The sequence below is a fragment of the Carya illinoinensis genome, chromosome 10 (assembly GCF_018687715.1).
Source record: "Carya illinoinensis cultivar Pawnee chromosome 10, C.illinoinensisPawnee_v1, whole genome shotgun sequence".
Classification (NCBI taxonomy): Eukaryota; Viridiplantae; Streptophyta; class Magnoliopsida; order Fagales; family Juglandaceae; genus Carya; species Carya illinoinensis.
Window position 1 is genome coordinate 19494333 of NC_056761.1, and position 72089 is coordinate 19566421.

General features: G+C 35.4%; 2 protein-coding genes and 1 pseudogene across 6 annotated transcripts; 2 read left to right on the forward strand and 1 right to left on the reverse strand.

Moving 5' to 3' along the window:
- Positions 1 to 4680: 4680 nt before the first annotated feature.
- Positions 4681 to 11395, forward strand: LOC122278210 (annotated as a pseudogene).
- Positions 11396 to 13136: 1741 nt separating this feature from the next.
- Positions 13137 to 23116, reverse strand: LOC122278999 (BTB/POZ domain and ankyrin repeat-containing protein NPR1-like). Of its 3 annotated transcripts, none has more exons than XR_006229415.1 (5): positions 21366 to 23116; positions 17991 to 18744; positions 15654 to 15851; positions 13622 to 13970; positions 13137 to 13430 (listed from the first exon to the last, which is right to left on the reverse strand). XR_006229415.1 is itself a non-coding variant. In XM_043089239.1 (5 exons), exons 2-5 carry the CDS (start codon positions 21909 to 21911, stop codon positions 13687 to 13689), a joined length of 1782 nt encoding a protein of 593 aa, XP_042945173.1. In that variant the 5' UTR covers positions 21912 to 22031; positions 22692 to 23116; the 3' UTR covers positions 13137 to 13686. The 3 variants fall into 3 exon arrangements, 1 of the variants encoding a protein (XP_042945173.1); XR_006229416.1 differs by having other exon boundaries at positions 13137 to 13501; XM_043089239.1 differs by having other exon boundaries at positions 13137 to 13970; positions 21366 to 22031; positions 22692 to 23116.
- Positions 23117 to 60907: 37791 nt separating this feature from the next.
- Positions 60908 to 66964, forward strand: LOC122279728. 3 transcript variants are annotated; one of them, XM_043090523.1, is made up of 6 exons: positions 60908 to 61361; positions 61603 to 62627; positions 62723 to 62907; positions 65575 to 65611; positions 65941 to 66008; positions 66105 to 66964. In XM_043090523.1, the coding sequence occupies exons 1-6, from the start codon at positions 61313 to 61315 to the stop codon at positions 66595 to 66597; spliced, it is 1857 nt and encodes a 618-aa protein (XP_042946457.1). In that variant the 5' UTR covers positions 60908 to 61312; the 3' UTR covers positions 66598 to 66964. The 3 variants fall into 3 exon arrangements, with proteins under 3 accessions (XP_042946457.1, XP_042946455.1, XP_042946456.1); XM_043090521.1 differs by having other exon boundaries at positions 60912 to 61361; positions 61631 to 62627; XM_043090522.1 differs by having other exon boundaries at positions 60913 to 61361; positions 61631 to 62627; positions 66126 to 66964.
- Positions 66965 to 72089: the final 5125 nt, after the last annotated feature.

The following is a 72089-nucleotide window of genomic DNA, read 5'->3' on the forward strand; positions in this document are numbered from 1 at the left end:
CTTCTTACTTAAAAGTTCAATATGGGACTCAAAATGTTTACCCGATGCTCGTGCATGTTTCTTCCATAAGTGTGTCTTTTGTTTTACTTGTTAGGACCTTGAAAGTTGTTGGACTAGTGTCTCCTCTGAATGGGCCTAATCCCAAAGGTCAAAGCCAGTAAGTTTTGGCCCATCCACCCCTTGACCCTCTATTCCCACTTTACTTTCCATGTAAAGCTCGTTCTCCTTCCTCGCATCACCATATTTATCTTGTTGCCCCTTAGCACTCAAATCTATCTCATTTGGCATAGTATCCGTTACAATGAAAACATTTCCTTTTCTAGGCCTTTCTTCCTCACATTTCTCCATCATTACATTTCCTTTATAAGACTCTTCCCTCCTGTGATCACTCCCTTGATATCCACCTAAACTCTTGCACCTTCCTTCACCAACAGTTAACTTCGAATTTGTGTCCTTGTCGGAGATTTTACATTTTCCTCGGCTCCACCACTCATCACCATACTCTATCTTACCTCCTTTCTATTACTCTTTTCCGTTGTACTATACTTCCCCACCTAATTTTCACGCCTTCTTCTACCACCCAAGTCTGCAGGTAGCCAAGGCCTAAATTATTTTGATTCACTATTGAGTTGAGGAGATTGTTTACAAACCTCCCCTTCATGTATTATTCTACCAAATTTGAAGCAAAATCTCAGTAATTTTTCATATTGCAGGTGGATCTAATACTTAGCACCATTAACGGTAATCATTCTCCCTCTTGCTAGAGGTTTGTTGAGATCCATGAGAATCTTCACCCTCAAAAAGTTTCCTCACCACATATCATCATCATCAACTTCCACAACCCCCATAGACCTCTCCAATGTTTCCCCACACTCTCGGTTTATTGCCACCAAAGGCATATTATGGAATTGAACCCATAAAATCGCTTTATCAAATTTCATCATGCTAGGCTAATAAACCCTTGAAATGGTTAATCATGAAAAACTATTGTCGAAAAACTAAGGTCTTCCATCCTCCACTTGCTTTTTATCTGCATGAGTGGCAAATGTAATAATAAAAACATTTGTCCCTACTTTCTTGAAAGTTGCTGGTTTGCTCAATCTCAAGATCTTTGCTATCGTTGACTCAACAATATATCTAACAAAGTTTTCAAATTTGTTTTTACCCAAAACACACTTAATATGGTGGTTTGTGTATAAGGAAAGGAAATCGTTTGACTAGTAAGTACATAATCCCACGTGAAGCTTTCTTTCTCAATATGCAAATAAAGAAAACTTGGAATAAAGAAAAATATGTTATTTCACATTCAGCAAAAAAGTGTATAAGAAATCTTACATCGATATGACTTAAATCAGGGTTAAAATGGCACTTAGAAACCTTTAAAAAAGAAAGCTACCACGTTCATTTTCAGCTTAACTTTATTTTTTTTGTCCTATTTTCATTTTCAACAAAGTTTCATTTTTTGGCCTACCTTCATTTTCTTAAGTTCATTATTAAAGCCTAACTTCAAATATATTATGCACAATGGCTTTGAATTTGTGTTGCATATTTTACAAATCTGGGCATAACAAAAGTGTCCTGACTCAAAACTCAATGGTGGTAGTGATCCCTTAGATTACATCCATGATTAAAAATTACATACATCCATGAGTATACATTCGCATCATGTCTATCACAACCAGTTTGTGCATCATTATGCCACTTGAAAAAATCGTATCGACCTCACATTTGTGGTAACAGCTGAAAATTTATTGACCTCAACTAATTAAATGGCATTTCCTAAATATAACAAACAAAGAAAAACTACCGCATATTATATTTTTTGCATAAAAAGCACACCCCCAAGACCATTGTCTAGGATTGTCATCTGTCAATGATGTCTTCACCAATAACCGTTGACCACAATCACCTCATGCTAACACACAACCACTTGCTCTACCAACTTCACCAAATGTGTATAAGACCTTTCAGTATAATAATGCGAAAAAATAATAATTGTAAATAAACTCTTACCCAAATTCTTACACTTTGATAAATGTTTCAAGTACAAGAATGTGAGGGTTGGAACCTACTTTCTTGTCTCCAATGATCTTGCTACAAAAATAAGATATAGAGAGGAGAAGAAGATGATGTTTTTCAATGGCGCGAGACAAGTTGAAATGCAATCAAGCATACATAATGTTCAATGACAACACACAACCACGTTTTTGTGGGAAAGATGATAGTGGTGGATGGTGAGTGGTGGCAAAATCCAAGAGAAAATGCAATAGTAGAGACCTTTGTGACCTTTTAATGCCATAAGGCTCATAGCAAGCATTGATGGAGATTGACGAGCAATGGCCGATGGAGGGTATGAGAGAGAGGACCACGAAATAAAATGAAGGGTAGGCTTACTTCCTGCCCCTAGTAGGCAAGTAGCCGACCATCTCGCCCCCTGCACTAGCATGTGCGAGGGGCTGCATATGGACCCTGGCACTTAGTTGCTAGACAAAAGGAAAGCCTTGCAACTTGTTCAGAATCCACAAAACAACCCAAATCCACAAATCCATTCAACAAACCTACATATCCATCTACCAAATCCACAAAGAAAACCTAAAATACAGAAATACAAAAAAAAAAAAAAAAAGTAACATCTTATAGTAAAAAAAAAAAAAAAAAAGGTAAATACAGACCACATCGTCATCGTGGTTGTGGGTTTGAGCATGACTATGACTGGCCATGGGTCTACGTAGATACCCACGATCCGTCGTGACTGTAGTTCTCAAAGCAAACCCACAACCACGTCATGGCCTATGGCTTAGGGCAGAGAACCACTGCTAGTCATGATTTTGGTTCTTTGCTTAGACTCATGGCCATGCTATGGCCCATGGGTATCTCATGGAGAACCACCTTGAAGAAGAAGAAGTGGAGGAGAATGAGAAGAGAATAGAATTGGAAGAAGAAGAAGAAGAAGCAAAAAAGAAGAAGATGAGGAGGAGGAAAAGACATGTTGCGAGGTTGAGGCAAATGACGAAGGAGGAGATGAGGTGATGAAGAAGGAGGAGATGAAGAAGATGGGGATGCAAGAGATAATGAGAGAGAATAGACAATGGAAGAAATGAAAAAGTTAAGGATTTTCTTCTTATATACCCTATGTGGGCAGACAGGTGGGGCTACTGGGCTACTGACCCGCAACTAGCACCTGCTTCTAATCTTTTAATCAAATCCTATTTGTTTGTCAACTTGAGCCAGGTGGGCATGTAGGGGCAGGAGGATGGGTCAAGGTAGATCGAAGATGGGGAGCCCATCCAACATGCCTAATGGAGGGACATCTCAATTTTATGTTTGGGTAGTGAGAAGTGTTAATAAGAATAGTGAAAAGTAATAATAAAATATTAAATAGTAGTAAAAAGTAATGAATAATACTAATAAATAGATAAAAAGTAATAATAAAGTAATAAATAGTGATAGAGTATTCTAAAAATACCTGAGATATTCTTAATACCCAAACCTAAATATAAAAGAATTTAAAATTTGAATACTTTTTTTTATTATTTACAAAAGTCAAATAAGCTATTAATGTTTTTGGCTGATGTGGCATATACGTTAGCATGTGGAAGAGTCCCCGTTAACATTTGCGTGGGAGAATCATTATTGAAGGAAAATTATTCAACATCTATGTAAAAGAATATAAAGTAAAGAATAATGGTATATCTAAAATTTACCACTTAGATGATTTTAATGACGTGGCATCATATGTTTTATTAAAAAAATAAAAGAAAAAACATAAATACAAAAGTGATAGAAAACATTTAAGTGTACGTTTGAAATTGTGGTAAAAAATATAACTTATAACTTATAATTTAAGTAACAAGTTCTATTATTAAAAGTTTATTTATTGTTTGGTAACTATATGTTTAAAGTACTTTTAAATATATTATATTTATTTAGAAACAAATTAAAAAAATACTTTGTGAGATAGAAATGACAATAATTTGAGTTTTTAAAGATTATGAACATATTTTTAAAAGTTTGAAAGTTGTAATTATTTAAAAATTATATGATTGTTTTCATCCATTGACAATCTTTTTAAAATTTAAATTACATTTCGGATTATCAGAAAAAGTGCGTTTAAAGAAAAGTACAAAATGATATTTTTCTTCAAACATATTTTTTAACTTATTTGAAATTAAAAATTACTTTAATATGCAACACCTAAATAATTTTTTTTAAAGAGTTTTTAAGACTATTAAACATATTTTAAGACTCCAAACGTAATCCCAAATGGACTCTAAAATGCAAACACGAAAGTGGTAAAAAGATTTGATGGCTAGCACTTTTCTAGAGAAAATAAAAAAATATGGCAAGAATTGCCACGTGCATCACGTTGGAATATATATATATATATATAGTGAATTGATATGCATGTTTGAATAATTAAAATATTTTATCTCATTTTATTATTATAATATTTTAAAATTTTTATAAAAAATATAAAAAATTAATTAATTTTTTAAAAAAATTTGTAAATATTAATAATATTTTTAATTAATATTTTAATAATATTTTATTTAATTTTAACGTTATTATTCTCATCTCCTATCAACCCAAACCACACTTCAAACGTGTGAGAGAGGCTGTCGCTTTCGTGTACGGTTTGGGGACTCTTTCGTGGAAAGAGCGAGGGGGGTTAGCTGGGAATCCTTCCTTGTGCGTTTGCTAATTGCTTAAACCCCTCTTCCTTGTCAACACTTATTTGATTTTCGTTTGTAGTTCTTATCATTTATTTTTATACTTCAATCGATTACAGAATGGCTACCACTGGGAACAAGAACATTAATGCCAAATTGGTGAGCATTTTCACTTGATGCAAATCATGATATGGGTTTGACTTGATTCTGCATAAATTTAATTCACTTGTTGATAAATGTGATGTAAATTGTGACGTGGATTTTGCTTAATTCTTGAGAATATTGTTTGCGTTTGGATTATTTTGATGCAAATTTTAATACTTGTCTGGCTTGATCCTCAAGAACTTTATTTTCCAGTTCACAATTTCGATGCAAATTCTAATTTTGGTGTGGTTTGAGTCTCAAGAATTTTGTTCAGGTGTCATGATGGATTTGATTACAAAATCTGATAGGTCAGCCTTAGATCTCAGGGATTTTGATTTCGTGGTGCATAATTTTGATGAAAATTCTGTTGGGGGTCGGTCTTAATTAATTATCATGGGTTATATTTCTGTTGAACATTATTTTCATGCAATGTCTGACGGGTAAGGCTTATTTTCTCAAGTTTCTTTCTTAGATTGTGCGTTTATGTTTATATATTTCTTATCTACGGTCTGATATGGGTTTGCTTTTAAATCTTTTTTTTTTTTTTAAAGCAGATTTTAGTATAGCTCTGGGTAACTTTTTGTATTTCTTAATGAATAGGAAGTCATATTTTGAAGTTAGGGTTTAGGTCATTCTTTCTTTTTTCAACTGCTTTGAGATGATCCTGAGTTACACAAAAGTAATGTTTGATGTTTTGCTTCAGGTGCTTCTGGGTGATGTTGGAGCTGGGAAGTCTAGTTTAGTCTTGCGCTTTGTTAAAGGGCAATTTATTGAATTTCAGGTTTGGTGCTGCTAATAAGATGTATCTATCGCGTTCTCAATTTAAGCATCTGGCTCTTTGATCCTGGAGGATGACATTATGTCATATTAACTCTGTAGGAATCAACCATAGGTGCTGCCTTTTTCTCACAAACTTGGCTGTCAATGATGAGACTGTAAAATTTGAGGTTTGGGATATAGCAGGTCAAGAGAGATACCATAGCTTGGCTCCTATGTACTACAGAGGAGCTGCTGCTGCAATTATCGTGTATGATATTACAAACCAAGTAAGTCCATCATGAGAAATGAAATTTGATTTTAAAGAATATATACTACCTCTGATTCTCTCTCTTTGCAACATTATACAATTTATCAAATTAATAATAAGAGGATAGATTCAACTACACATGGGGGGCTAGGATTTTATACAATTACGACCAATTTATAGCTTTGGATTTTATTTTTATATATGTGAATTCTTATAAAATCTTGGGAATAAAATCTCTTATTACTTATCAAAACAAATTCTTATAAAGCATTCTTTATATCTGTGAAAAAGTCAATTTGCCCTATTTTGATATTTCTCGATATAGATGTAGTGATGTACATTCCTAAAGTATGCATGCAATTATGTAAAAAAATTTCTATGATTTGCATTAGAAATGATAGAACAAAAAACTAAATTAAGGAGCAGTAAGTCTAAAAAAGAATGCTTTTCATTTCATATGAAAGTAGAATTGATATTCCCTTAGAAAGGAGTACTGAGAGAAAGGGAAGTCATTAGAACGTTTGCTTTGAAATTGCCCGGTATCCCTTAAAAGCCCACCATGTTCTTGATGTTATAGATCTTGAAACTGAAATATGTTTTATTTTGATATGAGATCATGGGCTAAAGCAAATGCTTAAAGCTAAAGCAATTATGTAATATCCACATAGGTCTCAGAGCGGTATTTATTAAAATTTTATATTCATGGGCAAAAGCAAATGATTTAGGCTAGTTACTGACGGCTTCATTACTGTACTTCAACTTAAGCAAAGTTTTTAATTTTGTTTTCTTCTCTTTTAGGCCTCATTTGAGCGAGCAAAAAAATTGGTCCAAGAACTTAAAGCACAAGGTAGTGTTTACATTTTGTGTTGTACTATAGAAAAGTAAGGGAAAAAAAAAAACCGGTAAACCGCACCGGTGGGTCCGGTCGGGTTCAAAACCGGTTCAGTCCTGCTGATTCCATTTTTCTCAAAACGGTCAAAACCAGTCTAGTTCTGATTTTTCATTTTCTAACACTGAACTGAACCGGGCTGGACCAATTCATATATATATATATATTTTAACTTTATATATTATATAAAATATTTTTATATTATATATAATTTATATATATAATATATAATTATGTATAAAATATGCTAAATTGCTAATTAATATAACATTAAATTTTAAAATCCTATCATTCATGTAGAATAATGATCTAATAATATAAAATTAATACAAAATTGGATATAACATAAAATTAATCTTATAAATATAGATATAACATTTGATATAACATTATCATTAAAAATTTAAATTTTATAACGTTAATATAACGTAAAATTTTAATCTTAAACATGAATATTTGATCATATGTTATTAATATAAACTTTACATATATATTAAGGATAAATACCTTTTATAGCATAATAAATTATAATATATATTCTTTTTAATAAATAAATTTCTCTACACCTGATCATACACACTCATATAAAAAGTGTATGTAACCATAATATTATCACTAACATCTATAAGCAAATATATATAAATAAGTTAGACACTAAGGTATTATCACTAACATATTATCATTGACATACATAATCAAATACAATATCACTATATGATACTATTATATATATTTATACTAAGACTAATAATAATACTATTAATAGTACACTATATATAAATAACTATATAAATCACTATAGTATTAGTATAACATATGATTCTATAGTATTATTAATTATACTATATTATCACTAACATATAGTATTAATTGATAACATAGAGCATGCTTTTCTCAAAATTGGTATATACCAGTTTGGTTCTAAAATATGTCCAAAACTAGACCGAACCAAACCAGTTACACCCCTATGCATGCTTTTACACATATATACCTCTCTCTATCTCTTCAAGTGGTGGCATATAATGGCCCTACATTTGATTCTGTGACATCATTGACTGAACATACTTGTATTAATTTCAATGAAAGAATATTAACTTGTATTATTAACTGTTTTTGGTAGCATTATTTCTTCTTTTATTTCTTAAATAATGTTTCCTTTTCATTTTTGTTGCCACAAGGCAATCCAAATATAGTCATGGCACTGGCTGGTAACAAAGCAGATTTGCTAGATATGAGAAAGGTGGCAGTAGAGGCAAGTACATCATTCTTGCCATACTTAATGCACCTCATCATTGTTAGTAAAGCCTGCAATACGTTCACACTATTGCAGCGTAATGGCTCATGCCTAGAGGTGAGGGTGTTTGGTAAAATTAATTGTCTTAGAGAAACCATTAGGGGCCTTGGTCTTGGAGGTATGCTCCCTGGCCTCCAGATCTAATGTTTGAACCCTTATGTGCAAACAATTTCTAGGAGTCACGTTCCAACGGTGAATAGCCAATGGTTTACCTAATCTATGTGTAGGGGACACGTTACGCGGGTCCATGGTTTAACTAGGTAAAAGACATGTTGTGTTTGTACGGTTTCCGGGATTTCTTGCTATAAAAAAGTTGTCTTAGAGAATATGTATAATTATTTGCTTCATGATTTTGCAAGATTAAGAAAGAATGGATATAATTATAGAAGTTGACATACTTGTAACAAATAATAATAATGGAAGTTGACATGCTTTTTGGACAAATTCTTGTGTAATTTATGCTATTTTTTGTATGCTTGACTCTAATCCTCTCAGAAAAATAGAAACTTTTGCTGAAACAAGAGAAATTATATGGGTCAGATTAAAAGTAAAAAAATTATGTAAAAAGTGATGGCAGATGTGACTTTTGGTGTAAGAAAATGAGGGAAAACATGGAGGAGAAAACCAAAGAACGGGAATTGTGGGCTAAAGTCATGACCTTCCACTCCCTTTTAATTTTATTCCACAGATGATAGATATAGGTTTTTGTTATCAATTTGTATCAGTTTGATTGAAAGTATAATTATGGATTTTTAAAGTATGTAGGGACTTGATTGACTTAAAATTTGAAAATTTTAGGGACCAAATTGGAGTTGTGTATGGCCAAGGACTAAAATAGGTGTTTGCCCAACATTATTCCCGTCTTGTTAAATTTAGGTTGGTAATATATGAAATGATCCATGAACTCAACACAAAAAAAGCAGATTTTGGTCAAAACGGGTTGACCCGATAATACATGATTGATAAACAGGTCAACTCGTAAAACCTATAATCAACTGGTATAACACTAATAATTTTTTTTTTTCAAATTTAATAAAAATAAATGATTATCCCACAGAGGAAAGCCACAGAGAAAGGCTACCAATGTTGGTTTTTATTTTTTTAGTTAATGGTTAAGGAAGTGTTTTTTAATGAATTTGTGGTTTTTTTTTAAATGTTTGAAAGGGATTTAAAAAAATGCTTAAAAAATCAAAATTAAAAAAAAAAATACATTTTACACTTCTCGGTAGAAAATCTCGGGACCATCTCTCAGTGACCCTAGCAGTCCCTTTTAATAAATATTTAGTTTTATATGCCTTTATTGTTGTTGGGATGTAATATGAATATTTGTATTTGACTACTTAATATCTCAAACTATTAATTTTTTTTGTTAGTATATAATTTTATTTTATGACAATATTAATTTTCTTATATATTATTTGTTTGAATATTGATGATAAAATAATTTATCATGAATTCAGTTGTAATTATAAATGATTTATATAGTTATCCTTGTATTATATATGAAAGTATATTAATTGTGTTAACAAACAACTATTTGGGTTATCTCAACTCATTTATATGAAACGGGTTAAACGGGTAGTGTCTAGTTTAGTCCTATAAAAGTTAATCATTAAACAGGTTATGGGGGTTGTGTCATGTCACCCGTTATTTATATAGGTCTTTAATTAAATGGATTGTGTTCGGTTTGACCTCTAATACCATTACATGACACTCACGAAACGAATTGTCAGCCCTAGTTAAATCTGGTTAAGCAGCTGATTTCTTCCCATGTTGGTGAAAAAAAGAATGACATGTATAGGAAACGAAATCGGTATGCTATGTCCATTACACATCTTTTTTGGGTACGTGGAGAAAGCGAGCTCCCCATGTCTATTCCATACATAAGGGTTTGGTAATGTACTTTTTTTCCTTGGAGACTTTATATATTTCGTCATTGAAGGGATTATGTTTATTAGTTTTTGACTAGATCTCAGGCTAGAACTCGCTTCTTGTTAACAGATTATTATTTTAGTTTCATGTCAGTCTACATGTTTTACGTTTATTAGTTTGTGTGTTTCTTATGTGATTGCTACTTTGTTACAGGAAGCACAAGCATATGCTCAGGAGAATGGCCTTTTTTTTATGGAAACCTATGCAAAAACTGCAACTAATGTCAATGATGTCTTCTATGAGATAGGTATGTTCCTATGGTAGTTGTTTATGTCAATCAGCCCATCTTCTACAAGTGAAAACAATTTAAATTGTATGCAGGCATCAATAAATCTTGCATTTAGCGTCTAAATTTTTTAGATCTGTTTGTCTTTGTACTTAAGTAGATAATGTTGGCTGGTAAGTTATTCAGGAAATCCGTAGGGGTTGTCTCAAGTGGTAAAGATTTTGGGCTTAGGGGTATGCTCCCCCAGGTCTAAGGTTCAAATATCCTTAGGTGCAAACAATCTCTAGGATCTATAGGACTGGGAGATTTTCTCCTTAAATTACTCGAAGTGCACTGGCAGGAAATTTCTTGCTGAGGGCCTGTACACTCCCTGGATTAGTCAAGACGCTGTACCTAAACATCCATTGCCAATAAAAAAAAAGTTGCTCAGGAAAAAGTCTGTTGAAATGTCTGACGTTATTATGAAAATAATGCTGGAGAATTGCAAGGACCAACCTAATCTACCCAACATCTTTTTCAAAGCCAACATCTGCTATAATTGCAGGAACACAAAACTCCTATCTATAGGGCAGACAAATTGATCTGCTTGAGTGTTTGCACATGTCTGATCACTCTCTTTGAGAATATAACAATGAGCATTTTTTCGGTGTTTTTCTGTACAACAAAAAGACTACCTCGAGTGCAGCCAGTGCAGAACCCATCAGGAATGGTTCTTATGGATAACAGACCAGCAGAAAGGGTAACAAGTGCATCTTGTTGCTCTTAAAAAAATCAACATTGCTTCTGCTAAATGCCTGAACTGTACATACATGTTTGCTAGGATGCTTTATTTTCTCATAGTAATTGATTATAGATATCGGCTACAATGTAGTGAAATGCTGTTGTGCTTAGCTTCCAGTTGCGTATTAACAAGGTTCAGCCAATAAATACTGTGTTAAATTGAGAGGCAAACATGATTGTAATCTGGTTACACGTATTGACATGTTCATCAGTAAACAGAAATTGCAGAATAACCTTGCAATGAAACGAGATTAATCAGCCAATAAAAGAGTAGTTGTTATTGTGAGAAACAAACTTGATCGTACGCAAATTAAACATTTGTGATAGCTCTACAACGGAAAAATAAATGTTGTTCCTATATAGAACAACCTTGTCCTGATCACGTCCTTACAAACAGTTAAGACTCAAATTTTTTTTATGTGGTGTGATTTGTCTTCTTGGGGTCCTGCAACCTTTTATTTGCAGAGAAAATCTCGATCACACAGACGACACCAAATTATTAATGCATTTTTTCGATATAGTTGCCAAAAGTTGATCACATGACTCCTGCCTTGCTTTGATAGTGATTGTAATTGTTGAACATTCATGGCTTGCAAAGATACGTAAATGGCAGAAACTAGAGATAAAAGGGACAAAAATTTTAGGTTGGTTGGTACAATGTCCTGCATCCACAGGGTTTCCCGAACGAAATGGGCTAGTTTTAGATCAATGTTACACAATATTTCCTATCATGGAAGAGGAGGTCGAAGAAGTTACACAGATAAAGAAGACCCCTCATTGGCATTGGATTGGCTTTCCCATTAGTCAAATTTTACCCAATATTGTACTTTTTCTTTTGTCTATGTCACTTAAAACCTAATTCTACATTGGATTATCCATCTAAATTATATATAATAATAAAATATAAAATTAATAAATTTTATTAATTTCTTATTTTTTATTATTTTCTTTTCTAATTTATTTGTGTCCTATTTTACAGTTCTACCGATCATAGGTTAATTTGTAATAAAATGAAATATGTTTTTTGTTAAATTTCATAATTTATATAATGCACTTTTCCAATAGTTTTATATTTAAAAACGTAACGGTTGTGTAGTTCATTCTAATTAAATTATTGTTTTTACTTCTATTTTCAATGGTCATTTAACTCTAATATCTAAAATTTTTATATTACATTAATCTAAAATTCTATATAAATGTCTTCACTTATCAACCGAATATTTACATTTTCCTACCAACTATCTATTTTTGGCCAACGTTATTAAACAATCATATTTACAATCATATTAAATATAATTCTTGAAAGAACTATCTTCTTTTGCTAACTGTTCTTCTATTCAACAATCATATTTAGAATTCTTGAAACTAACTATATTCTTTTGCCAACGTTTCTTCTATCCAACAATTATATTTACAATTCTCGAAATCAACAATCTTCTTTTGCCAACTTTTCTTTTCTTACCAACTTTTTTTTATTTTAGCTAACAGTCTCCTTGAAATGCTATAAATACATTAACCTTTAACTACTTTACACTCATATGAAACCAAGCCTCTTGAGATTTCCAATCTTTCTTCTTGCAATTCTTGAAATTACACCATTCTTGATTCTTTATGGATCCATCTTGGAGTATTGATCATATTGTATATAAAAATTATTCTAATAGTGAATTTGATATAATTGCAGCAATAATGGTAGAACAAGAACAAAGGGCTACTGAGGGAGCATCAAGTTCACACCGTCGTCCTCCTCAATGTCGTACATTCATTTGATGTAATCTATTGGAAAGCCATCAATACTTTTGAAATGATTATTTTGCTCAATCACCAATATATCCTCCCACTATTTTTAAGAAGAGATTCTGAATGGGTCAATGATATATTTTTATGCATCTATATGCACTACATACTTATGATAATTATTTTCTCCAACAAAGACATAATTATTCACTATCAATTTGAGCCGCGTGTGAGATGTACACACCACTATTTTTTAAGATCTTCTTTTCTTGTCCAAAGGATCGGTGGTTGGAGAATCTTGCGGTGCAGCGCATGGCACTAGTGGGAGGTTGGAAAGCAATAAATTGGCGCATCTCTGCTACGGTCGGAAAACAAATAAAAAACCAGATATAAACCGATGGACAGCTCTGGGAAGAGCTGGAAGGGAGGAGGGTGAGTGGAGTCAAAAAATAACGCTTCTGCACTAATTGAGAATCAACTCACAAGCGTACAAACCATTTGATGCTCAAAGTATTTTTAGAACACTTTTCTGAGCCCAAAATAGAAGGAATCTGATATTATTCTCCTCTATTCGAGTGTAAAATATGTTTAGGGAATATCTGCGGCTTATAATGGTCGTACAAACAATTTCCACCACTTCTTCCAACCAATGGACCTCTCGGGTTACCATGATTGACATGAATGCTTCTGAAAAATCTGCTCACAGATCTACGTTCTCACGGTAGCAAATGCTGCACAAAATGGAACAAAAGAACAACTTTTACATTTTCTCTCATTCTCCCACAGCTGTTAAGACCATCCTCTACAAAAAAAATTTGGAAGTGGAACGATTTGACTAGCTTATTGGTACAACATAGAGCATAATCCTTAGCTAAGAACTTGAAGAATATGACAGACGAGCCAAAGTTTATGAGGATCTCACCAGTATATTTTTCTGAAAATGGTTTGCACTTTAGGACCAAGCTTATTTAGACAAATTACGAGCCTTCATGATTTTTTGTAATTTACACCGTCTTCTCCCACCTTATAATTTACACAATCTTTTTGAGAAGACGAGGATGACGAGGAGGACAATCCAGAGCGACTGGACTTGGCCTTGTCCTTATGGAATGCCTTTTGAACATCCTCTTTTAGCTCCATGAAGCGCTTCCTCTTGATTCTCTGCTCAATTGGGGTGCCCATCTCAAGATAAAACAAATCGGGAAGGTCATCCTCCATGAACTTATCCAGCACTTCTGAGCAATGAGGAAAATAGCGTCGACCCATCTCCACTGTCACCATGGCAACCACAAAGCTTAAATGAGAGCAACTCCATAAAACAATTCTTTTTTTGCTTAGCAGACTGTAAATTAGTTCAATTTAATTCAACTGTCAACTTTACTAATTAGCAGACAGTAAATTAGCTGAATTTATATTCATCTTGTGACAACTCAGAACGTGCCAAATGCTCTTTTAAAAATCTTCAACTTATTCATTTAGTCAGGTTCTGCTTTGAAAAATAAGCCATGTCCGAGTCGCATTCAATTAAGAAAATAATGAGGAATAGTTAGCATCATGTGATGAGAAGTGGTTAAATGCCACCAAGCTACAGCTATCATGAATCAATTAATGAATGAATGAAAAGGAATCCGATACCACCAGGGTTAAATTTACAAAAGAAAAAAAAATCATGTAGCCCAACCCTACTGGACAACTACACTCGGGATATCCCTTCCTAATGTGCTTGCATAATTGCAGCTAATTCAGCCAGCACAGTACAATACCAAGGTACAAATAATGATACTAAAACCATGCTGCAGCCAAAAGTACAACTACAATAACCGTGAGATGAGGAATAAACTGAGCATTACAAAGTTTTTCAACATGAATACAGAACAAACCCAACTGACCAAAGAATCACTTAGATTAAAAACCATACCACTGGAGTGACTACATGTCCATCAGACACATCATGTACTAGAAAACACACATACACAAACACACATATTCTGGAATTCTGAATTCTTCTTCCCCTTAGGAAAACAAAATGAACATGCTGCATAGCGCGAGCACTCACACACACAATCAACAATCTTTTACTCAAGCAAGCATTAGTTATATATGGGTTTGCATGCGCGCATGCGTGTAGCACACCACCCTTAGTCTAAATCTTATCATTTTTTTTGTTTGAAAAAATAGATGGTAGAACACAATCTGGATTATTTAACCTTGACAAAGGGTACTATTTGACATTTGATGGTAGTTGGAGAGTATCTTTTACTCAAGCAAGCAGTAATTATATACATGTGTGTTTCTGTGTGCAAGCGTGTGTGTGTATTGCACTTCTCATTTCTTCTTACCCTTTAGGAAATATAATGGGCATGTTATACAGGAGAACATACACTTTTGACCGCCAACTAACTTTTTTTACACAGTGCCCTAGACTATCAAAACTGACATATTACACTCCAACTACCATTTTTTGTCAAATAGCACCCTTCGTCTAACTGTAACTATTAAGATGGTGAAAAATAGGTGGAAAAACACAATCACGACTATCAAATCTCAATGACGGGTGCTATTTAATAATCGACGGTAGTTGAAGAATATGATGTGTCAATTTTGGTAGTTCAAGATAAAAAATTAAAAAAAAAAGGTATCAAATGTGTTAGTTGGAGGGTAAAGGTGTACTTTTACCTTATATTTTTTTTTATCATTTTCTAATAAATATAAACTACTAGCAGTTCTCGTTTATACCAATTTACAAATGCTAGGAGACCACATGACATGAGATGAACTGAGGCACCTTGTACTAAAAAATCAACCTTATATCAGCAAGCTATCAGATCCTTTTCTCCCCTTTTCCCATTTTGGTTGGGAGGAGAGAGAGAGAAAATGGGATTACCCAATAGGTCACAATAAAATAGAACAAAGGGACAAAAGGCATTGCAATATGATACTACAAGCTTGCATACCTGTTTTCATCAGTGCTTCAATTCGAGTAAAGAGTCTCTTGTTCTGCATAATTGGAGTCTCATTCAAATTGACTGCCCTCAAATTCCCAGTTGAACCTTTTGAGGCAGAAATGCCAGCAAACTCAGATATTGTCTCAGCATGTGCAACATCATAGGCTAGCTTAGCTTCGGTAGGGAAGAACATTCGTGCAAATGCAACTGCAATATACATCACTCTTTTCATTCATCTATGCATGTGCAAGTAGTAGTATTTTTTTGATAAGCAATCTAAGATTTTATTAAAAACCTCAAGACATAGCCCGAGTAGACTAGAAGTATATAACAGGAGTTTGTGAGTATTAGTATTAACGAGTCTATTCCAAATTTTCACCAGGTCTGTCCTCGTAAAATTTCCAAGCAATAAGGAAAAAATTCAATAGCCTTGACAGCTTGTGTGGAACATCATAAATTGAAATTGAAGGTTCAGTTACCCTCATGCACAACTAGCTTCACTTCTAGATAAATTATTTATCAAGTAGTAATTTACTACATCTGGTTCAGCCATGTGTACTTTACATCTCGTCCCAACGCTGGGAAAAGGTAAAAAATGTAGCAAAACCTCAGCCCTACATTTAGGAAATGAATTGTCAATAGTTTCCAAACAATTTACTCACGATTCTCAATATTACTACCAGAAAGATAAGGAAACCAAAGCTTTGTTTTACACAAGAAACTTGTTTGATATATCAACAAATCTCATCGGTAATCTAATGATTCAAATAGAGATATTTCAATCATGATTAGACAACTTGCTGATACAAGCAGTAGGTCACGGCCCAAGCATTGGAACAAGTCTCACAATTTTATGATAAAATATCCCGAGACATCTTAGATGTCGACACTTGAAAGCATCACAAGTTTTTGGAAATTAAATATCTTCCAATATCGAAAACAAAATCTTCCAATATCAAAATAGACTCCTACAAACTCAAATATGCAAATAAAGTAGCAAAATAATAATAATAATAATAAGTTCATCATTAAATATAAAAGGCTGCAATACACTTTTGGTCCCTGAAATTTGACCCAAGTTCAAATTGGTCCCTAATTTAAAAAGTTCTAAATTCAATGACAGCAGTTTAATCCTTTCATCTATCAGATAGGAACTTCCATTGCTGGAATGTTTCATGCGACAAATGGAATCAGCACTTTGACATGCCATGTCACTTCTTTTTTTGGCATGGAATGCTATTTGATCTCTATGTTTTTGGCAAACAGAAAGATCACTTTGCCTGCCAAGACACTTCTGTGTGTGTGTGTGTGTGAATCAGAAAGAAGATCCAAACTCTCATGAATGCAATAACTAAAAAGCTAAGCCTTTCAAGCACAAAATATAAACATTGTCAATGATGTTGGTTTAAAAATAGTATGGTGACAAGGCCTGGATGGATATGTTACCCCATGGTTGCAACTGTTTCTGTAGTGCGCATTTGGAGATTGGTTTTATAGGAAAATCTGGTTTTAAGCAGCTCAAAGATGAGGTGTTGGAGATCCATGGATTGAATTGGGAGGTCCAAGTTGATTAGGTGGCTGTTATCTAAGCACAACGGCAAAGTGAGGTGGAGTGGGTTCTGACATGACTTTAATGGTGATGAAGAGAGGGTAGGGGCAATGGTCTAGCCATTTTTTGAAAGAAAGTAGGTGGGAGGAGGTAGACAGAGAGAGCATTGGTCACTGGAGGTGTTGTGCTTGCCATTAAGGGCAACCTTCATGAGGCCACAGCCATTGTTATGGAAGGAAGCATTTTGTGTCTAAGGTGGGGTAGGTTTTGGTTTAGATGACAGTGAGAACTATTTTTTCCTTTTAATGAACAAGGAAAAAAGATTAATTTCAAGTCTGTCATGTGTCCATTCTCATGTCGTGTAAAATAGTCTCTTTGTTTGCCACATCAGCCACTAATGCCAGAATCCCAATCTAGAGGTCTGAATCCCTTAAATGTTTCCATATTTATTTATTTATTTTTGATAAGTAATAAACTTTATCAAATAGGAAGAAACTAGGCAATGCCCAAGTACACAGGATGTTTCCATTAAATTTATTTAGGGACAAGACTGACATTCTCAAATGTCCAGGGTGAAATTCAAAAATCGGTCAAAGTTTTTTTGACAAGTGAAATTCAAACCTTGGTCAAACCTAAGAGCAACAACAATATGTCTCAGCCAATATTTTCAAACACCTTCCAAATTTCATGGGAATTCCAACATAGAAGTTAAGATTTCGTAAACAGAACCAAATATAATTCAGAGAAGTTTCCAGCCAGGGAAGAAGAATCCAAGATTACCATCTGCAGAATAATACCTCGGTTTTCCAGATACAGCAGCTTCATGTGCAGATCATCTGCTACTGTTTCAGAAGAAATAGATGCATCCCCAGCCATTGGATTCCTTCTCATTTCTCTCTCTAGAACATCGATGCATATCCGATCTTTATTTGCTTCCTGCCCCTGCTCTGTTTTAGCATGATAGTCCTTTGGCCTCGTCAACCTCCGGCATATACTAACAGCACTCTGACCATCCAATGTCAATTCTAATGCACTGGCACTTTTTGTCAGAAGCGAAACTATTATTGATGGCTCCTTACGCCTTGCAGCCATGTGAAGTACCGTATAACCTCGACAATTTCGGCGGTTGACATTGGCCAAACCTAGACCTAGCACCTCAGTCACAACCTTAGGATCACAGTAGGCTACAGCATAATGGAGAGCATTGGCTTCATCTAAGGTTATTTCAGACTCAGAGAGAAGAAGTTTCACCAGTTCAACATCATCAGAATCTAATGCTTTGTGTATTCTCCTGATTCTCTTTTCATGCAAGGGATCGACAGCTTCTATTTTATGATCATCATCACACTGAGACTGGAGACGAAGCAATTTAATGTTCTTTGCAATTTCATCAGGGAGCTCTTTCTCAACAGAGATGCTGTCAAGATCTGATCTTGCTACTCGATCAACACATTGAGTGACAAGTTGAGTCAATTGACAATGGAAAGCAACCATAAGAATTGGGATGACATCTTCTACAACAGCCTTCCCAACAAAGTTAAGAAGACGTCTCTGCACATATGTAGAGTAGACATTTAGAATGATCTTCCTGTAGTCTCATGAAAGCCTTCATTGCAAAAATGAAAGATGAGGAAAAAAACAGCTTAAAACTAGGATAAGAAAAAACAAAATCACTCAATACTTTGTACATGATGGCATCTTACTAAAAATACTAAATAACATGACAACAATCGTAATGTAGCATTTAATTCCAAGAAGTTTTTTTTAAAAGAAAAAAACCTATAACACAGCATAAAGCCTATTCCAACTTAAAAAGTAACATTTAATGTTATATTGACAATATTTATGACCTCCCTCTCTCTCTGTGTCCCTCCCCTAAGTCCAATGCAATGGCTGAATCCGGATCTGAAAAAAGAATATGCACTAAAATTATTAAGAGTTTCGCATTTCAACACAAGTAATCTGATGGCAGGTACTGGTTAAAATTCCCCACCACATATTTCATAGGGCACAACAGATCTGGCAATCGTTATAAAATGACTCAAATTAATTGCAACAAACTACTTGTGTCTGTGTGTGTGTGAGTGTGTGTGAGTGTGTGTGTGTGTGTGTGTGTGTGTGAGAGAGAGAGAGAGAGAGAGTGTTGTAAGTCAATTTTATTATGATTGAAAATGGGGTGTTACTCAAGTACGGAAGAAGTATACAAGAGAAACACCCAAGCAGAAAAAGAAAAAAGATATAGAAAATTCCTGAAAACAAGTGGGTAGAAAAATAACTCAATACAAGTCAAATGGTCAATTAAAAAAGAAATCCTTGAGACCCTTCACCTCTTCTCACAACCTATGAAAGTATGGTTGTTTCTTTCCCTCCATATGTACCACAGTCAGGAAAACTTATGTTCCGCATGGATTTGCTCTACTGGCCAACAAATTGTCATCTCCAACATGCAGAAAGATCCACAGACACTGGGCATAACTCAGTCTAGCCCAAAGAGACAAAAGATCATTTTCTGTAAGTAACTAGCTAGCAAATAATGAAGTAAGAGACGATCAACTGTTTCCCCACTCTCCTTAGACACGCAACACCAATCTATTTCTATTATGTGTTGTAATCTCAAATTATCCACGGTAAGAATCACCCCAAAATCTGCAGTCCACACAATGAAAGTCGCTCTTGGAGGAGCCTTACTAACTTCCCCTGAGAAAGTGGCTATTATCATGGGAAATAAAGCATTATAGAACGACTTTACTTCAAACAATCCTTTCTTGGAAGGAATCCAGAAAAGTGTCTTCCCCCACACAGGCTCGGCCATCTTGAGTACACTTGGTCATTGAACAATGTAAAGGTGATACACCTCCCAATCATACGATGCTCTAATAAAACTAACACACAGCTGGTGACAGTAATTGACGAACATCGATGATTTGCTGTGTTCGCTTCCTCAGAACATGCCATACTAAATAATTATGGAAATGCTAACTTAAGAGACTAATTCCCGCACCACACACCAAACAAAAACCTGACCTTAGGTTAAAATTCTCCTAATTATTGTCTACTTTTAAGCATATATTTTATATCTGATAGGGTTTTAATTCCTTATGTTTGCTTAAAAAGAAGGATAGATAAAGAAAAGAAAAGAAGGAAACTCAATTAGTTTATTGAAATAAACATTCATTTCCATTACTTAAAAAGAAATCGGTTTGGATCAAGTGGCCTTGTATTGTTTGGCTTACTAAGAGATTAGGGATTTGCATCACTCCATATCTGAATAGATTCATCTGAACTAAAAAATGGAAGAATGAAACATTGAAATAGATTGAGAAAAGTTGACTGTGGAAGAGGGGTTCAGAGGTAGGGGTACCAGCTATTGTATCGCTAACTGTTGCCACTTGACAGACCATAAGGGCATAGAGAGAGACAGAGATTTGACTTACAATTTACAAACAATCTATGATCCTACTGTCAAAATCTAGATATCGGCTATTCATTCTTATGTACAAGTTTGCATATCCATGTTCAAAAGGATGATTTTCTTTATGAAATTGGTTCACAATCCATCCGACCTACAAAATTTACATAAAAAGAAGAAAGGAAAAAAAAAAATCAAACTACTACTGTAAGCAAAATGCCTCTGAATCTAGGCATACGGAAAAAAGGGCCCTCTGAATCTAGACAGTAAGCATACAAGCCTAAAACAAAAAGTTTGGGATTCTAGCTGGGGTAGTTTCTATCAGCTTAAATACCAGGTAACTTTTCCAGTATCAGTTTATAAAACTAGTTGCTGAATCCACATTTGGGTCCGATTCCAATTTCTAGGCAAAAATCCCAGTGAATTCTTATTTAGGGCTTGCTTGAATGGTACCTCCTTCTCCGATAAGAATGCATTGGCGGGTAAAGTCATGGGTTCAACAGCCTCTGGGTGGATGCATTAGATGCCAAAAAAAAAAAACCAATAACGCAAGGAAAGGGAAGTTCAACACCTCCACCGCGAGTATCAAACCACAAGCAACATAATAGTCAAGAAAGAACAAAGTATATGTTTGATCTTACTCAACATAATAGTCAACATGATCGGTTGCTTGACTTGCCTAATTCGTTACTCTGGATTTGCATGTCCAGATTTTTCTTTTCTATATCTTTTATAAGCAGATCAGCATGTAGAGAATACTAACCTGGAAAAGTGAAACCAGCTCTGGCGTCTGAAAAATGTAAGAGGCGTACATCAATTCCACAGCAAAATTAATAGCGGGTCTACATGCATCATGGACGCAAAAATCGTCAACACAAGTTGACACTTCCACTGGAGAAGGCTTCAGTTTCGCCGTGTACAGATAGCTCAAGAAAACCCGAAATGCCTCGTATCCAACCTTGCCATAAGGCAACAAATCCCGGATAAAGTACTTAGGTTTTCCTTCCTTCTCGGTAGATCCCTTCACTCGCTGAAAATACTCAAGGAAAAACCTACTTCTAACAGCCAAAATACATCGGTTAACACCAACTGGAATTCCCTCAACAACGATATCCGCATCGCTATAATCACAACTTGGATCAATCAAGAGCTGCTCCAAATTAGAGCTAAGCTTGCTTAAGCTGATGATTTCAAGGTTAGGACCCGGTTCAAGGCTAGAGGATGATTTAGTGGGGCCAAATGTGCCATTTGATAAATGGGAAGATGAAGTAAAGCTCAAAGATGACGATGGTTCAGTTGAATTAGCCATTGATACACAGTGCAAAATATTCTTTCAGTTGCTCTATTTGGAACTTCCTATGGATAAATCAATGTCTATGACTATTACGTTACAAATGAAACTTTTCCTACCAGTTGTTCAACCAAAGACCTATGTCAAAAAAAGTACAAAAGTACAATTTAGAAAGAAGAAGTAGCATAAACAATACAATTTATTGGAAAATAGAAAATATACCTATATTCACAGTCCAGAAAAAGAAAACTAGCAGAAAAGCGGAATTGCGCTGAAAATATCAACTGGGTTTCAAAGAAGCAACTTCAAAAGGATATATAAATACCAAACTGTGTCTCATAACATAACTCCCTCTGTTTGAAAGTTAGCAAGATGACAAGTTAAATCAAATGATCTAAACTCCAAGTCACGAAGGGCATGCACTTCTGGTCAAAATCTTCTGATTTCTGTATTTTACAAGAATCAGGAAAACGAGTGCAAAGGCCAAGAACCCTGCTCTCTTGCTTGAATTTCCAATACCACCTAATGAGCATAATATCCAAAACAAACCCAAAATGCTAACTAGAAATAGATTAAAAAGGATTAGTTTTTTTCTTCAAAAAATGTCTTGTAAGAAAGCAGACAATAGCACTGATTCAAGCTCTATTCTTAACAAATCCCGTCATTAAAATTCACCTTAAAAAATTACATCTCCACAAGCTTTCAACATTTGAACTAGATCCACTCAACTACTTCAAAATTCTCAAGATCCAAAGATTTTAATTCCAAAAAATATGTCAAATTAGGTAGAAATTATACCGCAGGAAAACACCCAAACAGTTCAACATACAGAAATCGGAAGGAGAAACTTCCTAAAGCTGACTGAAGATACAGCGAAATAAAGATGAGAGCAAAAAGCAGGAGAAGGACAAGAAACCGAAGCTTCAATTATCGCTTTCAGACACAGTTTGAGAGAGAGAGAGAGAGGAAAGGGTTGGTCGGTTTGGTTGTTGGGAACTTGTATTGGGACGTTAAGCGTGCGAGTTTCGACAAGGAGATTGAAGTCGTTTCGGTGACGACAGTGATGGCGTCAGTTTACCCAGCTGCGCTCTGCTGACCTCTGCCGTGGCGTCAGCGTCATGCCATGAAAGTCTTGGCAATGCATCTTCGAAAGTGGTCGAGTGAGAGAGAAAAGCGTAAACGGCTGAAAATTCCGCTGCTTTCTTGCGGAATAAAGTTAAGAGGTGGCATAGAAGCGAACCGCAGACTGTAGAGCGATTCCAGATAGTGGCACTACAGCCACACATTGGACTCACTGTCGTTTCATCCTTTTTTTTTTTTTTTTTTTTTTTTTTTTTTTTTAAATATCTTTTTCTTCATTTTTAATTTTGTACTTTCTTCTTCTTGTTTTGTAAATAGGTTTTCTCATATTTAGCTTTGGTTTGGACATTAAAATTTTTTATCTCAAATTTAAAATTTTTATTTTATTATTATAATTTTTTAAAATTTTCATATAAAATATAATAAATAATTTAATTTTTTTTTAATTCTTTCAAATTTCAAAACAGTAATAATATTAATATTTCTTCTTAAAATTCAAAATTTTTATTTTAAAATTCTCATTGGCCAAGCCAAACCTTAATGTTTTATTTTTTAAATGACACATAAGACTTGTTAATTAGTACTAACTTAAATTATTAACAAAGTTCCAATGAAAGGTCTTACTTTATTAAAAATTAATTAAGTATTTTATAAAAATGCGGGCTCATATATCACAATATAGCAATAGAGTTTGGGTCAAGTTCAATTCCTAACAATAATTCGTTAGATGGAAAATATGTGTTTTATAACAAAATACAAGAATCACACATTTCACCTATAGTTAAAAAGATTATTCATATAAATATTAAAAACTTTATTTATAAGACAATCTGTATAATATATCAGATTAAATGTTTACGTGATATAATTTGATTTAGAAGATTATTTTTAAAATTTAAATCGTAAAAATTAAATCATACCATTTAAGTTATTAGAATGGTATATTCTACACATCGGTATAAAAATAGAATAATCAAATATCTAAAAAAAATGATATTTGCACTCACAGAATGTTCAAGCGTCGTATACTTTTTACAAAAAATGAGTAAATATAAGATCAATATAAAAAAATTAATTTTTTTTATTGTAGAAGCCACTCTTGAATAATTGTGCAAGAATTATATTTACGGTTAAATAATAAATACTAAAATAGTTGGAGTAGTTTTTTTTTTTAACATATAAATATTTAGAGAAATGATTTGCAATCGTAGAGTATATAAGTTTTGCGCACTCCCTTTAAAAAAAAGTAGATAAATCTAATATCCATGAAAAAAAGTTATTTCTTTAATGAGGGATCCTACTTTTTTTCAAAATGTGTGCTAGAGATTTGTATACTCTAGAACTATATTTAATATTACAATTTATATGATTATAATTTAGGAATTAAAAAGAAGAACTATAATACTTCCAAATAGTCCACTAGGTAAGTTCAAACAAGACAAAAAGAGAAAAATGAAGTGCAGAGGAAATTTAAGAAGAGGCTATAAAAAGAACAAAGTGCTCTATCTAGTACCTTCCACCTTTGAGATAGGGGTGCTACCCGCCCATGTGGGGGTAGGGTTGACCCTTCCCCACATCCTGCCCTCTCACACTCCAATAGTGCCCATAGCTCACTAGGCCCAAAAACTATTCCTAATCCAAAAGTGTCCAAAAACATATTTTTAAACTCAAGTTATAAATTTAAATTTGTAAATATGACTATAATTTTAACACTGTTATTAGTTTTTAAATTTGTTAGTGTATATTATGTATAAGTTAATGTATCCTAATGTGGCTTTTATATAGAAGGCCAAGGCAATACAAGAATCTCACTTGCTTCCAAGGTAATACAAGAGTCTCACTTAAGCAAATGAGACTCTTGTATTGCCTTGGCCTCCTATATAAATGCTACATTGTAACTTACACAAAGAATTAAATAAAAACTATACTTAATACATATTACTATATTTACATATAGTAAAATTAATAACATATATTAATAAATATGTATAAATTTATATTTATATAAAATATATATAAGTAGCAGGGAAGATGGGGCAAGATAGCAAGGTGCAGGCCCCCATTGCCCACCCCTATTTTGAGAGGCTCTTGTCATATTTGGTTAACTAGTTTCATTTTTTAAAATAAATCAAATTTAATCCAAACATCTTTCAATCTTAAAAGTATCAATTTTAATTTCTCGTCCAATCATTTCATTTTAGTAAAAAATATAGAATCAAAACAAAACAAAAAAACTTTATAAAATCTTAAACAAAAACTATCTTAAAAATTGATATTCAACCAACTTTTAAGTTTTCTTGTACAACATTTCCCTCCACCTACTCCCACTTTGAAGGTGGAGAAGCCTGGTGGCTAGTTCTACTTACTATCTATCAATTCAGGATGATGTCTTTGGATTAAAATGGAATAGTCTTCTCTCAACCGTCTTCTTGAAAATGATAGAGAAGAAGTTGTGTAAAGTTCATTTCTTGCTTCACTGTGAGTAGAAGGGTGGAATAGTTGCTCACTATGGTGGGTAGATTAGGAGTAATGGTGGACATAGAGGAGATCTGGGAGAGTCTAGAGTTGGGCGAGGAGGAGAATAAACCCATTGAAGTTAATTCTAGTGAGTTGAAGAGATAAGAAAGAAAGGGGAAATGAGTCTTGTGGGGAAAGTTTACTCAGATCGGAATATTGGTAGGGATGTTATTTGATGAAAGATGGAGAAGATATGGAAGGTGAGCAAGTGATTGATGTTTCGAGAAGTTGGATCTAATTGTTTTGTCATTACCTTTGCAAATTTGGTTGATAAGATCAAAGTATTAGTGTGTTTGGGGGCGGGGTGTCCATGGTTGTTTGATAATCACTTGTTTGTCTTCAAACAGTGTGATGGTAATACTCAGACGTATTTTTTGGATTTCGCTCTCCAGAAGCTTCTAGGTCCAAATGCATAACTTTCCCCTATGTTGTATGAACCGTCATACGAGTGAACAGATTGGCAATACAATAGGCAAGATCTTGGAAGTGGATGTTCAAGAAGATGACATGGCTTGGGGTCGCTGTTTGAGAGTGAAGATTGAGTGTGATTTAAGGAATACGATAGCCAGAGGGAGAACTGTTAATTTGCAAGGGCGAAGGATATGGGTGCCCTTATAGTACAAGAAACTGCCTAAGATGTGCTTTTGGTGTGGATGTATAGTGCATGATAAATATTGGTTTTCTAAGAGCAATGGTGATGGTTCTTAGTTTGGACCATGGTTGAGAGAAATGCCTATCAATTGGAAGAGAAATGAAAGGAAGGGGGAGATGAACCAACAGAAGGAAGATATTGGTCACGATAGCCCTTCAGTGGTGAGGTCATGATTAGAGGAAGATTGTGATGAAATTCGGAGAGGAGGAGTGGGTAGGCATGCGGGGAAAGGGGTGGAAGTGGTGGAGGGCAAGGTGGGGGAGGTGAAAGCTCGGGAGGAGAAAGGGCGAATGGAGAATGTGCTGCTCAGTGGGAATAAGGAAGTTCGTTTGGACCCAATGGGCTAAAGCCTAGCTACCAATATCAATGCGACTTAGGATTTTGGGGCTGTGGAATATCAACTTCTATCAAACCTAGCCTAGGTTATTCTAATCACAAAAGATGGCTTGAACGTAGGTTCCAACAACCAAGGAATGATCAAAGGGGGAAGCACATGCAACTAGAAGAGAAGAGCTCAAGGAATAACCCATACGGGTGAACTGGCTCCCACTCATTCAATGATTAAACATGCTTTAGATAGTGGGGAGGGGGAAAACTTTTCTAGAGGGAAGGAGAAAAAAGCAAGTAAGGGGACTGGGAAGGAATCAAATTTGGAGATGATTGAGGTAGTGGCTGCTAGGCAACCCCGCCAGGGATTATGAACTTACTAAGATGGAACTGACGAGGGCTTGAGAACTCTCAGAGAATTCAAAATCTTTGCCTTATGTTAAAGGAAAAGTAGCACAAATTGATTTTTTCATTGAAATTTTAATTAATGTAGGGAGGTTGGATGGGTTAAATAGCAAATTGGGAATGAAATGTTGTTTTGTGATGGACCCCATAGGCAGGCGAGGGGAATTGGCATTACTGTGTGTAATGCTTGTTCTTGTGGGGGAACCTTTAGAAAATGATTTTAAAAAAATAGACGAGAATTACTGTTCATTTTAAAATTTCTTTTCTTTTCAACCCAGGATATAAAAAGACTCCTCATTTAAAAAAAAAAAAAAAAAAACTTATTTCTTAATTTAAGGGATTACAACAAAAAACATTAGATTTCATAAATTAAGTATCTCATACAAATATTATCCCTAGGCTTCCGTGCTCTTCCCCTTGGACCGTGCCTGTCCTGATGCGTCATGTTCATCTTATCCCTGAGAGGGCACACATAAAAACTAAAATGAGTCGATGACTCGTAAGCATTACTTCATATAGTTAAAATATAATAATATAGGTTTTTAATCATGCATTCATCATTCCATACATACCATAAATAAACATTCATTTTATTTTAAAATGTTGCGAGGTGGGGTTTTTTTTTAAAAAATGTTTTCTTCTCGTAAACAATTCCCCACGCCTTACTGCCTTCATTTTTTAAAGAGTCTTAACATACATATATTCTTTCTTAACATGCATACATTATTTCTTATCACTTTCATTGGCTGTTGCACACTATTATGCCCCTTATATGGGGGTTAGCAGTTTTTTGGACCTTGATTTCGCTCGTGGCCACGGTTTAGGAATCCATTCCATCAAGGTGCACAGCCAGTACTATTTACCCGACATTGCAATCTACCCAGTCTAGTCCTTTGGTACCTTTATCCGTTCATTCATGTGGTCGTTAGGTATTTTCATACATTAAAGCATTCAGTCCTTTCATTCATTTCAATTCTTTCAGTCCTTTCAGCTCTTTTCATTTCTTTCAGTCTTTCAATCCGTTCATTTGCAAAAGTCATTTAAAAAGCATAAGGTTAAACGTAATCTTTCATTACATCATTTAAAACATCAGTTCATGCATTCTTTAAAGCATCAATTAATAAGGATATTTAAAACTCTTTCTTCATGTCATTTAAAGCATAAGGCCTAAGCCTTGCATTTCATTTCATGAAAATACATATAGTATTTACTACATATAACATCCATTCACATGCATACACTTACATACTTGAGGTACATAAAAAGGGACTGCCAAAGAGGGTCATTACATACTTATGTTTGAAAACTTATACTTAGCATTTTTTAGTAAAGTTTGTGTCATTTTGTAAAGCATCATAAGTAAAAGCATTTCGTTTTCATTTTCATTTATTTAGAAAACTCTAGAAGAGTATGAACATAATACTTACTTAGACTCCATGCCATACTGATTTCATGCAGTCCATTCATGTGTGTGTCAGATAGCAACCTACATGCATACATAACCTCAACGTCATTCTCTATCTAGTACATAAGCAACTATACTAGAAATAGAACTACACTTCACTTGGAACACTCTCCATCCATCCCTATGTTCTTATTTTTCATTTACTATACTAAAATCTTCGGGATCTATTTACCGTTACTACCTCCGTCTTCTATATCTTCCTTATCACATTTCCTCTTTTTGGGACCCACTTGGGTCACATTTTCTAAATCCAATGTTCTACTTCAAGGTCTTATCCTTTAAAATGAATCTCATGATTCACCTTAGGGTTAAGACACTAAGACCTTCGTCTTACTCTCATATTACCCACATTCCGATGCATGACTCAAATCAACTAAGTTATGCATCCCAATTCTAGACAAGATACCCATTACTACCTTCATACATCCTAGCCCATACTCAATCCTCATTCACATCCATACATGCCACATGACTTTAAGCCAATTCTGAGGCTTAAACATCGTATAACTATGCTTATGACAAATTACCTATTATATATGGTACATCCGTCCGGTACATACGTCTCACTATATGCACATGTACCTTACCCCTTTATTACCTAATATCAACTTATAGTCTGTTGAACGCCCGCTTGTATAAACAGGCTCTATACACCGATACCAACTTCTATTCAAACCCGGTCAATAGGACATTCCTACTTCCCGGCCCCTTTACAAATTCATCCCAACACTTACATGACAAGACCCATTCATTCTACGCCTTGGTCTCGTCGCGTAGCTCAAGACTAATCTCAAGCTACATTGTGACACTCGTCACTATTATAGGGTCACATCACAACTACTTTGGGATACTGTTTTACAGTTACCGATGCCACACAATAAGCTCTACGCTCCTCAACTACGCCATCCTAACCTTCATGATACACCACCCGATGCATCACAACACTACACAGAGTACACTCCACCTGAACTCTCTTTCATCCACACTATGTCATACACCATTACGATACATGCCACATGGTGCATCACTAGACTATATAGAGTACGCATCACGTGTACTCCATTCACACTACATCACACCATAACACTATGACAACACACACTTCACACCCACACTACACAACACAATCTACAACACTTCACAACACACTACATAGTCAAGCCCAACACTTCACTACACAATGAACTCCACAATATTAACAGCACAATCCACAATCTATCAACCAATATTTAATATAAATAATGAGGGATGGAGGGTTATACCATTGACGGGATAACCTGTGTGTTGCTCGCTGCCCATCACGGTCAAACCGCGTACGGTGGCTGTTTGGGCTATTGAAGGTGGCTACAGGTGTGGATCTAAACTTATGAGGGTTTGGTTGTGGTCCTAGAGTGGTGGCCTCACGGTGGTGCCAACGTGGCACACGGTGGAGGCATGGTGGCTCATGGAGGAGTTTAGGCCGTGTATGGCTAAACTGGAAAATTCATGGGTTTCAAGGCTGAGGGTTATGGCTGGCCATGGAGGACTTGAAGGAGGTGCAGTGGAATTGTGGTGCTGAGGTGGTGGCTGGAGGCGGCAGATTTGGCCGTGAGGTAGAGGAGAGGCCATGAGTGTGTGAGAGGGTGTGAGAGAGGTTGAGGGTTGGCTAGCAAGGAGGAGCTCAAGGAGGAGTCATGGTGGTCAGGGGAGGCAATAGGTGGTGGCTGGCGGCTTGCGGCTTGGGTTGCCACGTACAGCTGCGTAGGTATGGGGAACATGTGCATGCCATGCATGTGAATGGGGTGAGCCCAACTGAGAGGGAGAGATTTAGGAGAAAGGAAGACCATGGAGGTAGAGCTGGTGAGGTGGTGAAGCTGTTGGTGGAGGTCGGAGGTCGTGGTGGCCGCGCAAATGGAGGAATAATGGGTTTTCTTACCCATTTTGGAGAGAGAGAGAGAGAGAGAGAGAGAGAGAGAGAGAGAGAGAGAGAAGCTGCCGTGGGATTCGGTGGGGTTGGACTTGCCGGCAAAGGGGACACGCAGGTGGCGACAGTGAAGCTGGACGGCACACAGCGGCGCCGGTTGGGGTGAAGGAGAAGCACGGTGGAGAGGAGAGAGAGGCTTCTGTAGGGCTGGGAGAAAGGGAGAGGAGAGAGAGAGAGAGAAAGAGGAAAAGTGAGGGGAAAAAGCTAGGGGCTTAGGTATTTAATCGAGACCCTTCGTCTTGGGATCTTCAAAACTATTTAATGGTGAGTTTAAATACTGATTTGAAAATGTGTAAGCATTTATTTAATTTAAAACACTAAGAGAAATTAAGATAGAATATTATTTTATAAACTAAAGTTCATAAAATAATATTCCTTCATCATTAACTAAAATGATGAATTCTTGTTAATCATTTGAAAAAAATAAAATCATTTAAATTAATTTAGAATTTTCAACATAATTTAAATCTCGTAATATTTTTAAATGATTGAAATCATTTAAATTAAATAATTTTTCACAATTATAATATTTTTGGAGCACTTCAAAAATATTATAATTGTGTTATGTAAAATCATCTTAGTCCAATAACAATGAAAATATCCCATATAAATATTTTTAAGACATTTAAAATATTTGTAGGCTTTAAAATATTGGGCTTGCTTTAAAAATTACTTGATATCTTTTAAAACATGACATCGAGACTCGGCACGCAAAACAAGGCTTATAACTATAGAAGAAAGAATGAGCGAGTTGTTACACCGTGAAAGTATGAAAATGAAGTAGAGATCCTTAGTTACTCTCAATGGCATGTTAATGCCTTGATTTCGAAAGAATGGGTTAGAAGTAGGTGGTATCTTACAGGGTTCTATGGGCACCCTGACATGAGAAAAAAAAAATCCATGGAAGTTATTAGCAAGCTTGAAGCATAAGGATGTATTAGCTTGGTGCGTGGCTAGAGACTTTAATGAAATTTTACTCCAATCAGAGAAAGTAGGGAGCTGGCAAAGGGATGAAAGGCAAATGAGTCAATTTTGAGAGGTGCTTAAAGATAACAACTTGTTTTATTTGGGTTGTATTGGGAATATATTCACGTGGAGAAACAAGCATGCTAATCATACATTCACAAATGAGAGATTGGATAGATTTGCGGTAAACAAGACTTGGATATCTCTATTTAAGGAGGTAAGGGTGGAGGGGCTCTCAGCAAGAAGTTCAGACCACAAACCAATTTTACTATCCAAGTTGGGAGCTAATTGTAGGTATGGGAAAAGGTAAGCGGTTATGAAAGGGCGATTAGAGAAGAGTCCCCTAACTGATCCTATGGTGAGTGTCCAACACTTACTACAATCCTGCAGCGGGGCTTTGCATAGGTAGTCAAGGAGTAAGGATAGAAATCGAGTCAAGGAGATTGAGGTGTTGACTATAAGAATAAAGGAAGTGCAAGATGAGGAAGGGTCTTATTATGTTGAGGAACTCAAAAGGTTGCATAAAGAGGTTGGGTTGTTGTTGGAACAGGAGAATATTAAATGGAACCAGAGGTCAAAGAGAAACTGGTACACCTTGAGGGATGAAAACACTAAATTTTTTCATACTTGTGCTACTCAGAGGAGGAAAATGAATCAAATCCACTTGGTGGTAGATTCACACTCTAGACTGAGGATGGACAAAAAAGATATTGCAAAGGCTTTTAAAGTGCACTATTTTGGGGTATACAAGACAACAACTCTATGACACCCCTAATTGGTTTTTTTATTTTTTGGTTAGGAACCTTGTTTATTGTTTTATGGGTGAAGATGATTTTTCTTACCTTTGAAATTTTTGCTCAGTATTGGAAGAGCTTATTAGGCTTTTTCTAATTTTTGGTAGAAATGGGATCTTTGGTGTAGGGTTCTCTAACCCACAAAAGAGATAGAAGAAATAGGCCCAAGAGGGCATTGGCTTTAAAAGGCCCAAACTTGGCCATTTGGACAAGGAGGAGGCTTCACTTGGCTTCAAGAGGGAGTTTTTTTTTTAGAAAAGAGCTCATCATTTGAAACTTTAGGAAAATACAAGGATGACACTTGTCAAGCATGCATTGGGTTCTTAGAAGAAAAAGTGGAAGAGGCAAAAGAGGAACTTAGGTTTTGGTTTTGGAGATGGTAGGCACCACATGCATGGCACAACTTCCTAAATTGGACACATGTCAAGCTTAGAGAAATGAGACTTTTAAGTTCCAAGGCATGTCATACTTGGGAAGACCAAAATCATGTTTCTAGAAAGCTTTTTTTAGGGGACATGGGGCTTGTAACTGATGGCAACAAAGGGGAGAGGAATAGACTAAAAGTGACCTTGGGAATGACCCAAAAGTCACCTCAAGTGACATGGCCATTTCGGCACCCAAAAAAACACACATACCTTTATGCCACATGTCACCCATGCATTGGAAGGAAAATCTTGTAAGATTAGGGTTTTGAGAAAAATTACCTTTTGATCATCAGTACATTGAACTAAGACAAGAGATGAAGGGCAAGATGAGAAATGGAAGAAGGGGGTTTCGGTTGGGAAGGAAGAAGGGCACAAGCACAAGCTACCCTTTGGTCTTCCCTATGCAATCCCATCATGATGGAGATGCATGGAAGAAAGGTCTTGCCAAGTGTCCTTTGTGCATTGGTGAGTGAAAAGAAAAAGTGAGACACTATATATAGGTGTAGCCAAAAATGGGAAGGCTCTTTTGCTCAAAAATTTCCTTTTGTTTCCTTTGTAATACTCGGTCACCACCTTTCTCTCTCAAGTCTCTACTTTCTCACACTTTCTCACTAGCCAAACACTATCATTACCAATATTTATTCTTCAATATTTCAAATAGGAGCATAGCACCCGAAGGTAAGAATCTCCTCACCATTTCAAGTTGAACACTCATGGCCAAGTGAAGAACTCATCTCTTCACTTTTGGTCTTGGGGTTTTCTAACACCAACACACACTTTCACACTAGAAACTAGGGTTTTCTCTTTAAAAAAGATGGAACCCGAAATGTTCTTGATGTTTAGAATACATGAACATGTGATCTAGGGTAGAGCAAGAGCACGGTTTCAACTCAAAAAAAAAAAAAAAATCTAGGGTTTGAACTTTCAAGGGTTTCAGCTCTAGGGTTTTTGCATGAGAAAATTGTTTCAAAATCTTGGCCACTTACACTCACTCATATTTCGAAGATTAGGGTTTGCTTGATGGTTTTTAATATGCTTTGTTACATTTTCAGATTTTCTTGCTAATATTATCATGGATTTTTGTAAGTGAACTTCCAACCTATCCTTGATAGTATTTGTATATATTATGTGAACTCTTGTGTGATTTATTTAATTGTTGCTATTACTTCTTGTATGTATATTCAGCTTGTAATGCTATGAGTTATTGGTATGAAATTGTGGCTTGAAGCATGATATTTTATGGTTATCATACTCGGCCTAGTAGTAATTTTGAATGAAGATATTGCTTGAACCTTGTGTTATTGCATGTTGTATTCGGTTTTGATGAAGTAGGAGGAAATGAAATGAGTTGTGACACTTAGAAGTTTCGGTTTGCCTTGTGTATTTGTTTGCAAGATGGTTTGTTGGTAAAACTAAGTGAATACATGAGGATGGAAGTTGGAATGATAGAAAATACATGGTTTGGAGGGCCTATGTGGATCGGCCAAAGTCTCTTTTGATGTTTTAAAAATTTGTTTTCATGTCTCGGTGGATGAATTGAATATGTTTGCATGAAATTATTCTTGTTTATATGTTCTAATATTTTCAAGCTATGTTATGAATTGCATGCTATGGATTGAACTATGTTATTCGGCTTTCACATGTTGCATGCATTAGATTAATGACTCAACGTAAGTCCATGTCACATGTCACATACATTAGGTCTATATTTTCAAAAGACGAAAGAGTCAAGTGTGTTTTGTCATGACCCCAAATGCTAGGACTGAAAAATGCCATTGTGGAACTCCTTGTCCACTCTAGAGTGTTAAAGTCGAGTGAAGACCCCTGGGTTAACAAAGTACAGTCAACTGGCCTTGAAAAGTTCCTATAAAAGGATGCCGAAGCGAGGTTGCACAAAAAGCTAGTGGGTGCATATTATGTTGAAGGCAAAATATTCAAACTGCCATACATGAATATGTTTATGATAAGACGTAATCACCCCAATCAAGTGGATCGTTGGTTGATGCGGTAACTAGCAGGGAACACACGACGCTTAAGGGAGTCATGTGATATCCAAATATCTGAATCATATGATATGAACAAGGCATTTCAAATCCATGATATGATATGTTATGACATGCCATGATATGCTTTGATAAGTTATGATATGAACATGAAATGATGAGACGTGATCTCAATATGATATGTTATAAAATGATAAAGAGATGGCATGATGTTACGATATGAATAAGAACCCGAGCACAAATGATATGATCATGTCTTCAGAGTTTAAAAGATAAAAAGTTGTTTTATGAAAAAGTCCTTATTATTGTATATGTCACAGTTTTACATCAAAGTACATGTCCATACATTCATTTGCAGATTACTTTTATATGCTTGTGATATCTGTGATATATTGACTATTTACTTGTTGAGATTTCTTCAAAATATCACTATTGTAATTTTCACTATCATTCCTTTACATAGAATGATAGAAGTTGTAACATGAGCCCAGGAAGATAGTAATGGGGAAGCGCAAGAGACCAGCTCCCCAGATCCCCCTAAAGAGACTATTGCTCAGATGACTAACACAAGAGGGGGGGTGAGTTGAGTTGTATTTAAAAAAATAACAATTATAAATCAAATATACAATATAAAATATAAACAAAATACGAAACAATAATAAATATAAAGATTAAGGATAAGAGAGAAACAAACTCAGTATGTTAACGAGATTCGGCCTCACTGCCTACATTCTCACTTCAAGCTACCCCTTGAAGATTCCCAAATTCACTATTCAACCTCTTTCAGGTGGAGATAGAAATCTATTACACCTTTGAACAACACTGCTACAAAGAATCCGTGTAGAACACCCTCTACACTTGCAATCACCTTACACGTGGTGATTCAACTATTCTTTGTGTAGAACACTTTTTACACGCACAAGGGTATAAACACCCTTTTACTGATACAAGAGATGATAGTGGGTAGATTATAAAAAAAAACTCCTCAATGAGTGAAATAAGAACAATACAGTGCAAACTATATCTCTTTCAAAATGAACAAAAATTAAGGCTCAATACTTATAGAAATGAGAATGAAAGTTTTGAATGAATGTTGTATGCTCTTGATGTTATGAATGTGAAGCTCTCAAATGATCTATTTATAGGTATATGAGAGTTCATATTCAAATTTAAAAAGATTCACATGTCAAAGACAACATCATTCACTTTTTCAAAAAAATCAAATAAAATATTATTCTTTTTCAATTGTCAAAAACAATATCATTCATTTTTCAAAAACTTCAAATCTAATATTTTACTTTTAATATATGATAAAAGGAGCACACTTTACTTTTCAAAAAATTCAAACCTAATCTTTTTACTTTTTGCATATGACAAAAGGAGCACACTTTTCTTTTCAAAAAATTCAAACCTAATCTTTTTACTTTTTGTATATGATAAAATGAGCACACTTTACTTTTCAAATTTTTCAAACAAAAATATTTACCTTTTGCATAAGTCAAAAAAAGCATAAATCACTTTTGAAAATATTCAAATAAAATATACACATATGAAAGATGACAATTAATTATCTTTAATATTTCAAAATTCAAACTTTTAATCATGTTATGCACATGTGAAATATGACAATCAATCATCTTTCAAAATTTTCAAATTTAATTTTCAAAATATTCATGCACATGTGAAAAGTATATTTTAATGTTTTGTTATAAAATATTAATTTTGAACCTTAATCTTAATTTTGAATTTTTAAGAGATTTACAACATTACTATATGACTTTAATGTGAACTTGTTCCCTTCTTGCTTATATTTGGTTTCTTGATATGCTTGACTCCATTGTGTGGATAACTTGAGTTTGAGACTCCTTTATTCTTTGAATTCATTTGTTATCATCAAAATCCATGTGTCGATATATAATTACACGAAACTTGAAATTTTGGGTTCAACAATCTCTTCCTTTTTGATGATGACAAATACTTCATAGATCCTGAAACCTGTATTAATACTTAAGCTCCTTCTGAGAATGTGGATTAGTTTTTCAAGTAAAAGTACAAATATAATCTCAAGCATATATAATAAGTTTAGCACTTTAGACAATGTTAATGTTCTAGTCTAAAACTTTTCCCCATTTTTGCATCATTAAAAAGGATACGCAGCAAATAAATGGACTGAAGAAAAAAAACGGTGTGTTAGTAAGAAAAACTGTAGATAGTTGAAAAAATGGAGCCGCCCGTGACCCGACAGGTGTGGCTGGAGATTTGAACAATCACCTGATATTGTTGACAAACAAGATTAAGGGTTGAGTTTAAAAAAAATGATCATTTTCACCCATCTGATACCCTATAAAATCAGTCTTAAGGTTCATCCAATTTGCATCAAATCTTATTCTCATCTCTATAACTCATCTGCATTCCTTCAACATTCTCGCTTTAAGCTTTCAATTCTTTTCTCAATAGCTCATTTTTCTAATATTTTTCTAGATCCATCCATGAGGTATTTTACACCCCAACCTCCTGTCCTTTCTACAGCTTCCATTGGTGCCATGTTACAGTAAGAAAATAATAATTTGGCTAATAAGTCAAACTCCGATGCTATCTACAACTTAGTGAGTCTCGGGACTAGCTACTCTTCCTCTATTGTTGCTTTTTTCCAGCGGCTATAAGTCAGAAATCATGAAATTGAAAAGCTTAAAAAATAAATTATTGTACTTCAACGAATTGTTTAAAAATCTCACATAAGAGAATGAATCATTCGGCAGAAGAATAAACAATTGAAATCTCTATTAGATTTTTCATTCTGCTTGCCAGTTCCCATGGATAAGAATGACATAATATTGTATGAAGAGAATGAGCGCCTCAAACATGAGGCTAAAAATCTCAAGTTTATGTAAAAACATTTAAAAAATCTCTCTCTATTTTTATTAACTCTAGTCTATCTTTTAAGATATATTCATAGCATACATCATACATATTTCTCTTCTAATCATATATAATCTATATTCTGGTAAAGGTTTTGTAAAAATATCTGCTAACTGATCCTGTGTATTTGTGAACTCTAGTACTATATCACCTTTCTACACATGATTTCGAAGAAAATGATATCTTATTTCAATATGCTTAGTTCTAGAATATTGTATTGGGTTCTTTGAAAGATTTATAACACTTGTATTATCATATTTTATTGGAATGAGATTATACATGAGTTTAAAATTTTCAAGTTGTTACTTTATGTAAAGAACTTAAGCACAACAAGTATCCGCAGCAACATATTTTACCTCAGCAGTAGATAGTGTAACATAATTTTATTTTTTACTAAATCAGGAAACTAGTACATAACCTAAGAAATGACATGTTTCACTAGTACTTTTTTGATCTATTTTACAACTAGCATAATCTGCATCTGTATAGCTGATTAGATCGAAAGATGTATGTTTAGAGTACCATAACCCTAGGTTAATTGTACCACTAAGATATCTAATAATGCGCTTAATGATAATTAAATGAGATTCTTTTAGAGATGATTGAAAGCGTGCACATAAGCACACACTAAACATAATATCTGGTCTGCTGGCTGTCAAATATAATAAGCTATCAATCATACCTCGATATACCTTCGAGTCAACTGGCTTACCTGTTTCATCTTTATCAAGTTTAGTTGATGGGCTCATTAGTGTTCCAATCTCCTTAGCACCTTCCATCCCAAACTTCTTCAGTAATTCCTTAATATATTTTGATTAATTGATGAATGTCTCACTTTTTGCTTGCTTAATTTACAATCTGAGACAAAATGTAAGTTATCCCATCATGCTCATTTCAATATTTGGTCTACTAGCTGTCAAATATAATAAGCTACCAATCATACCTCGATATACTTTCGAGTCAACTGGTTTAACGGTTTCATCTTTATCAAATTTAGTTGATGGGCTCATTGGTGTTTCAATTTCCTTAGCACCTTCCATTCCAAACTTCTTCAGTAATTCCTTAATATATTTTGATTGATTGATGAATGTTCCACTTTTTGCTTGCTTAATTTGCAATCCGAGAAAAAATGTAAGTTCTCCCATCATGCTTATTTCAAATTCTTCCTGCATAATCTTAACAAAAATTTGGCACATATTTTCATTAGTAGCACCGAATATTATATCATCAACATAAATCTGAATCAAAAGAATATCATCATTTTCATATTTAATAAAAAAGTTGTGTCGATTTTTCTTCTTGAAAAATCTTTTTCAATCAAGAAACCACTGAATCTCTTATACCAAACTCTAGGAGCTTGTTTGAGTCCATATAGTGCCTTTGTGAGTTTGAAAATATGATTTGGGGAAATATGATTTTTAAAATCTGGAAGTTGCTCAACATATACCTCTTCATTTATAAAACCATTTAAGAAAACACTTTTAACATCCATTTGAAAAAGTTTGAAATCTTTATGACAAGCATATGCAAGTAGCATTTGAATAATTTCGAATTTTGCAACTGGTGCATATGTCTCATCATAATCGATTCCTTCTTCTCAGTTGAACATTTGGGCTACAAGTTGAGTCTTATTTCTAGTAATGACTCCAGACTCATCTTTCTTGTTTCTAAAAAATCATTTTGTTCCAATAATAGTATGATTTTTTGGTCTAAGAACAAGTGTCCAAACATCATTTCTTTCAAATTGATTCAACTTTTCTTGCATAGCTAGAATTCAAGATTCATCAAGAAGTACTTCATCAATATTTTTGGGTTCAATCTGAGATAGAAAAGTAGTATGATTGCAAATATTTCTAAGAGATGATCGAGTACTTATACCTCGTGAAGGTTCTCCCAAAATTTGTTCTACTGGATGATCTTTCACAAATTTTCACTATTTAGATGCATTTTGTATTAAATTTTGATTATTTTTCCTGATGTCTCCATGTTGAACTTCCTCTATTGTGTTCTCTTTGTTGAGATTGAGACTTTTCATGTTATTTATATCTTCTATTTCTTCATCAATAGATTTCTTGGAGAGTAGAGAATTAGATTCATCAAATACTACATGCATAGATTCTTGTACAGTCAAATTCTTTTTATTGAATACTCTATAAGTTTTACTATTAGTAGAATACCCGAAAAAGATACCTTTATCAGATTTTGTATCAAACTTGTCTAAATTATACCTGTCATTCAAAATAAAACATTTGCATCCAAATACATGAAAGTAACCAATGTTGGGCATTTTCTCATTTCAAAGCTCATAGGGGGTTTTATCTAACTTAAACCTTAACATAACTCTATTTATAACATAACATGCAATACTTACTGCTTCGACCCAAAAATAACTAGGCAAGTTGTTCTCATTGAGCATTGTTCTTGTCATCTCTTAAAGAGGTCTATTTTTCCTCTCTATTACCCTATTTTGTTGAGGAATTTGAGGAGCAGAAAAATTATGCACAAAACCATTTTCATCACAAAATATTTCAATATTTTTATTAACAAACTATTTTCCCCTATCACTTCGGATAATTGAAATAGTATAACCATTTTTATTTTGAATTCTCTTGCATAACTTAGTAAACGCATTATGTGTCTCATCTTTATGCGCAAGAAAAATGACCCAAGTATATCTAAAGAAATCGTCAACAATAACAAATGCATAATATTTTCCTCCTAGACTTGCAACTCTATTTAGTCTAAAAAGATCCATGTGTATCAGTTGCAATGGTCTAGTAGTGAAAATATGTTTCTTGGTTTTAAAAGAAGTTTTTGTTTGTTTACCAAATTGGCATGCATTACAAATTTTGTCTTTAAGAAAATTTATTTTTGGTAAACCTTTCACAAGATCATTTTTTGAAAGTTTGATAATAAGTTCCATTTTGGCATGACCTAGTCTTCTATGCCATAGCCAACCAGTTTCATTTTGAGTTGATAAACAAATAGTATCTTGTGAGATAATTTCTTCAAAATCGATTGTATAAATATTATTACTTCTAAAAGTAATAAAACAAATATTACAATCATGATCATTCAAAATAATGCACTTATCCATTTTGAAAATAACCGTAAATCCTTTATCACATAATTAACTTATGCTCAAAAGATTATGTTTTAGACCTTCAACAAGTAGAATATCTTCAATTATGAAAGAAGATTCATTACTAATTTTACCTATTCTCACGATCTTCCCTTTCGAATTGTCTTCAAATGTCATGTGTCATTCTTCTTTAGATCTAAAATTAAAGAACTTAGTCTTGTCTTCCGTCATGTGTCTTGAATATGTACTATCTAAAAATCATTTGTTTTTATTTGTGGAGGACTTCATGCATACCTAAAAAAATAATTAAAATGATTTTTCTTGGTACCCAAGTTCTTTGGGTCTTTTATTTATTAGTATTAAAATAAACAAGATTTTTAGGTACCCATATGACCATAATAGTCATTGTATGCTTTCTTCTAATAGGACAAACATGATAATTATAACCATTTCTATTACAAAAATTACAAATAACATGTGGCATATATGAAGAACTTGAGTGATTATAATAGTATCTTTTTTTGATAAAATTATTTTTATGAAAAAAATTTTGAATATTGGACTTTGATGTAGAACGATTATCAAAATAGTTTTTATAAGGTTTATATTTTTGTTTTGGCATATATCCCAAGCATGCCTTGTCAAAAACACATCTTTGACTGTCAAGAAGTTTTTCAAAATTTCTTTTTCTATTCATAAAGTTTTCAACAATATTTTTTAAATCGGTTTTCTTCTTCTTTAACTCAAGATTTTTATCTTTCAAAACAATGCTTTCTTTTCTTAAAATATCAATTTCATTTGTTAAAGAAGAATTTTTCCTTTTCAAAACAGTATACTTGATACCCAATTTTTCAAGGTCTTTATATACCTCTTCTAAAACATTTTGTAAATTTTCATATGAAAAATCTTCAATATTATCAAGATTTGTAACCTCAATGTCATCTTTAGTCATAAGACAAAGATTTGCTGATTTTTCATTGCTTGCTTCACTATTGAGCTACTTGAATTATTATCTCATGTAGCTTTCATTGTTTTCTTACCCTTGTTTTGATCTTTTTTTAGCAGAGGACAATCTGGCTTGATATGACCAGGCTTATTGCATTTATAACAAATTAAAGTATGATTTTTACCTGAATTTTTGTTGGAAAACTTTTTGAAGGATTTCGTTGGAGGAGTTTTATTTTTCTTTAAGAACCTCTGAATTCTTCTTATTATCATCGTAATTTCTTCATTTTTGTCTTCATTTTCCTCATCTTCATTACTTTAACTTTCATGAGGAACAGTTTTAAGTGCCAAGTTCTTCTTTGACTTTCCTTCTTTTTTTCCTCTTTTCAATGTGTACTCATAGGTGATAAGTGACTCGATGAGTTCATTCACTTCGAGTTTCTTGAGGTCTCTAGTATCAAAAATCGTTGTCACTTTTGATTCCCAGCGTTTTGGTAGAGAGTTGAGAATTTTTCTTACTATCTCCACCTTGGAATAAATTTTGCCAAGAGCTGTCAAGTTGTTTATGATGTTAGTAAAACGAGTGTGCATATTAGAAACAGATTCATCATTATTCATCTTAAACATTTCATATTCATGAGTAAGAATATAAATTTTTGATTCATTGACTTGCGAATTTCCTTCATAAGTAATTTCCAAGTTATCCCAAATTTCCTTTGTCGTAGCACAAGTCATTATTCTATTAAACTCATTTACATTAAGAACATTAAATAATAAATTCATAACAGTTAAATTCAAAGTATAAAATCTATCGTCTTCAAGATCAAATTCTTCTTCTTCCTTTTTTACATTTATTTCATCAACCACTTTTATTGGAATATAAGGTCCATTTACAATGTATTTCCAGATTTCTCGACGTTGAGCCTGAAAGAATATTCTCATCCTAACTTTCCAGAATGGATAATTGTCTTCACAAAAGAGTGGAAGCCGACTGCTAAATTGACCTTCACAAAATGAAACTGTAATGTTAGCTATAAGATCTTAACTCAAAAGATAGTTAATTTTATAACAGAGTCATTGTTCTGATACTAATTGTTGCCCAGATGACTAACACAAGAGGGGGGTGAATTGAGTTGTATTTAAAAAAATAACAATTATAAATCAAATATACAATATAAAATATAAACAAAATACAAAATAGTAATAAATATAAAGATTAAAGATAAGAGAGAAGCAAACTCAGTATGTTAACGAGATTCGGCCCCACTGCTTATGTCATTGCCTTAAGCTACCCCTTGAGGATCCTCAAATTCACTATTTAACATCTTTCAGGTGGAGATAGAAACCTATTACACCTTTGAACAACACCGCTACAAAGGATTCATGTAGAACGCCCTCTAAACTTACAATCACCTTACACGTAGTGATTCAACTATTCTCTGTGTAGAATACTTTCTATATGCACAAGGGTTATACACACCATTTTACTGATACAAGAGCTGATAGTGGGTAGGTTACAGAAAACACTCCTCAATGAGTGAAATAAGAACAATACAACACAAACTATATCTCTCTCAAAATGAATAAGGATTAAGACTCAATACTTAGAAAAAAGAGAATGAAAGTTTTAAATGAATGTTGTATGCTCTTGATGTTGTGAATATGAAGTCTCAAATGATCTATTTATAGGCATATGAGACTTCATATTCAAATTTAAAATGATTCATATGTCAAAGACAACATCATTCACTTTTTCAAAAACTTCAAATAAAAGGTTCTTCTTTTTTAATTGTCAAAGACAACATCATTCATTTTTCAAAAACTTTAAACCTAATCTTTTATTTTTGACATATGACAAAAGGAGCACACTTTACTTTTCAAAAAATTCAAACCTAATCTTTTTACTTTTTGCATATGACAAAAAGAGCACACTTTACTTTTTAAAATTTTCAAACAAAAACATCTACTTTTTGCATAAGTCAAAAAAAGCATCAATCATTTTTGAAAATAGTCAAATAAAACATGCATATGTGAAAACTGACAATCAATCATTTTTAATATTTCAAAGTTCAAGCATTTAATCATGTTATGTACATGTGAAAGATGACAATCAATCATCTTTCAAAATTTTCAAAATATTCGTGTACATGTAGAAAATGTATTTTAATGCTTTATTATAAAATATTAATTTTGAGCCTTAATCCTAATTTCGAATTTTTAAGACATTTACAACATTATTCTATGACTTTAATGTAAATTTGTTTCTTTCTTCCTCATGCTTGGTTCCTTGATGTGCTTGACTTCATTATGTGAATAACTTGAGCTTGAGACACCTTTATTCTTTGAATTTATTTGTTATCATCAAAATTTATGTGTAGATATATAATTACACGAAACTTGAAACCTTAGGTTCAACAGAGACTCCACAGAGACGTGAGGTCTCTCAGGAGCCTTCTATCTTGGAAAGGTTGGAAGCTGCCGACCAATTCATTACTGAGATGCTACAACTTTTTGAGCAATTAAAAAGGATTTTGAATCAAGACAAGGCTAAGTAGGATCGACCTTACTAAAGGAGTTCGGTTATGGGGACTCTTTTGATGGATGTTTGTCTTAATGATGCATTGTGAATCAATCCCATGTTTTGGGAGACTATATGATACTATACTTATTTTGGGGAAATATTTTGAAACTTAACTATTTTGGAAGTGTAATTGCTAGAAAATGTTTTTGGGATATTTGCACCATATTGGTACCATATGTTTATTATTTTGCCATCATGTCTAAGTGGTTAGAAAAGAATTTTTCCGCTGCAATTTTTATTATACTGCTAGATCATTAGGTGCATTACATCTTATTTATCATGTATGAGGGGTATGTAGCCTTGTGTTACATGTCACGACATATTCAATTACTATCAAATCCCAAGCGGGGGTTTGGAATGCCGCAAGCTCCTTCTAGAAGATTGATTCAGACTTGTTTGAAATCCCTGGAACCTTAGGTGATAGGGTCCATGAATGAATCTTTACAAAGGGCCTTTACAAGAGGAGAAGTGGAGGCAACTCTAAAACAGATTGGTCCTCTGAAATCTCCAGGGCCTGATGGTTATGGGGTATGCTTTTATCAAACCTTTTGGAGGATTGTTGGTGATGATGTGTGTTCAGTAGCCTTTAAGTTCCTTCAAGGTGGAGGCATGAATCAATCCTTGAACTCCACTTTTGTTGCATTAATTCCCAAAGTACAAGAACCAAAAATAGTTTGTGACTATAGGCCAATATGCCTTTGTAATTTTCTTTAAAAAATTATTGTCAAGACCCAGACTGAAATTGGTGCTCAATGATATTATTTTCAAGAATCAAAGTGCATTTATCCCTGGGAGACTTATTAATGATAACATAATTGCTGCTTATGAAGCTTTTCACTCTATGAAAATGAGGTAAAGGGATAAAGTAGGAAGTATGGCTTTAAAATTAGATATGTCAAAAACTTATGATAGACTTGAGTGGCCATACTTAGAGGCAATGATGAATAGCTTGGGTTTTGGAGATAGATGGGTGAAGCTGATCATGGAAGATGTCACTTATGTGTCTTATGTTGCCATGGTAAATGTAAAATTTGGTGATACAATTTTACCTACAAGGGGCTTAAGACAGTGTAATTTTTTGTCTCCCTTTTTATTTCTTCTATGTGCTGAAGGGCTAAGCAACTTGATCAATCAAGCCAAGGCAATGGGAGAATTAAAGGGTGTGTCAGTTGTAAGGGGAGGGACTAGAATCACCCAACTTCTATTTGCTAATGATTGCATAGTATTTAGAAAGGCCAACTGGGTTGAGTGGAAGAGGATAAACAGTATTCTTGAACTATATAAATAGGCCTCGGGGCAGAGTTTAAACAAACAAAATACTACAATATTGTTTAGCTCAAATGACAAAGTATTTGAGAAAAACTCGATTGTGAAGGATGTGGAGCAAGGGTTTAGAATAACTATGAGAAGTACGGACTGCCTATAATGGTGGGGAGATCACAGTATAATACATTCAAAGGCATTAAGTTTGGTAGAAGATCAACAGTTGGAAAAACCATTTTCTTTCTCCCTTGGGCAAGGAGATTTTGCTAAAAGTAGTCATTCAGGTTATTCCTATTTACCATATGAATGTTTTTAAGTTACGTAAGAGATTATGCAAGGAAATATTAGCTATGATGGCCAAGTTTTGATGGGGTTTCAAACAAAATGATAGGAAGATTCATTAGAGAAGCTGGAGTAAGTTGGCAATATCAAAAGATAATGGAGGGTTGGGATTTAGAGAGCTAGAGAGTTTTAATCAAGCATTGCTACCTAAGTAGTGTTGGAGAGTCCTAACTACCCTAAATTCAATTGCAGCCAAGGTTTTGAAAGATAAATATTTCAGGCAGACTGATCTTCTAAATGTTAAGCTTGGTATAGGCCCTTGAGGATTTGGAGAAGTCTGTAGGGTTCTTTGGAGTTACTGAAGGAGGGACTTATATGGAGGGTTGGAAATGGTGAGAACATAAGAATGTGGAGTAATAAATGGATTTCAAAACCCTCATCTTTTTGTGTTCAATCTCCAATGAAGAACTTCAATACTAATGCAAGAGTAAAGGAGTTTATTGATGTAGATTGTGGTAACTGGAATGAAGATTTGGTAAGGGGAACACTGAATGAAGATGAGGCTGAGATTGTTTATGGCCTTCCTATTAGTCAAACTGGTTTACAAGACAAGATAATTTGGGCTTCCACAAAAGATGAGATTTATAGTGTGAAAAGTGAATACCATATGGAAATGAGCAAGAAAAGAAGAGTTAAATGGGGCTCCTCTGGGATGAAGGAATCAAAAAAAAGATGAAAAGTGTTATGGAACTTGAATGTACCAAGTGTGAAAAAAATCTTTATGTGGAAAGCTATTGATGATAGTCTACCAACAAGGAGAAACTTGGCTAGAAGGAAGGTTGAGGAATCCATCTGTTATGTGGTGTGGAGTTGCAGTGTCGCCTCGAATGTTTGGGCAGAGGATTCTAGCCCCTTACAAAAGTAGTCTAGTAGTGAGGAGGAGATGTTTTATGTTTGGGAGAAGATGGTTTTGAACTTACCACATGAGGAGCTAGAGCTAGTTGCTATAGTTATGAGAAAGATCTACAAGAATGGATGGTTCAACATACATATAGGGAAAGTAATAAAGTAGCTCATAATCTTGCTAAAATTTCTCTTACCATAGATGAGGAACGAGTCGGTATAGAAAGTGGCTTATACGGGTTTCATAGCTTTTTATTACATGACAAACTTAGTATTGTTTGATTCTTGATGAATATAGAAAGCATGATTATTATTAAAAAAAAAAAAACAAGGATGGTGTCTTTCGATTGATTTTGTTTTACTTTTTTATTTTTTTATTTTTAATTTTGTCTCTCTTTGTGCCATTTTCTTTGTTACACGTGTAAGATTGTGCAATCGTAATATCAACTTGGCTAGATTTATATGTTTCTAGTATATATTTCCTTAGCTTCACAGCATTTAGCAGCAAATCGTCACACATAACCCAACATCATGCTCATCAGCCATTGACCTTTAAAACATAGGTACAATTGTTGTCAAAAGACTAGTGTATAAACCTTACACGTCTTGAAGGATGTGTGCATATTTTAAGTGTCATTGCATATTCAGGTCTCTATCAACTACATGCACGCCGACTAAGTCCTCCTTGTCCAGATAAAGGTTGCATAGTCACATTCCTCCTAGTGCATGATGCCTACTCACTACCATAATCCTGAATTTTCTTGGTTCATCACCATCAATTTAGACCGTTTGATTATATTCTATCCAACTCTATTAGTACTTTGCTTGACTAAACTTTTGGAGAAAGAGGATGTTGGGGTAAATTTACCAGGAACAAGATGGACTAGGCCCAATCCACCACAAAGGTCTATCAAAAAGCAAGAGGAGAAAGATAAGACAAAAGTTGAGGGAGGAAGGGAGGTCAAACACGCAAAGGGTGATGTGACATAAAGTCATAATTCCTCACCATTCCCAAAAGTCTCAATAAATGGGGATATGATTTGATCAAAGAAGAATGATCATTTTCCATCCAGCAACATGGGACACCATTCTTATTATTTTCTTAAGGCTAAAGGGGTCTCCGACCTATATAATACAAAGAGATACAATAGACAATGAGAGACTGTAAAATACTTCTATCATAAGGATTTACTCCTCTAAACAACTTGTGGATATAGGCCCTATGCCGAACTATGTAAATTCATGTGTGTCCTTCTCTATTTATATTCTTCGTATTTTTTTAACTATTTACTGCTATAGATGAAGGTATGGGCACCGTACCGATGCCCAAACTACCACCATGGGATGCATACCTTTTCCTTAAGGCCCAAGTCACCTTCATGGGTCAGAGATGACTCTTTCTTCTGTTCCATACTATTGGGCGATTTTATACATTAACAGTTGGCACCGTCAATGTGATCGATTTATTCTCTACATTGGAAGTGGGAGAGTGGTGATTTTCTGGCTTACAAAACCGTCTCCAAAGGAGCACATAAAATTTTCCTCAGATAAGTATTCTCAGCTTTTTACCTTTTTTTTTTCATTAATAACACTGTTAAAAAAAATAGGCAAGAGAACATTTTCTCGCCCTTACAGTTAGGAGCACTATTCTTATAGCACGCACACGCAACTCATGCAGATACATAGTACACACTCTGCACATCAGGCATGCATAGAACACATGGGACATGCATGAGCTAAATGACATGCACATAAGGCACCCACTATGCATGTCGGGCATAGTAGGCATAACATGTGCACACCATCGTGCACGTAGTGACTCCCATTGGCAAGCAAGAGAGCCTGCCACTCCCTTCGCGACGGTGTAGGATGAGGCCATTTGCTTGGCTTGACACCTTGACAGGACTGGTGGTGTCTTTCACCTGTTCCTACCACCACGAGGCAATGTGCACATTATAGTGAATACAAAAGGAGCACACAACTAGGTACCCATGGCCACCACCAGAGTTTCTAATGTCGGCAAGGTCATCCTTGACCGTAAGGGCTCCTCCATCATAAAGATTCATGCAAGCATCGTTGAAGCTTGCCATAGAAGCTGCTAAAGAACCAAAAGGTAGGAGTCTATGACCTGGCGACACCACCACTAGCTAACATCGGGACCATCGACAGTTTTTCTCCAGCAAGGTGGTTCCCAACCAAGGAGACTTTGTTTAGTGCATTTTCTCACCACCATCGCAAGAGTAACTCGACACCAATGTTCCTCGCCCACAGAAATTGGCTCAACCCAGTTTGGCTCGCCAGCTTTTCCTATTGCCTTCGTGGCACCCCTTAACCCAGAAGTTGCCAGTGAGCCCAACCGAGCCATGTACCAATAACCAAAGCCAACCAAGCGACACCAACCACATTTCTCGACCACCCATGGCGGGCATCACCTCATTCGGCCACATCTTGCTCGACCACATGGAGTTGCTCAACAACAACCCTTCTTCGTCTAGTTCACCACTTCCATTGATAGGCACCACCAAAGTTACAAGACATGTTGGATGGGCCATGTAACATGTGCCACTGACTACGAGTTGATTGCCAACCTGCACGTAGGCTGGGCTCCATTTTCATGGCGAGCAACAAGTGGTATCTCACCACCCTTATTGTGGGCCACATATTGCCCCCTCTCATTGCCAATTAGCTGAGCATGCATGTAAATTTGTTTGAATCACAACAACCAAACGCAGCAATCACTTTCCTCCCTTACAAAAGGTTGCTTCCCCACAATCAGTTGCTCATGACATTAAGGTCACCATAGTATGCAACCCATGCAAAGCACGACCGGAATATCTAAATGACCCTAGTTTGTATTTCTCAAACCCGCCATTTAAATTCCATTTACAATAACAAATTTGGTTTTTGAAGTTTTCCCCCACAAAACTATTCAAGGTTCCACGAGAATCCCAGTGGCTACATGCCCTGGGAACACACTTTGCTAGAAATCACCCATGTGGCACAAAATACCAACTACGCATCACTTGGGCATCTTAAAACTATTTTCATCATGATAAACCATTTGGTATGGATCTTCATCATTGCCAAAGCAAGGCTGCCCATAAGCCTTGCTTGTGCACCTTAAGCCTTAACTTCACTCTAGCAAAACGGTTTAGGTTTGCAAATCTTAAGCTAGTGATTTGGATTATCTACACTTACCGGTTTGACTTGTTAGCATAGTTGAGCCTTGCCTTTTGCAACAAAAGTGTAGTTGAGCTCCATCTCTAGCCACAACATTGCGGTCAGGGCTCGCCTCCCGCTACTACAACGCAGTCGAGCCTCATCTATAAGCACTACAAAAGGATCGAGCCCTGCCTCCAACAATAGCAGTGTGGTCAAACATTTCCTTCATAAAAGTTGAGTCCCTAGAATCGCGGTAAATAACAGTCGATGACATTCCCTTGAATGCTTCAATCCTTGCCACATAGCGGAGTCCCTTGACTTGTGGCGAACAATGGTCGATGATAGTCCCTTGCCCTCAAAGTCGAGTCCCTTGACTTACGGAAAACAAGGGTCAATGAAAATCCCTTGAATACTTCGACCCTCACTCACAAATATAAGTCCTTGACTTGCGACAAACAACAGTCAATGAAAATCCCTTGATTGCTTCAACCGTCACCCTCATAGTTGAATTCGTTGACTCGCAGCAAACAACGGTCGATGACAGTTCCTTGATTGCTTCGTCCCTTGGCCTCAAAGCTGAGTCCCTTAACTTGCGGCGAACAACTGTCGATGACAGCCCCTTGACTGCTTTGACCCTCACTCACAAAGCCAATTCTCTTGACTTCTCAACCTTCACCCTAACTTGAGTCCCTTGACTCCCATGAACTACAAGCGATGACTATCCCTTGACTACTTCAACCATTTTCCCACAAAGTTGAGTGCCCTTGTACTCGTGCCACAACCACTGTCAGTGGTTTATTTCTAGGAATGAGTCCTCAAGCTCTGCAACCACCTTACATAGGTTAACTTTGGGAAGGAGTCGACGAGCTCGACAATTGCCTAAGATGGACCTAGGGAGTCGACGGGCTCCCTAACCATTTAGTGCAGGTTACATCAAATGAACTCTAATATCAATACAACATAAAATTGCCTCAAGGAGCAAAACATCCACTACTACCAACAAATCACACAAACAATAATGGAAATATTCATTCTTCACTGATGATAAACGGTCAAATACAACTTGTCAACAAACATTCATAAAAGCAAACTTCGCAGGGGCCCTGGGCCCATTCTTAAAGGCCCTTACTACCAATTTCGTAAATCTTCTTGACCTTCGTACACAAAGATCTTTATTGCATTGCACAAATAATAGAAAACCAAAGGCCAATTTCCAGAATTTATTGTTCTACAATTTAGTACATACTATCTCTGTTGTGGCTTGACTTGAAGATTCTTAAAGCCTTCTTGTTAAGCAAATCAACCTTAAGAATTGTGAGCAACTATTTGGGGTAAATGTACCATGCCCAAGATGCACCATGCCTGGTCCACCACAAAGCTCCATTAAAAAGTAAGAGGGAAAAGATAAGGAAAAAACTGAGGGAGGAAGAGAGGTCAGACACACAAAGATTAAAGTGACATAAAGCTGTCATTTCTCACCACTCCCAAGGGTTTTAGTAAAAAGGGGTCTGATTGGATCGAAGAAGAAGGATCATCTTCTACCAAGCAACATGAGATATTATTCTTTTTATCTTCTCGAGGCTAAAGGCATCTCTGACCTCCACTGTACAAAGTGATACGAGAGATTATGAGAGAATGTAAAACACTCTTCTCATAGTGGATTTACCCCTCCAAACAACCTTTGGATGTAAGCCTTGTGCCGAACCACATAGATCTGTGTATTTTCTTCTCTATTTATATTCTCTGTATTTTTTTAATTATTTACTACTATGGATGCATGTTCGGGCAGCATGCCAAATGCCTAAACCGCCACCATGGGCTATAGACCGCTTTGTCAAGGTACAAATCACCTCTGTGGTTCGAGTACGACTCTTTCTTCCGTTCCGAACTATTGGGCAATTTTATGCATTACCAGAGGGCGTGAGAATTTTTGTGAACTACCTTGAAACAATAGATTGTAGTGCTTCTTTCTTTGTTGTGATTTGAAATCAAAATTCAAATATTCCATCAAGTGGATTGGAAAGTGGGAACTAATTTTTTTAGCGTTCTCCTCCTTAACTCAGACAAGAGACATGGCTCTGAATCCAACTTGTTGGATTTTGGACCCATTTTTATGTTTTATGTCTGTACCACATCTATTATATTAAGATTATTGCTAGGGTTGCCTATCACATCCTTTTATATTCTTATTTTTAATTTAATGGGATCATTGATTAAAAAATAAATAATGTTTCTTAATGCAGTTTGTTGGATTGTAAAATCTTTTATTTTAAAACAAATTTAGCATAGCATATCACACCAAATTAATTTGTAAAGTAGTTTATAAATTATTACAAGAGTGCTTCAATATACCCACAAGATAGGTGATGTTGAACCATTGTCCACTCCATGGTTGAGACTTCCACTTCCCATTGTTTTCTTGTACTTTCCATGGTTGGATTATAGCTTGTCAAGAATAACAAAAAAATTAGGCAAATTCAAAACTAATGTAGAAAGAGCTAGCTATGAGAAGGTCATTAATAGTTTAGATGATAACTGTGTATAGAAGGTTAAAACTTTGGAATCCACATATCTCTCCAAATCTTGATATTATGGCTATTCCCCACTCTGCAAACAAATCCCCTTTTCAGCAAATCTAAGAATCCTCATAAACTCCTCTATATCATAGAGGGCCCGAGCCTAGTTTAGCTTTGAGAAGGTCAGTGTACTTGAAGTATTTCTCCTTTAAGACCTTTGCTGCCAGGGAATTGGGATTTGTTAGAGTCCTCCAGTATTGATTTGCAAGCATAGCTTGGTTAAAACTCTCAATGTTTCTAAAACCCAACCCTCCATTGTTTTTTGGCTCCCAAAACTTGCACTAGCTTTTCCATTGTATTTTTTTTTCTCATTTTGATTGTGCTTCCACCAATATCAACAATAACAAACAACTCCGTCATCAAATCCATCCGACTCCCAACTCCTCGGACTCAGTCCGGAATAACCAACCAGTCAATGAATTTATTGAAAAAGTAATAATATATTTAAATCTAAAATAGAGTTTGAAAAATACTTACAACGCTATATGATAATTTTTGAAGGATCAAGGAGCTGCAAACGACAGAGAAAAAGCAACGTAATAGTGTAAAACACACTGTGACCGTGAGTTGTAAAATACCCACTTTCGAACGGGCAAAAACCAAGACTTGAAATTGATGGTGAATGGCCTAGAGATGTTTATAAAACTAATGGAAGTGAGTGTTGGCCGTGGGTGGCAGTGAAAATGGCGGTGGAAGTGAAAAAATGGAAAAAATGGAGGTGAGCTCATGGGAGCTGCTCCGGCAACGGATCGGAGCTAAAAATGGGTGGTTTAGGACGGCAAGAAGTAGACGATGAAGTAGTGAAGAAATTGTGGCCGGAGGTGGAACAACGGCGACGGAAAAGTACAAAAACCATGCGGCTTGGAGGAGCTCGTGGCGGCTAACGGTGGCTCGGATGGTCGTGAAATTTGGTGGGGAGGTGCACCGGCTAGAGGGGAAGATTTCTGGGTGGGTGGCGTAGACCACGTAGCCGGCGAGCGGCGGTTCTGGGCAGTGGAATGAAAACGGGCGGAAATGGAGGAGAGAGAGTGTCGTGCACGGGAGAAGAATCGGAGAAGAAAGAAGAAGAAAAAGAGAAAGAAAAGAGAAAAGAGAAAAAAAAAATAGGGAAAAGAAATGAGGTCCAATCCTCATCTCTGGAGTCCGGAAATTGATCCGACGAAAATAATTTTAAAAGTTATAAAATGACTAAATTAATTTAAACACTACATCACGTTAAAATAGAATAAATAATTAGTAAAAAATAACAACTAAATTTTGAATTAAAAAAAAACTAAAATAAATTACATAGCAATTTAAATGCAAAACGATAATAATAATATTAAGAAAGCTCTACAAAACAAATATCACAATTAAATAAATCTAATTAAAATACAATAAATTAAAATAAAAGAAATAATATTTTAATTAAATTAAAATACTCTTTCGGTGAAAATACACGTAAAAAGGGAGTATCACAGTTTCCTCCACTTCTTCCCTAGTGAACTCCCTTTGAAACTTCTTATTCATCTAGATTGTCACTCAAGCTTCAATAGATTGTAAACAAGTTGTAATCACCTCTTCGGTGGGCATAATAGATTTAAAAACATCTTCATAATGTTTCTTGAAAGCATATTCAAAATCACCTGGTTCAATCCTTACCTTTGAGTTTGAGTCAATGACAAACTTAGGGGAGATTTAGATAGTGAGTTAAGATGAGATGAAAGTTGGAAGTTGAATAAAATATAAATATTTTTAGAATTTTTTTTTTTAAATTATTTTAGTTTTAGAATTTGAAAAAATTGAATGGTTTATTGTATATTCTGTAAGAGTTTGGAAAAATTGTAATTATTAGATAAGATGAAATGAATCTTAGGTTCTTTCTTCTTATCTAGGACACATAGGCATGGAAGAATCTTGTGTTCTTGTCCCCAAGTTGATCTAATTTCTCTTTGCCCTCTATTTCCACTTTAGATCTTCTTGTTCCTGCAAGATTCTCACTTCACTCTGAAGTTGTTTAAACAACTCAGTGTTATGGGACCTTCTTCTTCTTGTAATTCTTTAATTCCTTTAGATTTTCTACTTATCTTTTTCACACTGTCCCTTACAATCTTCTTACTCCACCCTAAAAGAGCCCCACCGCAAGCTTTCAATAAACTTTGGACCATAGGGTTAGGCATTGGAGCCCACCTTGACCACTCGTCTTTAACCAACTGTTCTCATCCTTTTGCTTTTATCCAACTAGCTTCAAACTTAAAACAGAATTGTTTATTTCTTATTTTTATTTGAAATCACAAACATATGTAACAATAGAGGTTTATGATCAGAACATCTTGTTGCAACCCCTCCACCCAAACCTTCTTAAAAGCAGAGAACCTATGAATATTTGCAATTGTCCTTTCTAATTTATCTTTAGTAAAGGTGTTATCGGAGTGCTTGTTACTCCATGTATATCTATTCCCTTTACATCCCAAGTCAAACAAGCAAATATCTTCCAAAACACCCCTAAAATGCTCCATTTGCCTCTTCCCCCTTTGTCTACCTCCTTGTTTCTCTGACTGGGAGATGATCTCTTTAAAACACCATGCAACCTAGTCATTTGGTTTTAGTCTAGCCAACAAGTCCTATGAGTCTTTCCTTTTACTAGCTTCTAGTTGTCCATAGAACCCAGCCAATAGCCATTTTTCCTTTGATTCTTCTTTAGTAATCCATGCATTGATGTATCATTAAGAAAAATTATGTATTTCCACCTCAATTTCATTCCTCCATAATAGAGTCAAACCATTTTTCCTCCCTATTGAGTCTACCACAAAGCAGCCATCAAACCCTAGCTTCCTTTTCATAACTACAAAATTCCTTAAGTTAATCATTATTTCTATTATAAACTCAATTTTGGGTCTCTTCTCCCCTACCATTAGGTAGAGCTCATGAACTGTCTAAGGATTTTCAAACTCTCGACAGTTCCAATTTAAAAGATTCATTAGGATTGGCGGGGCTGACTAGCAACCATTACCATAACAATTTCATTGACACAGGCACCTTCCCTAATCCATTTTCTTACTTTATTAACCCTTCCTCCCAAATCACTTTCGCCATCTCCTATTACTAATTCTTGTTGGGCCCAAGAGACAAGTTCAAAGACTCGCTTGAAACAATTCTTTCCCATGCTCTTCTATTCCATTGTCCTCTATTTTGAGTGTTGCTCCTCGTTCTAACAATTGTATTGCCCTTTACTTCATTTTTCCCCTAAGTAAAACTACTTCCAAGCTTTTGTTGATCTTGGCTTACCACATCCTTTGGCCCATGGACCTCAGCTAGTCCATATGGTCTTTTTCCATCCAAGCCCAATTTATTCCCGACCTTGTCATGAAGAACACCACTGGTCTGCTTGTATTTAACATCCTTTGACAATTTTGAAACTATTGTACTCTCCATAATTCCCCGCAAAGCATCTTACAAGATTTGGCAACCCATGGATTCATCCATCACCTCCTTACCAACCTTAACATTCACAATCCCCAATTGGTCCATGTAGGTTTTGTCTTTAGCCACTAACCCTTTTGCATTTTCTCCTTGCCCAACACCACCAGGCACCACCGAATTTGTTTGCAAACTAAAAAGTTAACCTCCTCACAATGATCCCCTTATTGATCTGAGTCATCTCCCATATTTTGTTCATCTTCAAGCCTCTTTTTGCCCACCTCTAGTGTCTTATGCGTACTCAAAGATGGCCTCAACCACATGCAAAATTGACTTTCTAACCTACCTCTTTGATTAGTGCCTAAAGCTGTACCTATACACCCCTGTTCTTGGTGTAAAATTCTCCCACATCGGAAGCACATCCTCTATAGTTTCTCGTAGGACAACGGCAACCACATACTTCTCCCTTGTAGACTTATAGTCCTACCTTGGCTATAACCTTCCTCAAATCACAATCAATCCTTAGTACCAAGTAATTACCCCAACCCATATCATCTTCTTGAACTTCCATATCCTCCACTCTTCCTATCGGTCCTTCAATCAGTTCCCGTGCTTGACAGTTCATACAAGCTAGGGGGAGATTATGCATTTGAACCCAAAAGGATTCATGATTGAAATTCAACAAATGTAGTTGGGTGATTCCATCAAACGGTTTCAAAACAAAAAGATAGTTGTCAAACAGCCATGGCCTCCCTTCTCCTCATTCAGATGTAACCATTCCCAAACTTCTTTCAATTCTTCCATCTTCCTCCTCAATTTCACTACAATGAAATAAGGGATTGTTCCCCCTACTCCAAAACGGAATAGACATGGACTCTCACTACTTCTCTTTTACTAGATCACAGAGTGCAGTAGAGAGAAGACAATGTAATCCTCGAACCTCCTTGTATTAAAAATCTATCTACTAATGTTTAGAATTTGAATATTTGCTGCCATAAAATATTTTTAGTTGGAGCAAATAGGCAATGTTCGCCAAGCTTATATGCATGAGCCTATAAGAAGATTCTTCCTTTTATAATCATTTTTTTAAACCTACCACTTCTCATATTTAATGTCGTTAGGATGATCATAGACTGTAGGGCTAAAATGAATATATATATACACACACATACACTATATATATATATATGTATGTATGTATATATATATATGTGTGTGTATATATATATATATATATATATATATGTATGTGTGTGTGGATATAGCCTTTGTGAATGCCTCCCAGCTTGTAGGATTCCTAGATTTTTTTCATATTTTAGAACCACGTCAAATCCTTGTCCTCCATATCATATGAAATGATGCAACTAGGATTGTGTGATATAGGGATGGGGGCTGGGGGAGGTCTCGATAATCAAAAAACTTTTTTTTTTTTTTTAATTTCCGTGGGTGTTTGGGCCAATTTGCGCACACCTTGTCTAATCCCATATGATGCTGAAGTTAATAACTAAGTAAACCTCCAGTGGCCCTAAGCGGATTTGAATTAGTGACTATTGGGAATCAAACCCAAGGCCAGACCAACTAAGCTATCCCTCAAGGTTAGTAGAAAACTTATTGGCTTTGTAAGTAGGCCTAAGACAATGCATAAAACATATGTGACAATAATGAGTGTATAGAAAGAGATAGATAAAAGAAATCCGGTTAATGGGACTTACTTATCGGGGAAAAGAAAATGGAACAGTCAATATTTATTTGGGGAAATACTACACCCCGAGCATCGAGTGTGAACAACTTCATGCATGCTTTAGATTTAAACACAACAAGAAAAACCCAGCAAGCACTATCCGAAACTCTAAAACCTTTAATGAGTCAGAAAGACAAACATTTCATTTAACCAAGTAATGAATAAGTTGAGGAATCATAAGTAATACAACCTTAACACAATTTATCTTGAGCATCCAAGCTCAATATAAACTCATTATAAACTCAAATTAAGTTTCATAAATCCAAGAATCCTAGGCTCTCAATTTAACCATCACTTCAACTAAAGACCCTAGGCCCACCCTTAGATCAAGATATCCTAGGACCCAAGCCCTCCATCAACCATCTTAAAAAAAAAAAGGTTCTATTTTAACTTATACACCACGGCCTCGCATTCGATGACCATGTATACGCCCTGGCTCTATCTGTTATACCGCATGTGAGATTTCATTACAAGCAATACCTAACTTCATGTACTGGTCCTTGACTACAGCATTCTCTAGCCCCGCTAGCAGAGAAGCAGCGACTATGAAATGGGAGCGTTACCATCCCATCTGAACCTATTAACGCCCGACGTTAACTTAGGAGACCTTACTCCATTATTAGAGCATTCTTACCGGATTATCTATATTCAAAACTAAAGTCACTTTTTGCCTATGAGATAAAAACCACTTGCAATGGATTATCCATAGTCAAATATCTTAGCTTTAAGTTATAGTATATGTAAAGAAAAAAGCAAATTTGATGGTTACTGTTTTGTAAGCAAATCTTTATTTTATTATTTTTGTAACTCTCCCTCTCTCCTATGATATTTTCATAACGCAATTATTGCGATTTTGGTTCTTGCTTTTTTTTTTCTTTTTTTTTTTTTGTCGGGATTAGGGGTAGACCTCAAAAGCTTTACTTCAAGGGGCTTTGAGTTCAAAAGGGTCTGTGCCAATTTGCTGGAAGATTGTGATCCAAGAGAATAAAGGGCGAATTGACACCTTAATCTAGTAATTAGGTTGTGAATTCACAAGGGTTCTATTCTATTCACAAGGCTGTGAATTCACATTTGTGGTTAAATGACAATTGAAAAAATAAAATTTTTTTAACCCATAATTTAATTAGAATATGATTACTAATTAACATATAATAGGTAGAATAGTAAAATATAATAAAATAAAATAAATTAATAATTAAATAAATTAAATATTTTTTAATTTATTAATTATTTATTACTATATAATAAATAAATAGATAATCCAATGTAGAGATTTGATGTGAATAGTTAAAGTCAAATTTATCTTATATTATTTTATTATTATATAATGAAAAATAGCTATTACAATATAGAGACTTATGTAAATGAAATAGTCAAAATTCAAATTCATCTTACATTTATCAAAAATTTCCTTCGCATATGCATAATCTAATAACAATGCTCTTAGAGGGCATATACAACTTTTTTCTCGAACAATATTAGGCAATACCCCCTCTAACAAATTGAACCATAATTAGTAGGTCATATAAAATTTAAAAGGGCACTGATACTGTCCCGTGATAACTTCTAAGCGTGCCCTTGTGTAAATTGTATTTTTTTATTTTTCTTTTAAATATTTTTTAAACGTCTTTAAATATTTAAAAACATATATCAATATATTAATATTCACTTTTTTAAATATTAAATTTAAATAAATAAATAAATAAATTATTATTATTTAAAAAAATACATGAGCACAGAGGGAGCAAAACCATACTGCATAGTATCATTCCCAATTCAAAAAGTGAAAAATATGGAAATAAAGAGAGAACATTTTTCGGTATAAATTCGGTAAAAGGCATGCCAAAGTAATGAAAAACTCACAGGTGAAACAGAAGCAATCGAAGGTCCTTTATATCCCCTATATATACATATATTCAGAGTGATCGAGAGAGAAAGGGAAGCAGTAGGGAAATCGAGGTTCGTGAGCAGGAAGCCAACCTTCTCTTCTTCCCCCTGCTCTCTCTCTCTCTTTCTCGCTCTTGCTCAACGCTGTCTCAAATCTCCGAGGCATCAGGTGGAAGAAGAAGCAGAAGACAGAAGAAATTGAAGTTACGAATACATAGAGAGAGAGAGGGAGGGAGGGAGGAAGGGAGGGAGCTTGAGGGTGAGGTAGAGGAGAAATGTCGAAGAAGAAAGTGAGTGGGAACACCATGACCCTTAAGGATTTCCATGGTGACTCAATTCCCTTTGATCTCCCTCTTCCTTCTGCATTCGGAGTGTAAGTACTTTTTACCCCCTTCTCTTCTAATCTTTTTCTTTTGTAACTATTATTTGCTCTTCAATATAATCATTTTCATTTTAAAAAAGGTTCCATTTTAAATTATGCACCACGGCCTCGCATTCGATGACCATGTATACACCCTGGCTCTATCTGTCATATCGCAGATAATGATCGTATGTGAGATTTCATTACAAGCAATACCTAACTTCATGTACTAGTCCTTGACCATAGCGTTTTCTAGCCTTCGCTGGCAAAGAAGCAGTGGCTACGGAATGAGAGTGTTACCATCCCATCTGAACCTATTAACGCCTAACGTTAACTTACGAGACCTTGCTCCATTATTAGAACATTCTTACTGGATTATCTATATCCAAAACTAATGTCCATTTTTACCTATTAGAGATAAAAACCACTTGCAATGGATTATCCATAGTCAAATATCTTGGCTTTGAACTGCAACATATGTAAAGAAAAAAGCAATTTTGATGGTTACTGTTCTGTAAGCAAATCTTTATTTTAGTGTTTTTGTAACTCTCTATCTCTCCTCTGATATTTTCATAATGCAATTATTACAATTTTGATTCTTGCTGATTTTGTTTTTTTTTTTGTCGGGATTGGGGGCAGACCTCAGAACTTTATTTCAGGGGGCTTTGAGTTCAAAAGGGTCTGTGCCAATTTGTTGGACGATTGTGATCCAAGACAATAAAGGTGAATTGACGCCATAATCTGATAATTAGGCTGTGAATTCACAAGGGTTCTATTCTATTTACAAGGCTGTGAATTCACATTTGTGGTTAAATGACAATTGAAAAAATATAATTTTTTAACCCATAAGTTAATTAAAATATGATTACGAATTAACATATAATAGGTAGAATAGTATAAGTTAATAATTAAAGAAATTAAATATTTTTTAATTATTTATTACTATATAATAAATAGATAGATAATCCAATGTAGAGATTTGATGTAAATAGTCAAAGTCAAATTCATCTTATATTATTTTATTATTATATAATGAAAATAGTTATTATAATATGGAGACTTATGTAAATGAAATAATCAAAATTCAAATTTATCTTTTATTTATCAAAAATTTCCTTCGCATATGCATAATCTAATAACATCAATATATTAATATTCACTTTTTTAAATATTAAATTTAAATAAATAAATAATTATTATTTAAATAAATAAATAAATAAATAAATAAAACATGAGCGAAGAGGTAGCAAAACCATACTGCAAAGTATCATTCCCAATTCAAAAAGTGAAAAATATGGAAATAAAGAGAGAACATTTTTCGGTATAAATTCGGTAGAAGGCATGCCAAAGTAATGAAAAACTCACAGGCGAAACGGAAGCAATCGAAGGTCCTATATATCCCCTATACATGCATATATTCAGAGTGATCGAGAGACAAAGTGAAGCAACAGGGAAATCGAGGTCCGTGAGCAGGAAGCAAACCTTCTCTTTTTCCCCCTGCCCTCTCTCTCCTTCTCGCTCTTGCTCAACGCTGCCTCAAATCTCCGAGGCATCGGGCGGAAGAAGAAGCAGAAGACAGAAGAAATTGAAGTTACGAATACACAGAGAGAGAGAGAGAGAGAGAGAGAGAGAGAGAGAGAGGGAGGGAGCTTGAGGGTGAGGGAGAGGAGAAATGTCGAAGAAGAAAGTGAGTGGGAACACCATGACTCTTAAGGATTTCCATGGCGGCTCAATTCCCTCTGATCTCTCTCTCCCTTCTGCACCCGGAGTGTAAGTACCTTTTGCCCCCTTCTCTTCTAATCTTTTTCTTTTGTAACTATTATTTGCTCTTCGATATAATCGTTTTCATTTTAATATTCTCCTCTGTCATTAATTTTTCAATTCATAGTAGCGACCTTTTGATTTGATTTCAAAACCTAGTTACGATTGAGCTGGTGCAGAATCTCGCTTACAAGAACCACTGTATCTGCTCGTACAAAGCCTAGTTATATTCCTTTTCTTTTCTGAATAGATTTCTCGTTCTTTATTTTCCTCAATAGAACTGTGAGGCCGTCGGATCATTCGGGTCAAGACCGTCCAAACTCATGGGGAAACCCAATTGGGAGACCTGATAACTGGTCTCGGCCACAGTCCTCTCCTGCGACGAGGCCTTTCGATGATAAGACTCCTTTTCTCACTCATACTGCCCGCATAGGCCGGAACTTTGATGAGGATGAGCGAAAACCCCTTGATGGAATTTCGGCCCCTCGTCGGACTATCAGCGATGAGAGCATTCAGGTCCCTGCATCCCGTGTTGAGCTGAAGTCCGAGTATGGGTCAAGTGGGAGTTTAGTGGGTTGGCAGGGGTTGGCTCCGAGTGGGGTGGTGAATGCCTATGCGGCTAAGGTTAATGAGGTGACTCATGTTGGTGTTAATTCACAGAACTTAGGTGGGAATAGTGGGCTGGCAGTTGGTGGAGGTTATCCCAATGCGTGGGCAGCAAGGAAGGAGATGGTTGGGGTTAATGAACCAGTGCAACAATCTGCCTGGTCTGGACCAACAGCTGTCTTGAAGTTGGCTCGTGCCAGTGCACTTGAAAAGGTGTCTTCAGGTCGATGGCAGTCAAAGCATGCGATCCATTTTCAGGCAGATGTTGAGGATTTGATGTCACCCAAAATTGAGACCGTCTTTCAGTCCAACAGTTATGGTAGTAGTAGCCATGAGAGGGTTGATGTTTTGGGTGGAAGAGATTATCAGGATGCAACCTTGGCGAGGCAGGTTGAAAGGGGTCTGCATATTGAGGATGGGGTTCAAGCTGCTAGGAAGGAGTTGCCGAGATATGAAATGGCTATGGGTCCCAAGTATTCAGATGTAAAAGAGCGGAATGCTGCAATTCATACAGATAGGACTCCACTTGCTCGTGATGATGGAAGACTTAGTGGATCTGAATTGCAACCCGCAGTGCCTTTAGAACCATCAGAGCGACCCAAGTTGAAATTGCTTCCCAGAACAAAGCCATTAGAAAGTTCAGAAAAACCTGCAATCGATCATAGACAGGTATTTGTAAGATTATGAGGTTGATAACCATATTGAGAAAATGAATGAATAGCACAATCCATGCATTTAATTCCTCTTATGTTTGTGGATTATAGGGGTGTCAACGAGTGAATGACACTGGTCATGCTGAAGCTTTTGAAGTCTATGGGAATATGTATCCTACAAAACTTAGCATGGCAATCACTGAGAGTGTGCCACAGGCTTTGGAGCATCCCAAATTGAGTTTAAAGTCTCGGTTGCAGCCTCTTGAGCAATTGGAAGGAAGTATTGAAAAAGATAGGTCAGTAACTGATTTTTGCTCTGTCCTTTTTAATTAATTTTCCCTTTCTGAGATTATTTTTAGACTTGATATGCTTGTGATTAAGATCACAAATACAACATTATTAAGGGTCAAAAGATCTGTATGGCCCACCATTAGCAATCTTCTGAGCATAGAGTTGTGCATGGAGTTGATTTTTATATATTTAAAACATCTGTAAATTAAACATGCGACAACACAACCTACAGTCTTTCTTTTTCTTATAAAAAATAATTAAAAAAAAGGCAGGTGACAACACAAATCGATGCTAAGTTAAATGTGTATCTTTTAGTTTCTTTATTTGAGATCTTGATAGTGTATGTTTTGGAATTCGGTATGTGTAGCCTTTTGGCTTGAAATTAGAGAGTTTTTTTTTTTATTGGTACCGGGTGTCCGAGAACAGTGTCCTGACTAATCCCAAGGGTGTATAGGGCAAGGAGTTTTCTGCAAGTGTACCTCAGGTAATTTAAGGGGAAAATTCCCTATCTAATGGCCCCTAGAGATTGTTTGCACCCAAAAAAATTCGAACCTTAGACCTTGGAGGGATCATACCACCAAGATCAAGGCCTTTACAAATTGAGCCAACCCCTAGGGGTTTGAAATCAGAGAAAATAAACATGACCTTGAGTCTTGAGCTGAGATCTTGCCCATGTAATAGATGATTTTAATTAAAAAACGCAATAGGCATAGCCCAAGTACACAAAACAATTATGCGGAATTTATATTTGATATACAGAATTTATAGCTTTCAAATAATGTAATATGTGAGTGGTCCTATTGCTATTCAGTTACCATTTCAGCGGAGTGACATGCTAATTAACAAATTATGAACGCACTTGTTTTATACTTTTAAGAGACCATGTATTCTAGCGTTTTGGTTCTCTCTTGTATAAAGAGAAAATGAAAAAGAATAGCACATGGTTCAAATAACAGTAGCTGGCCTAATAATTTTTGTTCCCCTTCCTCAGTCTCACCTCCAACCACTTACTGGGTTGAACTTCAAACTGTTCCAGCTTAATGGGGTAGAGTTATAGCATGGCTACAAAGGTTGAGGGAATCTCATCAATTTAGTCAACTTAGTTGCACTTTTGGGATTAGGAGCATTTTAACAACCACAACATAACACTATTTGAATCAAAAGCCTTTAATTTGGCACTGTAGGTACAAAAATAGGTGGAGGTTAGCATTTCATTGACTTCATACTTTGGGTTTTGGTTATTTGAATATTGAATTTCAATCCCCTGGTGGAAATCTGATGAAGGTCCTGTATTCTTTCAGATCATCGATTATAAGTGTTTTGGTCTTTGTTTTAAAACATTGATCACTGATCGTTGGGTGGGTACAGCTATCATGGCTCAATTTGAAGCTTGTGGAGAGATTTGCTAAAAGTGTCCGAAAATATCTTTACACACAGACACATATATTTGTTCTGGGTGTGTGTGTGCACGGCGCACGCGCATCTTATGCACATGTGAGATCATGATATTATGACTCCCAAATCACTCATTAACTAAGAGTTGGAGGGTGAGGACATGGATGCTTGAGTTTTGTATCTACCTATTTGGAAGGTTGTTAATTCCCCTTATATGTGTTGACGGTCTTCATTTTGTAAATATTCCATTCCCACAAAGATGGTTCCAATTGTTATCTCTGACATTAAGGTAATGCTCTTTGTTCCTTTGAAGTTGTCTAATCGCAGATTGAAAGGAAATTATCTTAAGAATGTGAGTTTGACTGTAGAAATTGGCTTATTATATGGAATTGAAATTTAGTTGTCTAATAGACAGGTATGAGATCTTATTTACCAATAAAAAAAGTGGACTGGTATGAGATTGGAATGATTAAGAGTAGTGACTTGGTTCTTATCAAAAGAGTAGTGACTTCGTTATTTGCCTTTAGTTGTAAAAAATCATGTTCATTAGTATCCAATTTAGTTGCAGTATTGGTTAGTCTTGTTACAACTACTTTGAGTTGATATGACTCAATATGTATGATTAAAGTTCATGGAATGCACTGAGTAATTGGAAGCATCTTACTTATAAAATAAAATAAAATAAAATAATTGGAAGCATCTAAAAATGCCAGAACCATAAATGGATATAATATATAAAAGTTCTTGGAATTCATTGAGTAGTGTGCTCTGCATTGGTAAGATAAACAAAGAGTGCATATATTTGTGTCTACATTGACCTGCTGCTCAGTTTTACATACATTTTTCATAAATATTCAAGAACATCAATGGTGTCCTTGACTAATATTGGAAAAAGTTTACCTTAGTATTTTTTTTTTTTGATAAGTTTGGCATTCAATCTGGTGAAACCAAATTATTCCTCCTATCCAGTCAATTCTTGTAACTACTTTATATAAAAAATAAAAAATTAATTTGCTGACCTCTGGGAAGAAGTTTTTCATGTCTTGCTGTTATGGTTGTTTGGTTGTGCTGTATTTTGAAACATGGTAGAACTTAGTTTAGATTTCAACAATCATTCTTTAGTCAATCTTCCATAAGAAGTAATTGATGTGCCATTTAAGTTGCTATACCTGTCCTAGTTTCAAATAAATGGTATGTAATTTCTTTTCTGTGCTTTTGTTTTCACTGAATACCGGGCCATTTAATGCTACTGAAACAAATAGTCTTAAGTGATGCAGGAATGCTGTGTTTGGTGGTGCTCGTCCACGAGAACTGGTGAGTTTTTTTTTATATATATATAATTTTGAATTTATTAAACAATTTGAATTTTGAATGCCAGTTACAAATTTGATTTGTCACTTCTTCATGCTGCTGTTGATAAATTAGATGTAATCATCTGTTCATTGTGCTTTTACTCCTGGCCTGTCTCTCTGGGGTATAAGTGATACCATGACTTCAGAATTTTAGAATTGTTGTCACTTGTTCCCCTTTTCCTCCAGACATTGGACAATTTACTAGTCTGCATGGGTATCGTCTATTTTTTCTTTCCTATTATTCAGTGGCTTCATATTCCCAGCTCAACAGCATTGCTAATCTGTTCTCAGGTTCTGAAGGAGCGAGGGATTGGTGATGTTGAGATCAACAACCATGACTTGGTTCAACAATTCGATAGGTAGTGAATCTCTAATATATGTTTTGTTGTTCCTAAATACCATTTTCACTAAATTAATTATTATTATTATTATTATTATTACTATTTTTTGTGAAGGACTGAGCATAATGTTCCCAGGATTGAAAGAGACATGAGAGGAAAGGATTGGAAGGAGAATCCAATTCTTGCTGAGAACAGTGAAAAAACTGAGAGTCCTCTCCTTGATGAAAAGATCGGAAAGAGATATGAGAGGAAAGATCATCGGCAAGACATTGAGAGAGTTGACGTGCAAAGGAGGAACTGGCGTAATGAGAGCTGGAGGAATAGCAGAGAGACTGAAAGGAATCAGCAGCAGGTTGAGAGGCCACCTTCACCAGAGACTTGGCGCAAGCCTGTAGTGCAGGTAAAACCTGACTCCCCCGACTCCGGTGGTCCACGCCATGGAAAAGTGGCCTCAGCCATTGAGCTTGCCCAAGCATTCTCTAGGTCAGTCTCGGATCCAAAAACAGCTGATCACTTTTCCGGCCAAAGGGGCCATCCTGGCCGGACTCAAATGCCTTTCTCACGGCTGATGGGTCCGACCCCGAGGCCTCAGATTAATGGTTACTGAATGTTTGAGTGATTTCACGTGCAATTGGGCATATATGTGTCAGAAGAATGTGTGGGGATACAACATTGTGTAGATGTGAAAGTACTCGCCAAGTGATGGTATCTGCTGCTGATTTTTTCCATGGAAAATAATTGTCCTACAAAATTGATTACAACAACCAGCCCGACTTGTGCCATCATCTCTTTACTTAGTGTCCTCGTTCTAGTCTGTCTAATCTTTTTTAATTTTTTGCGTTTTCCTCCGTTCACAAATTTATTAGGAGGAATTGTTCTGTTGTTGCCCTTTTGTCCGAGAGACGAGGCCACTCCAGGTTGAGTTTACAATTTGCATTCACGGTATTGAAAGTGTTGAACTGGTTTTTCTTGCTCCTCGTGTTTCGCCTGATCAATGGTAGCATTTTGCAGTTTATACCAACTAGGGCTGCTAACGAATTGGATCAAGCTGAACTCAAACAGGGGTACTTGAGCTCGGTTAGCATATTTACTCGTTAGAACTTGAATAAAGTTTGAATAAACCTTGTTTGAACTCGGCCTGCTAATCATTAATATTGTTCGAACTCAGTTCAATCTCGAGTGAAAATAAATGAACAAGTCGAGCTCGAGTAGCTTGTTTGGGTTTGAGTTCAAGCTTCTTTGTTTTTTAAAAAATCTTGATTATTATCTCTTGATTAATGTAAAAAGATTTATAAATTTTAAAATAAATCTTAACAATTTAACTATTCAACCAAATAGTCTTGTTAAAAAAAAAAATTATGTTATAACTTTTTATAATATAAATGAACTTATAAATTAAAAAAGTAAAACATAAGAGAAATGCAATAAATTATAGTATATGTATTCATTGCTAGATATATATTTTTAAGTGCATTACAAGCATATAATATAAGTATATAGTTATAGCATATGCGTTATATACATATATCACAATATAAAACTATAATAATATACAACTATAAGTTATAAGTAATAGTTATAAATTACAACATAAATATCATTTGTCTAGTATAATGAAAACCATAATGTGTATGAGATCAATGATATGATTTCGTAACTAAAGAAAAATATTATCAACTTATGTTATGATATGTATTATTTATACGAATTATAGTTAATCAATTAAAATTTAATTTGGTAAATGTTTCAAGCAAATGTGCATTCGTCCCTTTTATTTATGATTATATCAATAGGCTATAATCTATAATAGAAGTAAAAAAAATTGATACATAATACTAATGTTATATTATTAATACATAATTAACTAAACTTATAAAATAGCTTGTTTTACAAACATAAATAGCTTTATATATCATATAACTTGTAATAAAATACACAACTATATATAGATAATTAATTACATTAAAAATTTTCTATAAGGCTAAGAGCTTGATGGCCTGATGACGTATGATCCGGTTCTCCAAATGAAAACTTGGAAATAAGATAAACTACAAATAAATATAATATATAATTAACTATATAAAATACAACGTATTCTCTTTAATTTATAAGAACAATATTTTGCCTATAAAAACTTATTTGTTTAATCAAAGGGTTTTATTTATTTATTTATTTTTTAAGTAAACAGTAGTATTAATAAGAATTAGTATAGCTCAAGTATACAAGATGGTATACATTATAGAGGACAAAAAAATCATGTACATTTAGGCTATTAAAATCTACAGTTATAGTCTAAAGAAATAAGGTACTGAAAAATAAAAAATGAAACTCTTCTAGTGTCCGCTCTTTATCTTTGAATATTTGCTCAAAGATAAAGAGCATAAAAAATTATTAAAAAGGAACAGTAAAAATTAATGAAATTTATCTCCTAAAATAGTAAAAACCAAACCAACTACATTTCCAACCATATGAAGTAAATATCCGGGAAATAATCATTGAATAAAATAATGAATTATAAAAGATATAAATAAGTTGAAGTCGAAGAGAGAGATTGGATATAACGCTAATAAATATTCTCTCAAGATGAGAGATGGCGCAATATGGGAGAGAGAAAGGCAAATGGCGAGACTAGGATTGTTCATACGGGTCGGATTTTATCCGGCCTAGCCCAGAAACCGGATAACCAGATTTTCGGTTCCGGTTATCGGACCGAATCCAATCCGGTCCGAAACCCGTATATTAGAAAACCGGATGAATCCGGACTGGGTACCGGATTTTAAACCCGGAACCTGGATTTAAAACCCGGTACCCGGGTTTATAAAAAGGAAAATTACGGACGTTGGTAGGGTTTCTGTTTCTGCTAGCCGCTCCCCACCCCCCCTCTCGAGATTTCTCCCCAAGACGTCCCTCCCCTCTTGCTCTCTCCCTCTCTGCTTTGTAAAGTTACCGATCAAATAAAGAAAAGAAAGAAAGAAAGAAAAGAGACGTGAAAAGTACAGGGAAGAAGGTGGAGGTGTTGATAGAGAGGAGGGAGATCTCGTCAACTCTGGGCCTGAAGAGTGCAAGCTGGGAGCCGAGCGAGGAGAGTGAGAGGCGGCGGTCACAGGGTGAGAGCTGATGCCGAAGGTGAAGCCGTCGGATCTCTGGATCTCTAGATCTTGGTGTCTGCATAGGTGAAGCCGTCGGATCTCTAGATCTTCGTGTCTGCGCAGGGCTGGTGTATGCCGTTCGTGTCGGCGGGGTCAGAGATAGCCACCGCCGCCGCCGCCGCCATCGCCACCATTAGGATTGGCCAAATTGCCATTGCCATTTGGCGTTTGCTCACAGCTTCTCAGTTCTTGGTGATGAGATGCTGGTAAAGTTGCAGTTTAGTGCAGCAAACCGACTGCCACTGGATTAAGTTTTCTTTGATACAGAAGTTCCGGGTTCAATCCGGAACCCAGAATCCGGTTTTGAAAAATTCGGATTCATCCGGGTTCCGGCCTGCCTATAATTCGGATTAATCTGGTCCGGGTTCCGGCCCGGATTTGTAATCCGGGTTCCGATTTGGGTATACCGGGATTTCTGGGTTGGAACCCGGATGAACAGGCCTAGGCGGGACAAAGCAGTAAATAAGCGCACAAGAGTATCATACGATTGAAAAACCAATAAAAATTCAGTATTCCTCTTTAAATCAGAGATTGTAATTTGTAGCCTTAATAAATCATTATAATTATATAAAAATGAATACTAAACAGGCAAACAAGTAAACAATTAAATGAAGGGTGTGCATATTGGCTTTCAAATATAAATTTTTTTGAGAGATTTTATTCATAAATCGGTACGTAGAATACATACTATATGTTAAGGATGTATTTCACATCACTAACCACACGGAAGACCTGTAATGAATAAATGGACAGCATTGTTTACTCTTAAAACACTCCGATACCAAATAATAATGTGAGAGTGCAGTCCACTTTTAAACTCCTTCAACTATTCAGACACCTCAACTGAGCTGCATCCATACAAGAATTCGGTGGGTTTAATTACTCTAATTGGACGTGATTGAAAGCTGACAAAAGCATAGATTAGATTCTTGCACGCGCCGTTATTTCCTTTTATTTTTTGTTGCCGTTACCTCTCAACTCTCTCTCTCTCTCTCTCATTTTGAGTTGTTACAAGATAACTTTTATTTTTTTCAAAATTTGACTACAGGTTTGGCACGTGGGGGACAAAATTGTCAAAGAACAGTAATAGATTTTAATAATTTTACAACTTCTCATAAATATTTCTAAACTTATTCTAACATACAAATATACATTAAACTCATCTTAAGTGGATCTCATAAAACTTACTTAACTATCTCAATTCATTACTATTCATAAAGAACTCATATCAGTTCAACATCTAAACACAGTCTAATTATATATAGAAGATGAAGTAGAATCAAGTTGAGTATTTGTTACGTCTTGTAGACTATTTGTATAGGCATAAAGAAAAAGATAACCATTCTCTATGAGTAAAGATAAACATCCTCTATGAGTGTATCTCCAACGATTTTCCTTATTAATTATAGTGATCTCTTCTTTATATAGCGGTGATGTTATCTAGTTAACGCCATGTGCCTAGGCTACCGTAGGCTATTGGGCTTATGGGTGTGATAGGCTTACATACGTGTTGAGCCATAGATACCAAAGATCCATTTCATTATATATTGTTGATATGACAAAATCTATAGGTGTAACTAGTTCTGTGACGCCCCCAAATCCCCACGCCCGAACACGGGGAAATTGAGACGTCCGGATGGTGACAACCCGGGTCACCATCCCATCGAGGGGTGCCGAGTGTGTGCAAGGCAACAAATGTGTACAGAGAAACACGCAGCGGATAACGAAAGTCATAACTGAGTACCAGAATTTTTTCTTAACGTAATACAAGCTGTTTAAAACATACAGAAATAAAATATTACAAAACACGAATACAGTTTTAACAAATATAAAAGATAGCATCAGCAACCCGGCGGAGCCGCGTCCTCGGGCTCAGCCTCCTCCTCGTCGTCCTCTAACTCTGCACCAAAAGCTACGGAACCACAAATGGTACCGCAGGTAAGTAAAACCCAAACACTACCAGATAAAAACACATAAAACTCAAACAAGATGCATGAAACATGCCCAATGCACAAAGCCCGTAAAACACCAGTTTTCCACACACGCCAAAAAAACCCATTTGGCCCAAAAACATATCCTTTCCGACAAACACGCCAAAAGTCACATTTGGCCGCCAAAAGTCCATTTGGCCCAATATCTCGCCAGAAGTCCATCCGGCCCAATATTTCGCCAGAAGTCCATCTGACCCACGCCAAAAGTCCCATTTGGCCTCATAAACCATTATCCAATTTTAACCGTATGCATCATGACCTCCCCTAGGGGTCATCCGCACACCCTGGCTCCAGTGTCACACCGTAGAGTACCACCACGCATGTGACACCTAACAAGCGATGCCCAGTTCCGCGCCCCGCGCGTGCGTAGCCAAGCATCCTCTAGCCCTCGCCAGCGAAGGGCCACGAAGTCGGTGAGTAGGGCGATGCCCGGTTCCGCGCCCGGCGCGTTCGTAGCCAAGCATCCCCTAGCCCCGCTCCCGTCATCACTCTCGACAACTCAGGGGACATCACTCAGTTTATTCCGCTCCCGAGTGACCAGAGGAGCTCCACCGAGATAATAACTCATCCCGGCTTGGGCTCGTGATACACACGCACCCGTAAAACCACTCACGCCAATACACAGGCTTTTCACACAATTCCACAAACCCACGTGCATGCACCATGCAATGCCATAACAATGCATAATAAAATAAACCAACAATCATAAATCAAATAAACAGGCAACTCCGTCCTCCATCCATCCGACCCCCGAAACTCCTCGGACTCAGTCCGGAATCAACAACCAACAACAGTAAATAATTGAATGAGCAATATATATTAAAATCTAAAAATAGAGTTTGGAAAATACTTACAGCGCTATATGGCAATTTTAGAAAACAAGCGGCGTCGCAAATGGCGCCGGAAAAGCAACGTCACAGTGAAAATTCACTGTGGCCATGGGTTTGAAAAACCCACTT

Bases quoted from the DNA above. Each gene is read 5' to 3' on its own strand.
- LOC122278999 (XM_043089239.1), bottom strand. From the start codon at position 21,911: ATGGCTAATTCAACTGAACCATCGTCATCTTTGAGCTTTACTTCATCT. The intron at 15,852-17,990 runs GTATTATTCTGC...TGTATATTGCAG, and splicing joins GCTGTATCTGGAAAACCGAG to TTGCATTTGCACGAATGTTC. The intron at 13,971-15,653 runs GTATGCAAGCTT...CCATGGTGACAG, and splicing joins TGAAGCACTGATGAAAACAG to TGGAGATGGGTCGACGCTAT.
- LOC122279728 (XM_043090521.1), top strand. From the start codon at position 61,264: ATGTCGAAGAAGAAAGTGAGTGGGAACACCATGACTCTTAAGGATTTC. The intron at 61,362-61,630 runs GTAAGTACCTTT...TTTCCTCAATAG, and splicing joins CTCCCTTCTGCACCCGGAGT to AACTGTGAGGCCGTCGGATC. The intron at 65,612-65,940 runs GTGAGTTTTTTT...ATCTGTTCTCAG, and splicing joins GTGCTCGTCCACGAGAACTG to GTTCTGAAGGAGCGAGGGAT.